The 72,089-nt window shown below is 35.8% G+C and overlaps 1 protein-coding gene across 1 annotated transcript; it reads left to right on the top strand.

Moving 5' to 3' along the window:
• The first annotated feature begins 18,744 nt into the window (after nucleotides 1-18,744).
• Nucleotides 18,745-66,100, top strand: LOC148942317 (mannose-P-dolichol utilization defect 1 protein). The gene is made up of 2 exons (XM_089102882.1): nucleotides 18,745-18,895; nucleotides 64,818-66,100. Exons 1-2 carry the CDS (start codon nucleotides 18,751-18,753, stop codon nucleotides 65,441-65,443), a joined length of 771 nt encoding a protein of 256 aa, XP_088959008.1. The 5' UTR covers nucleotides 18,745-18,750; the 3' UTR covers nucleotides 65,444-66,100.
• Nucleotides 66,101-72,089: the final 5,989 nt, after the last annotated feature.

Raw genomic sequence — 72,089 nt, 5'->3', positions numbered from 1 at the left:
TTTGTCTTTAATGGTTTGAATGTCTAAAGTGTCTGTCTTTCTCTGTTTTTGTGTCTGATTTTATTTGTTTGCATATCTGGATCGGTGTTTACAAGTCCAAGTATTTGTCTATGTTGGTTTGAATGTCTAAAGTGTCTTACGTGCGCGCACACACGGAAACATCAAAACCATGGGGTTCTCCGACATGCTGAATCTGAAAGTGTAATTTTCAAGGAGATTCTTTAACCTTTTAGAGTTAACTTACCCTTTTAGGGTCGACCCCTTAGGGTTCTCCGACATACTGAACCTGAAAGTGTGTTCTCCGAAATGCTGACTCTGAAAGTGTAATTTTCATGGAGATTATTTGACCTTTTGGGGTTAATTTACACTAGGTTACGTGCATTGGTTCATTTTTTTTTACTAAAACAAGTGACATCTATTTCAATTAATTCACGTTAGGTTCATTTAGGTTCACTTAGCGGGGTGCGCCACGCTAAGTGAACCTAAATGAACCTACAGTGAGTGCAGTTACTTATAAAAAGGGTGGTATTGTAGGTTGCTTGCAGGTGTCCGGATGAAGGAAAAATCAGTTTTGTTGCCATCTATACCTTAATTGAAATAGATGGTAGCACTTGCTTTAGTAAAAAAAAATGAACCAATGCACGTAACCTAGTGTAAATTAATCCCAAAAGGTCAAATAATCTCGATGAGAATTACACTTTCAGAGTCAGCATGTCGAAGAACACACTTTTAGGCTCGGTATAGCAGCGAACTCTAAAAGGTCAACCCTAAAAGGGTAAGTTAACTCTAAAAGGTTAAATAATGTCCTTGAAAATTACACTTTCAGATTTAGCATGTCGGAAAACTCCCTGCATTTGATGTTTCCGTGTGTGCGCGCACGTAAGACACTTTAGACATTCAAACCAACATAGACAAATACTTGGACTTGTAAACACCGATCCAGATATGCAAACAAATAAAATCAGACACACAAACAGAGAAAGACAGACACTATAGACATTCAAACCAACAAAGACAAATTCTTGGACTTGCAAACACCAACCCAGGTATGCAAACAAATAGATTCAGACATACAAACAGAGAAAGACCGGCACTTTAGACATTCAAATCAACAAAGATAAATTCTTGGATTTGCAAACACCAACCCAGACATGCAAACAAATAGAATCAGACACACAAACAGAGAAAGACAGACACTTTAGACATTCAAACTAACAAAGACTAATTCTTGAACTTGCAAACACCAACCCAGACATACAAACAAATAGAATCAGACACACAAACAGAGAAAGACAGACACTTTAGACATTCAAATCAACAACGACAAATACTTGGACTTGCAAAAACCAACCCAGACATGCAAACAAATAGAATCAGAGACACAAACAAAGAAAGACAGACACTTTAGACATTCAAACCAACAAAGACAAATACTTGGACTTGCAAACACCAACCCAGACATGCAAGCAAATAGAATCAGACACACCAACAGAGAAAGACAGACACTTTAGACATTCAAACCACCGAAGACAAATTCATGGACTTGCAAACACCAACCCAGACATGCAAAAAAGAAGAATCATAAAAACAAATAGAGAAAGAATGACACTATATTAATTCCATCCTCCAAAGAAACATAATTGTAGTTTCAAACAACAATCCAGATAATCAATCTAATATAATAAGACGCATAAATAGATAAACAAAGACACTTTAGACATTAAAACCAACAAAGACAAATTCATGGACTTGCAAACACCAACCCAGACATGCAAACAAAAAGAATCAGGTACACAAACAGAGAAAGACGGACACTTTAGACAATCAAAAAAACAAAGACAAATACTTGGACATGCAAACATCAACTCAGACATGCAAACAAATAGAATCAGACACCATGGGCACCCATATTGGGGGGGGGGGGCAGGGGGCAGGGGGGGGGGCTCTCGCCCTCCCTGGCTGAATGATGCTGCCTTATTTTTATATTTTTGTTCTGAGATTTCTATTATATAGCATTAAAAGTGCCAATTAGATGAGGTTTGGCCCCCCTGAAATTCAGCTTATGGGCGCCCATGTCAGACACACAAACAGAGAAAGACAGGCACTTTAGACATTCAAACCACCAAAGACTAATTCTTGGACTTGCAAACACCAACTCAGACATGCAAACAAATAGAATCAGACACACAAACAGATAAAGACAGACAGTTTAGATATTCAAACCAACATAGACAAATACTTGTACTTGCAATCACCAACCCAGACATACAAACAAATAGAATCAGACATGTAAACAGAGAAAGACTGACACTTCAGACATTCAAACCAACAATGACAAATTCTTGAACTTGCAAACATCAACTCAGACATGCAAACAAATAGAATCAGACACACAAACAGAGAAAGACAGACACTTTAGACATTCAAACCAACAAAGACGAATACTTGGACATACAAACACCAACACAGACATGTAAACAAATAGAATCAGCCACACCAGCAGAGAAAGACAGACACTTTCGACATTCAACCCAACAAAGACAAATTCTTGGACTTGGAAACACCGACCCAGATGTGCAAATAAACAGAATCAGACACACAAACAGAGAAAGACAGACACTTTAAACATTCAAACCAACAAACACAAATACTTGGACTTGCAAACACCAACCCAGACATGCAAACAAATAAAATCAGACATGTAAACAGAGAAAGACAGACACTTTAGACATTCAAACCAACAAAGACAAATTTTTGGACTTGCAAACACCAACCCAGACATGCAAAAAAATAGAATCAGACACACAAACAGAGAAAGATAGACACTTTAGACATTCTAACCAATAAAGACAAATACTTGGACTTGCAAACACCAACCCAGACATGCAAACAAATAGAATCAGACACATAAACAGAGAAAGACAGACACTTTAGACATATAAACCAACAAAGACAAATACTTGGACTTTCAAACACCAACCCAGACATGCAAACAAATAGAAACAGACACACAAACAGAGAAAGACAGACACTTTAGTCATTCAAACCAACAATGACAAATTCTTGGACTTGCAAACACCAACCCAGACACGCAAACAAATAGAATCAGACATACAAACAGAGAAAGACAGACAATTTAGACATTCAAACCAACAAAGACAAATACTTGGACTTGCAAACACCATCCCAGACATGCAAGCAAATAGAATCATACGCACAAACAGAGAAAGACAGACACTTTAGACATTGAAACCAACATAGACCAATACTTAGACTTGCAAACACCTACCCAGACATGCGAACAAACAGAATCAGACACACAAACAGAGAAAGACAGACACTTTAGACATTCAAACCAACAAAGACAAATTCTTGGACATGTAAACACCATCCCAGACATGTAAACAAATAGAATCAGACGCACAAACAGTGAAAGACAGACACTTTAGACATTCAAACCAACAAAGACACATTCTTAGACTTGCAAACACTAACCCAGACATGCAAACAAATAGAATCAGACACATAAACAGAGAAAGACATACACTTTAGACTTTCAAACCAACAAATTTTGCAAACACCAACCCAGACATGCAAACAAATAGAATCAGACATACAAACAGAGAAAGACAGACACTTTAGACATTCAAACCAACAAAGACAAATACTGGGACTTGCAAACACCAAACCAGACATGTAAACAAATAGAATCAGACACACAAACAGAAAAAGACAGACACTTTAGACATTCAAACCAACAAAGACACATTCTTAGACTTGCAAACACTAACCCAGACATGCAAACAAATAGAATCAAACACACAAACAGAGAAAGACAGAAACTTTAGACATTCAAACCAACAACGACAAATACTTGAACGTGCAAGCACCAACCCAGATATGAAAACAAATAGAATCAGACACACAAACAGAGAATGACAGACACTTTTGACAATCAAACCAACAATGACAAATAGCTGGACTTGCAAACACCTGACCAGACATGTAGAGAAATGGAATCAGACATGCAAACAGAGAAAGACAGACACTTTAGACATTCAAACCAACAAAGACAAATTCTTGGACTTGCAAACACCAACCCAGACATGCAAACAAATAGAATCAGACATAAAAATAGAGAAAGACAGACACTTTAGACATTCAAACCAATAAAGACAAAGTCTTGGACTTGCAAACATCAACCAAGACATACAAAGAAATAGATTCAGATATGTAAACAGAGAAAGACGGGTTGGTTTGTAGACATACAAACCAACAAAGGCAAACACTTGGACTTGCAAGCACCAACCCAAACATACAAACAAATTGATTCAAAAAAGTATTTAAAAAATGTGGGGATCCAATGGCCCTTTGGGGCCCTGGGGGGTCTTTGGGGGCTCGGGGGCCTTTAGGGGCCCGGGGGCCCTGTGGAGGCCCGAGGGCCCTTTGGGGGGATGGGGCCCTTTGGGGTTGGGGTGGGGGACCTCACAACACTGTTCAAATGGAACTTGTGTATTATAATGACCACAGAGTTTTACCCCAATTCAACTTTTAAATGTCTCAAACTGTTTCGCCCAAATCATCTTCTAAAACGTCTCAGGCGGTTTCGCCCAAATAATCCCCTAAAAGTAATTTCTGCGTGTTCCTTTTTCCCGCGTTAAATATATTCAATCTGTCTTCATCTCTAAGGTGTTCCTAGCTACACTATTATGGTTTCGATAGAATATCAATCTATCACTTTGACCTAAAGATCGGATAAGCCGTATTTAAAAATAGAATATTAATTTATCTCTGTCACTAAAGACCAAAGAAGCCATATTTAAAAATGGAATTTTTATTTCTTTAGAGTCCCGCATAATTCCTAGGAAACAAGTGATGTCATTTCTAATTCCGTTAGACTCGATCAATACATTCCCCACCGATTATGTAAATAAATTTCTCAGAAATCTACTTCCCCCTCGAGTCCATCAATACATCTCTTCCCGTCAATGCGCTAGTGCAAACTTCCCCCCGGAGTCATTACACCTAGAAACAACAAATTAATTGACCTTGAAAAGGGGGACATTGACCCCATTAGACTCGATCAATAATCCTTGAATAAATTATGTAGGCCCGGGAGATAGTATGGCTTCCCTACTTATATACCCCCAGAGTATAACTTGAAACGCCTGTCTCTGGGCCCTGGGGGGTTGTGTCAACCCCAGAATTTTAATACCTGTTGTTTAAATATTTTTAACAAAATGGTCAGCTGAAATTTTTATCGGATGGGTTTATCCATCAGATAAACCCGAAATGCGGAGGGCGGGAGGGGCTAGTTGCCCTCTGATCTTTTTTTACTCTGAGAAAATGAACTAGAAGTTTTAATTTCCATTCAAATGAGCCCTGTCTGAAATTTATACGAGCATCCCTTTCATAAGAACCATATACAGCCCCAGGACATAGCTTACAATACCTACCCCCCGGGCCCTTGGGGTTTGTGTCGACACCGGAGTGTTTGTTATCTGACCTTTGAACTATTGAAAAAAATGGCTATCTCAAAAGTTGTATCGGATGTGGTTGGGGAAAAAAGGGTATGGGGGGATAGTTGCCGTCGGATATCCTTTGACTCTTAAAAAGTGAGCTATAACTTTCAATTTCCAATCAAATGAGCCCTCTCTGAATTTTATACGAGTATCCCTTTCATAAGCACCATATACTCCCCCAGGACAACACTTACAACACCAACCCCCGGGCCCTGCGGGGTTGTGTTGATACCGGAGTTTTTGTTATCTAATTTTTGAACAATTTTCAAAAAACTGGCTATCTCAAAATTTGTAGCTGATGGGCTTGGGAAAAAAGGGTGTGGTGGGGAGGGGGGCTAGTTGCCTTTAAATCTCTTGACTCTTAAAATATGAACTAGAACTTTCAATTTCCAATCAAATGAACCCTCTATGAAGTTTATACGAGTATCCCTTTCATAAGAACCATACATGTCTTTAGGGCATAACTTAGATCGCCTTCCCCCGGGCCCTGGGATGGGTGTATTGACACCGGAGTTTTTTTATCCAACCTTTGAACTATTTTTAACAAAACGTCTATCTCAAAATTATCATCCGATGGGTTTGGAAAAAGAAGGCAAGGGGGGGGGGGCTAGTTGTACTCGGATCTCTTTTGACTATTAAAAAGTGAGCTCGAACTTTAAATTTCCAATCAAATGAGCCCTCTCTGAAGTTTATAACAGCATCTCTTTCATAAGAGCCATATTTGCCCCAAGGCATAACTTACAGCGCCTCCCCCTGGGACCTGGGGAGTTGTGTCGACAGCTGAGCTTTTGTTATCTGACTTTTGAACAATTTTTAACTTAATGGCTATCTCACACCTTTTATCGGATGCATCTGGGGGAAAAGGGGCTAGTTGACCTCCAATCTCTTCTGACTCTCAAAAACTGAACTAGACCTTTCAATATCCAATTAAATGAGCCCTCTCTGAAGTTTTTACGAGCATCCCTTCCATAAGAACCATATATTCCCCCAGGGCATAACGTATTACTCCTGCCCTCAGGGGCTGTGTCCGCCCCGGAGTTTTCGTTACAGGGTTTTTGAACTATTTCTTAAAAAATAGCTATCTCAAAGTTTTATCAAATGGCTTTGAGGGAAAAGGGCGTGGAGGGGGGGGGGGGCTATGTTCCCTTCCGTCTCTCTTGACTCTTAAAAAGTTAACAAGAACTTTCAATTTGCAATCAAATGAGCCCTCTCTGAAGTTTACACGAGCATCCCTTCTAGTCGAACCATATATGCCCCCAGGGCATAACTTACAATGACTGCTCCTGGGCCCTGGGGGGTTGTGTCAAAACCGGAGTTTTTGTTATATGATCTTTGAACTATTTTTAACAAAATAGCTATCTCAAAATTTTCATGGGATACATTTGGTAAAAAAAAAGTTTGTGTGTGGGGGGGGGGGTGGTTACCCTCCGATATCTTTTGACGCTTAAAGAGTGAACTAGAACTTTGAATTTCCAATCAAATCAATTGATTTCCAATCAATTTCCCTCTTTGAAGTTTATACGAGTATTCCTTCTATAAGAACCATAGATGCCCCAGGGTATAACTTATAACCCTTGCCCTGGAGACTGTGGGAGGAGTGTCCGGCTCAAAGATATAATTTCCAGAAATTTCAACTAGGGTGGAAAAAATGGCTAACTCAAAATTTTTATTGGATGTGTTTGGGGAAATAGTGGGCGTGGAAGGGGTGTTAGTTGCCTTCCAATCACTTTCGACTATTAAAAAGGGCACTATCCATTTAAATTTCTAATCGAATGAGCCCTTTTTCGAAGTTTCTATGACAACACTTTCTATAAGAACCTTATATTCCCCTAGGGCATAACTTACAGCACATGCCCTGAGGGCTCTGGGGGGGGATGTTTTCATCCTTAAAGTACAAATTTTCCGAATTTTCAACTAAGTTGAACAAACTGGCTATCTCAAAATTTTGACTGGATATGTTGTGGGAAAAGATGGGCGTCAGCGGGGGGGGGTTAGTTGCCCTCCAATCTCTTTCGACTTGTAAAAGGGCACTAGCCCTTTGAATTTCCAATCGAATGAGTCCTTTTTTAAGTTTCTACGACAAAACTTTCTACAAAAACCTTATTTGCCCCTAGGGTACAGCCAGCAACCCGTGCCCTGAGGGCTGTGGGGGAGTGGCCTCCTCAAAAACATATTTTCTTTCTGGAAATAAACTACGTAGAACAAAATGGCTATCTCAAAATTTTGATTGGATGTATTAGGGGAAATGGTGGGCGTGGAAGGGGTGTTAGTTGCCTTCCAGTCACTTTTGACCCTTAAAAAGGGCACTAGAACTCTCGATTTCCAATCGAATGAGCCCCCTTTGAAGCTTATACGACGACTCCTTCCATATGAAGTGCCTCTGGGAAAAAATAAATAAATAATAAAACGTTGGTGCCGTATGGCCTTTACTGGAGCCGTATATACCCCTGCAGCATAAGTTAAAGAATTTCCCCCGGGCTCTGGGGGGGGGGTATTTTGACCCCGAATTTTTTGATATCTGATCGTTAGACTACTTCAAACAACTTGTTATCTCAAAATTTTGATCAGATGCATTTAAAAAAAAAACAGTGTGTATGTGAGTGGGGGGGGGGGCCTCTGATACCTTTGGGCTCATAAAAAGGAAACAAGAAATTTCAATATCGTATCAAATGAGCCACTTCTGAAGTTTTTATACGAACTCTCCTTACATAAAAACCTTATGTTTCCCGGGACAAAACTTAAAACACTTGGTCCCGGGCTCTGGGGGTCAGTGCCAACCTCGAAATTTTCATTATTTGATGTTTGAACGTTTTTTAACAAAATGGCTATCTCAAAATATTTATTGGGTGGGTTTTGGGATATGAGGGCTTGGAGGGGGGGGTTAAATGCCCTTCGATCTATTTTGACTCTTTTTAAAGTGAACTAGAACTTTCAATTTTAAATCAAATAAGCCCTCTCTGAATTTTATACGAGCATTCCTTATAAAAAAAAACCATTTTAGAAGAACCTCCCGTTTGCGCTGCAAATGCAAGGATATTGGGGGGGGGGTCGGATTTAATACTGGGGGGTTTGTCATTTGAGTTCCCTCCACAGTTTATACGACCTGCTCTTCCTTTAAAACCTTATATGCCCCCGCAGCATAAGTTAAAGCCCCTCCCCCGGGTTCTGCTGGGAGGGGGTATGTTGACCCCGAAGTTTTTGTTATCTGATCGTTGAAATTTTTGAAACAAACTGACTATCTCAAAATTTTGATCGGATGCATTTGGAAAAAAAAAACAATTTGCGTGTGGGAGGGGGGGGGGAGATGCCCTCCGATCCCTTTTTGCTCCAAAAAGGAAATAAGAACTTTCGATATTCAATCGAATGACCCAGTTCTGAAGTTTATATGACCTCTCCTTACATAAAAACCTTATATATCCCGGGGCATAACTTAAAACACTTGGCCCCGGACTTTGGGGGTTTGTGCCAACCTCGAAGTTTTTATTATCTGATGTTTGAACTATTTTTAACAAAATGGTTATCTCAAATTTTTATTGGATGGGTTTTGGGAAATAAGGGCGTGGAGGGGGAGGGGCTCATTGCCCTTGGATCTCTTTTGACTCTATAAAAAAGTGAACTAGAACTTTCAATTTTAAATCAAATGAGCCCTCTCTGAAGTTTATAAGAGCATCCCTTCTAGAAGAACCATATATGCCCCCAGGGCATAACTTATAACGCCAGTTCCCGGGCCCTTGAGGGGTTGTGTCGACCCCGAAGTTTTAATATCTGATGTTTGAACTATTTTTAACAAAATGGTAACCTCAAAACTTTTATCGGATGGGGTTGGGGAAAAATAAGGCGTGGAGGTTGAGGGGCTAGTTGCCCTCCGATTTCTTTTGACTCTGAAAAAGTAAACTTGAACTTCCACTTTCCAAAAAAAGGAGCCCTCTCCTTTATACGTTTATACGAGCTTCCCTTCCATAAGAACCCTATATACTCCCAGGGCATAACTTACAACACCTGTCCCCGGGTCCTGGGGGGTTGTGTCGAGACGGAAATTTAGTTATCTGACCCTTGAACTTTTATTAACAAAAGGGCTATCTCAAAATTTTTACATGATGCATTTCGGGGGAGAAGGACGTGAGGGGGACTAGCTGCCCTCCAATCACTTTTGACTCTCGAAAAGTAAACTACAACTTTCAATTTACAATCAAATGAACCCTCTATGAAGTTTATACGAGCATCCCTTCCATAACAACCATATACCCCCCAGGGCATAACTTACACCACCTGTGCCCGGGCCCTGTGGGGCTGTGTCGACACCGGTGTTTTTTAATCTAAACTTTGAACTATTTTTAATAAAATATCTATCTCAAAATTTTTATCTGATGCATTTAGGGGGAAAACGGTGGGGAAGGCTAGCTCCCCTCCGATCATTTTTGACTTATAAGAATCGAACTAGAACTTTCAATTTTCAATCAAGTTAGCCCTCTTTGAAGTTTATACGAGCATCACTTCCATAAGAACCTTATATGCTCCCATGACATAACTTACAACGCCTGTCCCCGGGCCTGGAGGGGGGGTTGTGTCGACATCAGAGTTTTGTTATCTCACCTTTGAATTATTTTTAACAAAATAGCTATCTAAAAAATGTTTTCTGGTGCAATGGCTAACTCAAATTTTCTATCAAATATATTTAGGGAATAAGGGCTTGGGGGGCTAGTTACCCTCCGATCACCTTTGACTTTTAAAAAGGCCACTAGAACTATCGATTTTAAATCGAATGAGCCCCCTTTGAAGTTTATACGACGACCCCTTTTATATAGAGTGCCTCTGGAAAAAATAAAGTGTGGGGGAGGCTAGCTGCCCTCCGATCACTTTTTACTTTTAAAAAGTGAATTACAACTTTCAGTTTTCAATCAAATGAGCCCTCTATGAAGTTTATGAGCCCTCTCTTTCTATGAGGGGGAGGGGCTAGTTGCCCTCCGATCTCTTTTAACTCTGAAAAAGTGAACTAGAACTTTCACTTTCCAAACAAATGAGCCCTCTCCGAAGTTTATACGAGCGTCCCTTGTATAGGAACCATATATACCACAAGGGCATAATTTATAACGCCTGTCCCCGGTCCTTGGAGGGTTGTGTCGACACAGGAGATTTGTTATCTGACCCTTGAACTATTATTAACAAAATGGCTATCTCAAAATTTGTATCTGATGCATTTGGGGGAAAAGGACGTGAGGGGGATTACCTGCCCTCCGATCACTTTTTGCTTTTAAAAGGTGAATCACAACTTTCAATTTTCAGTCAAATGAGCCCTCTTTGAAGTTTATGGGCTCTCCCCCTCGGGGAGCGGCTAGCTGCCCTCCGGTCACTTTTGACTCTGAAAAAGTGAACTACAACTTTCAATTTGCAATCAAATGAGCCCTTTATGAAGTTTATACGAGCATCCCTTCCATAACAACCATATACCCCAGGGCATAACTTACAGCGCCTGCCCCCCGGACCCTGTGAGGTTGCATCGACACCGGTGTTTTTTAAACTGAACTTTTAACTATTTCTAACAAAATATCTATCTCGAAATTTTTATCGAATGCATTTGGGGTAAAGGGGTGGGGGAAGGCGGCTAGCTCCCCTCCGATCACTTTTTATTTATAAAAAGTGAACTAGAACTTTCAATTTCCAATCAAATAAGCCCTCTTTGAAGTTTATACGAGCATTCCTTCCATAAGAACCTTATATGCCCCCAGGGAATAAATTACAACGCCTGTCCCCGGGACCGGGGGGAGGGGTTGTGTCGACACCACAGTTTTGTTATCTGACCTTTAGACTATTTTTAACAAAATAGCTATCTCAGAAAAATTTTTCTGATGCAATGGCTAACTCAAATTTTCTATCAAATATATTTGGGGAAAAAGGGCTTGGGGGCTAGTTACCCTCCGATCACCTTTGACTTTTAAAAGGGCCACTAGAACTATCTATTTTAAATCGAATGAGCCCCCTTTGAAGTTAATACGACGACCCCTTTTATATAGAGTGCCTCTGGAAAAAATGAAGTGTGGGGGAGGCTAGCTGCCCTCCGATCACTTTTACTTTTAAAAAGTGAATTAAAAGTTTCAGTTTTCAATCAAATGAGCCCTCTATGAAGTTTATGAGCCCTCCCCTCTATGAGGAGGAGGGGCTAGTTGCCCTCCGATCTCTTTTGACTCTGAAAAAGTGAACTAGAACTTTCACTTTCCAAACAACTGAGCCCTCTCTGAAGTTTATACGAGCATCCCTTCTATAGGAACCATATATACCACAAGGGCATAATTTATAACGCCTGTCCCCGGTCCTTGGAGGGTTGTGTCGACACAGGAGATTTGTTATCTGACCCTTGAACTATTATTAACAAAATGGCTATCTCAAAATTTGTATCTGATGCATTTTGGGGGAAAAGGACGTGAGGGGATTAGCTGCCCTCCGATCACTTTTTGCTTTTAAAAGGTGAATCACAACTTTCAATTTTCAGTCAAATGAGCCCTCTTTGAAGTTTATGGGCTCTCCCCCTCGGGGAGCGGCTAGCTGCCCTCCGGTCACTTTTGACTCTGAAAAAGTGAACTACAACTTTCAATTTGCAATCAAATGAGCCCTTTATGAAGTTTATACGAGCATCCCTTCCATAACAACCATATACCCCAGGGCATAACTTACAGCGCCTGCCCCCCGGACCCTGTGAGGTTGCATCGACACCGGTGTTTTTTAAACTAAACTTTTAACCATTTCTAACAAAATATCTATCTCGAAATTTTTATCTGATGCATTTGGGGGGAAAAGGGTGGCGGGAGGAGACTAGCTCCCCTTCGATCACTTTTGATTTATAAAAAGTGAACTAGAACTTTCAATTTCCAATCAAATGAGCCCTCTTTGAAGTTTATACGAGCGTCCCTTCCATAAGAACCTTATATACCCCCAGGGAATAAATTACAACGCCTGTCCCCGGGACCGGGGGGAGGGGTTGTGTCGACATCACAGTTTTGTTATCTGACCTTTAAACTATTTTTAACAAAATGGCTATCTCAGAAAAATTTTTCTGATGCAATGGCTAACTCAAATTTTCTATCAAATATATTTGGGGAAAAAGGGCTTGGGGGCTAGTTACCCTCCGATCACCTTTGACTTTTAAAAGGGCCACTAGAACTATCTATTTTAAATCGAATGAGCCCCCTTTGAAGTTAATACGACGACCCCTTTTATATAGAGTGCCTCTGGAAAAAATGAAGTGTGGGGGAGGCTAGCTGCCCTCCGATCACTTTTACTTTTAAAAAGTGAATTAAAAGTTTCAGTTTTCAATCAAATGAGCCCTCTATGAAGTTTATGAGCCCTCCCCCTCTATGAGGAGGAGGGGCTAGTTGCCCTCCGATCTCTTTTGACTCTTAAAAAGTGAACTAGAACTTTCACTTTCCAAACAATCCCTCTCAGAAGCTTATACAAGCATCCCATCTATAAGAACCATATATGCCCCAAGGGCATAATCTACAACGCCTGTCCCCGGGCCCTGGAGGGTTGTGTCGACACAGGAAATTTTGCTATCTGACCCTTGAACTATTATTAACAAAATGGCTATCTCAAAATTTGTATCTGATGCATTTTGGGGTAAAAGGACGTGAGGGGATTAGCTGCCCTCCGATCACTTTTTACTTTTAAAAAGTGAATCACAACTTTTAATTTTCAATCAAATGAGCCCTCTACGAAGTTTATGGGCTCTCCCCCTCTATGAGGGGGAAAACCCTCATATCTATCTCGGAATTTTTATCTGATGCATTTGGGGGGAAAAGGGTGGCGGGAGGAGACTAGCTCCCCTTCGATCACTTTTGATTTATAAAAAGTGAACTAGAACTTTCAATTTCCAATCAAATGAGCCCTCTTTGAAGTTTATACGAGCGTCCCTTCCATAAGAACCTGATATACCCCCAGGGAATAAATTACAACGCCTGTCCCCGGGACCTGGGGGGGGGGGTTGTGTCGACACCACAGTTTTGTTATCTGACCTTTAGACTATTTTTAACAAAATAGCTATCTCAGAAATTTTTTTCTGATGCAATGGCTAGCTCTAATTTTCTATCAAATATATTTGTGGAAAAAGGGCTTTGGGGGCTAGTTGCCCTCCGATCACCCTTGACTCTTAAAAAGGGTACTAGAACTCTCGATTTCCAATCGAATGAGCCTTCTATGAAGTTTATACGAGCATCCTTTCCATAACAACCATATATGCCCCAGGGCATAACTTAGAACGCCTGCCCCCGGGTCCTAGGGGGTTGTGTCGACACCCTAGTTTTTGTTATCTGAATGTTTAACTATTTTTAACAAAATTTTTATCTCCAAAGTTTTTATCTGATGCATTTAGGGCGTGGAAGGGGGGAGGGGGCTAGTTGCCCTCCGACCTCTTTTGACTCTTAAAAAGTGAACGAGAACGTTCAATTTACATTCAAATTAACCCTCTCCAAACTTTATACGAAAATCCCTTCTATAAAAACCATATATGCTCCCAGAGCATTTCTTACAACGCCGGCCTCCGGGCCCGGGCGGGGGGGGGGGTTGCGTTGATACGGGAGTTTTTCTTATTTTACCTTTGAACTATTTTAAATGAAATGGGTATTTTAAAATTTTTATCGGATATGCTTGGGGGAAAAAGGGTGTTGGGGGGGGGGGGCTAGTTGCCCTAGGATATCTTTTGACTCTTAAAAGCTGAACAAGAATTTTCAATTTCCAATCAAATGAGCCCTCTCTGAAGTTTATAAGAGCATCTCTTTCATAACAACAATAGACACCCCCATGAAAACACTTACAACGCCTACCTCCGTGGCCCTGGGGGTTGTGTTGGCACCGGAGTTTTTGTTATCTAATATTTGAACAGTTTTTAAAAAAAATGGCTGTCTCAAAATTTATAACGGATGGGTTTGGGGAGTTAATGGCGTTGGGGGGGGGGGGGCTAGTTCTCCTTAAATCTCTTGACTGTTAAAAATTGAGCTAGAACTTTCAATTTCGAATCAAATGAGCCCTCTGTGAAGTTTATATGAGCATCCCTTTCATAAGAACCATACATGCCTTTAGGGAATAACTTAAAACGGCTTTCCCTGGTCCCTGGGGGGTTGTATTGACACCGGAGTTTTACTTATCCGACCTTTTAACTTTTTTTTAACAAAATTTACCATCTCAAAATTTTCATCAGATGGCTTTGGGGGGGGGGGGGCTAGTTGCCCTCGAGTTCACTTTTTCGGAACTCGGAAAAGTGAACTCGAACTTTCAATTTCCAATCAAATGAGCCCTCTCTCAAGCCTATACGAGTATCCCTATCATAAGAACCATATATGCTCCAGGGCATAACTTACAACACCTGTCCCTGGGCCCTGGGGGGTTGTGTCGACACCTCAGTTTTTGTTATCTGACTTTTGAACAATTTTAAAATTACTGGTTATCTCAAAATTTTATCCGATGAATTTGGGGAAAAGGGGGTGGGGGGAGGCTATTTGCCCTCCAATCTCTTTTGACGCTTAGAAAGTGAACTAGAACTTTCAGTTTCCAGTCAAATGAGCCCTCTCTGAAGTTTATACGAGCATTCCTTCCATAAGAACCATATATGCCTCCAGGGTATAACTTTTAACCCTTGCCCTGAAGACTGTGCGGGGGAGTATCCTGTTCAAAGATATAATTTCCAGAACTTTCAACTACGTTGAATAAAATGCCTATCTAAAAATGTTGATTGGATGTGTTTGGGGAAATGGTGGGCGTGGAAGGGGTGTTAGTTGCCTTCCAATCACTTTCGACTATTAAAAAGAGCACTAGCCATTTAAATTCTCAATCGAATGAGCCCTTTTTGAAGAAAAAAGGCACTAGCCCTTTGAATTTTGTAGGTCATAACTTACAACCCTTTCCCTGAGGGCTGTGGGGGAGTGTCCTCCTCAAAAAAATAATTTCTATCTCGAAATCAACTACGTTGAGCAAAGTGGCGATCTCAAAATTTTGATTGGGTGTGTTTGGGGAAAAGGTGGGCATGAGAGGGGGGTTAATTACCCTCCAATGACTTTCGACTATTCAAAAGGGCACTAGCCCTTTGAATTTCCAATCGAATGAGCCCTTTTTGAAGATTTTACAACTAAGCTTTCTGTAAAAAGCTTATATGCCCCCAGGGCATAACTTACAACACTTGCCCTGAGGGCTGTGGGAGGAGTACCCTCCTCAAAAACCTAATTTATATCTGGAAATCAACTACGTAGAATGGCTATCCCAAACTTTGATTGGATGTGTTTCGGGAAATGGTGGGCGTGGAATGGGTGTTAGTTGCCTTCCAATCATTTTTGACCCTTAAAAAGGGCACTAGAACTCTCGATTTCCAGTCGAATGAGCCTCCTTTAAAGTTTATACGACGACCCCTTCCATATGAAGTGCATCTGGGAAAAAAATAATAAGTAATAAATAAATAATAAAAATTGGAGCCCCATGGTCTTTACTATTAGCAACGCTATAGCGATGCTTCTGATGTAATGCCAGAGCCTGTTGAGCAATGTTGGTTGCTTTTATTCTAGTCAGACTAGCATGGCTCAGCAAATTCGGACATGGCATACGTTTTACGAACTTCAGCAAGTGTTCAGTGACCGAATAGGGTACATTATGTTCAACAAGAAATGAAACAAGCCTTGCTCCAATAGTGATCTCCTTTTCGTTTTTGGAAAAAGTGATGAACAAGTGGCAGAGTTTGAGAAGGCAGAGAAATCCATGTATATTCATTAACCCCTGACAATAAAGGTTACAGATGGGATGCCCAATGGAACCATGAAACAGCTTAGGCTACAAGAAGGAATAAGCGATTTATAAGCTGCTTCCTCTGAACAGCAACACTGCAACTTTGCATTTTCACATTTGATTTTAATGAATGATATGCAATAAGAAATCAGGTAAGAATTAAAAAATAGATAATTTTCTAAATTTTTGAATGTATGTTCTAGAGGAAATGATCATTAGCCTATATTTGAGTACAAAATTAAGTTCTAAATGAAATAGCATTTATATTTCTTAACCATTGTTCTGTATTCTGAATTTCACACATATTTACAAGAACTTCTTTTACTGTATACTGTTCAGTCTATTGGGCTGTACAAGTGGAAAGGTAATGCTCAGAAGAAGCAAGATAGGATAGCCCAGGACTGCTTATTTACTAAATTCTATTATAGTATTCGCTCTGCTTTGCAGTGTCTGTACACCTTTTCCATTTTAATGGTTGAAAATTACTTTCATTCAGGCACCCTACTGATATGTAAAATATTTGCTCTTGGAAGCAAGTTAATTACTAGTTTGAATTCTCGCAAATTCTGCATTAACTTATCCAGTCATATGCCATTAAAAGTAGAAAGCAAACATGTGTCCCTTTTCCCGTACGGTGATATTACATAGGATAAATTCATTGATAAAAGCTATTTTGCGGTATAAATACGCTGATCAAAGTCATTTCGTGGTATAATTGTGGTATGCGATATAATCATAGTGCGGCATTTCTCTCCAAATTGTGGTATTATACCGCAAAATGCGTTATAAGTGGCGACACAGAAATAGAGGGTCATAGGAATCAAATTCAGGATTGTTTGATTGCAGTATATACAAAACAATAGACCTCTCCATGAATTTTCAAATGATGCCACCCCCCTAAACTACAGTAGCCTAATTGAAAAATACAACGAACTGACATAATGAGCTACTATCCACTTGTTGTTTATTGGGCTTGAAATAGCCTCGAAAAAATGATTGTATTGCAATTTTAATTCATTTGCAAGCCTCAATGCAAGTCACAGCCCACGATCCAGCTGAGAACACGGCTTTCTTTTAATTCATAGACCATAGAACTATTTTCCTAGAGCAGCTCAATTTGACGTTTGGTCTGAGCTACCAAACAATGTTGGGTAAACTTTATTTAAAGGCCCTAAAAAGAGATCAAAGTAATTTATATGAGTAACTGGCTTGCTTGTACAACTATCGAAAGAAATATTTTCTAAATGTACTTGCTTTTGGATAAGAATCTTTACTTTATAGTTTTAGGTGTTGAATTTAAGCCCAATTTTGAATACCACATTATAGCAAGGCAAAGGTAGCACTAGCCCTTGGATAGTACGACTAAAATCCACAATGACATCAGCATAATAAATAAAAACACCTTTAATCATCAGGAATGAAGGAAATGGATCATTCCAGTGACTATTGACGAATCTCTCGTCAAAAAGTAAAAACGAGAACAAACTAAAAGCAAGTTTACAACTTAATTCCTAATTGGCATTACAGACCTTATAATAAACAATTTTTTTTTTTATCAAATATAATATTCTGTTCCGACCTCAAGAGGGCATAACTAGTATTTTACTGATTTATTAATTTACTCCACTCCTTCCAAAATACAACTAAAATTCATATTTACTGATTTATTAATTTACCCAGCTCTCTAAGAAACAACTAAAATTCATATATACGGAAATATATTTTTAATCAAACTTTCAAAATATGACCGATATTCTTAGAAATGTGATTGACGTGTTTACAACTCCTTATTTCCCTATGAGACAAAAAAAAATGTTAATTTGGCTGAAACAACCGGTTAAAGTCTTAACTTTTACAAAAGATCAAGTCTTATAATCATGGAGCAAGGATATCAAATTTGCTAAATTATCGACCATGGAAAATCTATATTATCACTTTCTTTTGAAAGTAATACCTCATATTATACAGTTAGTAAAGCATGTTTTTTATCTTGTATTATTTCTTCTTTTATCTAATTGCATGGTGATGGTCTTGTCGCTACAATCATAGCCAATAAACCTTTTGTTCTAAGGGAATTCTTTCGTATCAGCAAAAATGAGGCAGGGATAAACTGCTGAAAATTTAATTGTGCTCGTTCTCTTGATTTTGGATATGTAATCTTTGTTCATCAGCAAATGACGATTCAAAGAAGAAATTCCTAAGTATATATTAAGAAAAAATGTTTATGAATATAATGAAGTATTTTGCTTTAGTATTTTGCTTGTCAGATTTATTTTTTTAATCGTATTATTATTCCAGCATATCTTAATAGTTAAAAGATCTGTTGATATTAATTCTAACTGGAGAAGCACGAACATAATGCATAGCATCTGTATATTCTGGAGGCCAATGTTTGACGCCAACGAGAAGTTTTTAGATATTATTTGACACTTTTTCGGAAACAAACTGGCGTTACTTTCAAATTTTGAAAATGGAGAATCTTAAATCCATTCTGACCAAATCTGGCTTGGTTACAGAAGAATGTTTCGCGACATTATTCTATGATTATGACTTTCTAAATACATCATGTTTAAAAGGAATAATCAGCAAATTCCTTGGTTATGGCATTATTGCAGGTAAGTTCAATTCTTAGTTAAAGCATAGGCCTAGGCTAACAATTCACTGTGTTATCAAGCTACTTGAGGCTGACAATAGTGCATGCGTTCAACCGCCACTCCAATATATTCAAGTATTCACCATATACCCAATGGCTAGTAGACTAGGGTTGAAGTTTCTTATGCAGCAAAAATCAGCTAGGCTAGGCCAAGGAAAAATCAAAAGTAAATCTCAACCAGTAAAGTTCTACAAAATCATATTATTGAGTTAGGATTAAAGTGAATACACCATTCGATGCCTTTTTTATGCTGATTACAAATATAATAAGCATTTCTATCAGAAATGAATTTCAGCCCCCCCCCCCCTATACAGGTACCTAACCTAACCCTGAATTGGCATATATATGGGGGGGGGGGTGAAATTCATTTCTGATAGAAATGCTTATTATATTTGTAATCAGCATAAAATAACCATTAGATACCTCTCAACCATTAGATTCTAGCCTATGTTCAATTCTTCTCATGGTAAAATTCAACTTCAGCAACTTTTGGCTATCTTGAAATGGGGCTAGGTTAGAAAAATGAAACTTTCAGGGATACAGGCTAAAGTATGTCCTGGGAAAATAGGCTATTTTGAAGTACCTAACTCCACTCCTTCTCCCTCTAAAGGATCCTGAAATTTACCTACATAACAGATCTATACCCATTGAAATTTTAACAAAACAACATTTTAACCTTAATTTTCAGTTATCAGTTTCTTTTTCTCTTGCCTTAGCTCTGAAAATGCAATTTCAGCTATTGGAGCAGAATTTTGAGTCATATCAATGTTTTATTTCCAAAATTTAGGAAATGTATTGGCATATCTTTAAAACCTTATAAATCAGGATTGAGCAAAGTTATGAAGCTGAAAACAATTTTCTTGCACTTCATTTGAGCAAAAGATCTGTTGTGTAAAGTTTCACTTCTATAACTCACAGATTTTTAAAGGTAATCAAAGGTCAGGACCCTCTAGAGAGAGAAGGAGTAGAGGTAGGTACTTCTAAATACCTTCTCAGGACATACTTTAGCCTGTAGACCCATCCCTGAAAGTTTCATTTTCCTAACCTAACCCCTTTCCAAGATAGTCAAAAGCAGGTTAAGTAGAATTTTACCATTCTTATAAATATTGAAGTTAATGTTTAAATTATGTTTCAGCTCCTGTAACAGGATAGCTAGGATTGGCTGATTGTATACAGGCTACTAGCCTAGGCTTGTTAGGATTAACAACACATTTTTATATTTCTGTTGGAAATTAACTTTACCCCCAGAAAACCAGCCCCCTAATGTTCAAATTATTTGAAAAAAACTATGTTTTCTAAAGAGTTAAAGAGGCTGAGTCACAAGTTCAAACCTTAAAATGGACAGGGATTAGGAGGTACAGTTGGGAGCTGCCACCCTCCAAACCCCCTGCTTTTGCAGCCTTTAAATAAAAAAAAACAAGTTTTATAAACTGAAAGTAAGGAGTGACATTAAAACTTATAACAAACAGAAATTATTCTGTATATAAAAGGGGCTGTCCCCTCTTCAATGCCTTGCTCTTTACACTAAAGTTTTTTATTGTTTAACAAAAATAGAGTTGTGAGAAAGTCAAACTTTAGCATAAAGAGTGAGGTGTTGAGGAGGGGACAGCCCCTTTCATATATGGAATAATTCCTGTTTGTTTTAAGTTTTAATGTTTCTCCCTACTTTCAGTTTAAAAAACTTGTCTTTTTATTTAAAGGCTGCAAAAGCGGGGGGTTGGGGGGGGGGGGCAGCAGCCCCCAACTGTACCTCCTAATCCCTGTATGTTTTAAGGTTTGAACTTGTGGCTCACCCTCTTTAACTCATAGTTTTTTTCAAATAATTTCTGCATGTTTTTGTACAGTTTATTACTTATTATTGCTTGACTAACTGTTAGCTGATTGTGCCAGGAGTTAAAGTTGGGGGGCTACCTACTCCCAAACCCCCTGCTTTTGAAGATTCTTGTGTTAAGGCTTTTTAAGATTTTCATTTTTCAACAAAAAAAACTTCTGGGAAAGAGCTGGAATTTTTGGAAGCTTGCAGTCAGTCTTGTCAGCTAAGAGGACTATTTTAATCTAGTTTAATAATGAAATGCTATGCTTTTAGGAATTTCAAAAATTAACATGGGCTCTTATAGGAAAACAAGGTTTTCCATAAATGTAAATTTGGGGTTTTTTTTTTGGTCAGAAAATATCAAAAGGCCCTAACAGGTTGAATTCTGCCTTGAATGAGTCCTCATTCACCTGGATCTGTTGCCAACTGTGGAGTTTAGGCATGTCAGATAAAAAAAAAAATAACCTGATGAACATTAAGTGCCTATATTTGGTTTTTGGAAAACAGGGAAGGAGTGATCAGATTGAGCTGAAATTTTGAGGATAAGCTCCCAGGCCCTATGAAAGCTTATCCTCTAAATTTCACCCCGATCAGACAATGTTATAGGGGGGCTGTGGTGGGAGGGTTGAAACTTCCGGCCCACTTTCCCCCATGAAGATAAATTCGGAGGGGGGTAAAATTTTGCATGTTTCTTAGTTTGAGCTTAGGCCACAAAATGTGATCACTGTCGTCTCTCTGCAACCGCTAGGACCGGAAATTGCTTAACATTGTGTTGTGTTGCCTCTTTAAAGAGGCACAAGTGTGCCTCCTTGATATGCTGTGAAGTAATAATTTTTGTTTGTTTTAAGTTCCAACTTCATTCTTTACTTTCCCAAAAAAAAGTGTTTTTTATTTTCATCAGACGAGACAGCAGATTTTATCAACTTGCATTATTTAAATCTCTTGACATTCCTCAGTGAGTGATTTAGTTCTGAGACAAATGCTGATGCAAGCTTTTGGGGGCATGCCTAAATTAACATGAAAACTAGGTTTTTCGTAAATGTAAATTTGGGGATAATTTTTTTGGTCTGAAAATATCAAAAGGCCCTAACAGGTCAAATTCTGCTTCAAATGAGTCCTCATTCACCCAGATCTGTTGCCAACTGTGGCCTGTAGGCGTGTCAGATAAAAAAAAAATAACTTGATGAACATTAAGTGGCTGGATTGAGAAGGAGTGATTGGATTGAGCTGAAATTTTGAGGATAAGCTCCCAGGCCCTAGGAAAGCTTTTCCTCTAAATTCCAGCCCAATCGGACAACATTAAAGGGGGGGCTGTGGCGGGAGGGTTGAAACTTCCAGCCCACTCTCCCCCATGAAGATAAAGTTGGAGGGGGTGAAATTTTGCATGTTCCTTAGTTTGAGCTTAGGCTACAAAATGCAATCACTGCCGTCTCTCTGCAACTGCTAGGACCAGAAATCGCTTAACATTGTGGTGTGTTGCCTCTTTAAAGAGGCACAAGTGTGCCTCCTTGATAAAAGAGGCACAAGTGTGCCTCCTTGATATATACTTCAAGTTGTAAATTGATTGCATGTATACAACTCAGGGTATATATATATATATATATATATATATATATATATATATATATATATATATATATATATATATATATATATATATATATATGTATATTATATATATGTATATATATATATGTATATATATATATATATATATATATATGTATATATATATATGTATGCAAATTAGGGGATGTGGGTAGGTAACTTGCATTTCCAATGCAAATGAATGTTATATTTGGATTCATGAGCAAATTCTGTTTTAAAGGTATGTCTGTTTCTTAGCTATATTGTTAGTGAGTTAATTTTCATGAAGCAGAAGGATCACCAAAGAAGACTTGGACTCTAATAAATAAATGCCTGAATAGGCAAAAAACCGACACATTTCATGAGACCATGATAAATCTTGATGAAATACTTTCAACAACGCAATGAGAAGTAGCCAACATGCTCAACGACGTATTTGCAGGCACCAGAGAAGCAACCATAGAGAAAGCTTATGACCAGTCAACTATCTGCAGAGCATAATTATAAAAAATACCCACTTTTGTCATCTAGCTCCTCTATGTTTCTGTTACCTGTCACTGAAGTTGAGCTCCTAAAGATTGTGCAATTCATGAAAAACAGTCATTCCAAAGGTCCAGATGGGTTGTCAACTTACCTCATCAAGAAGACCATGAATTGTTATGGCAGTTTTATTACACTTGTCATCAATTCTTGCTTTAAGGACAGAATGTTTCCCTCTATTTTCAAGTTGGTAATGGTTATACCCTTCCACAAAGGTAGCACCCTTTGAACTACTGCCCTATCTCTATTCTCTCTGGTTTTTCAAAAATTATGGAGCGTTGCATCTAGAACACAGTGATGAATTATCTAATCATGTCTAAGTTCTTCACCATGCATCAGTTTGTATTCAGGCCTGGGCACTCTACCGGGCATGCTATACTGGTTTTACTATAATTTCTAAATGATGCAATGGACCGTGACCATATACCAGCTACAATATTTGTGGATTTGAAGAAAGCATTTGATACAATTTGTCTGGTTCTTCTGGGTAATATTGACAACTGCAGAATAAGAGGCAATGCTCTCTACTGATTCAGTCTTTACTTACTGGTAGGAATCACTTTGTGGATGGAGGTACAGTAAGATCGGTAAAAACCCAATCTTCTGGATAGATAGGAGTACCACAAGGTTCAATTCCTGGACCATTACTGTTTCTAATATACATCAATGACCTTATGGACGCAATCGCAGGTGATGGACTTGTTCTACTATTTTCAGATGACAATTCTGTCACAGGTACAGATGAATCATCAGTCAGAGAAAACATCTGTTGTAGTCTAATGAAGCTATTGAAGTGGTTTGCTGACAACTGCATTGTTTCAAATTCATCAAAGACCCATTTTATCATCTTTTCTCACCTTTCTCTTGCCCTGCTTTCACTTTCTGAAATATCTGTCCATTTTAATAGAGAAATAGTTATCATTTCTAGAAATGAATCTTGTAAGTACCTAGGTCTTATAGTTGATGAAAATTTATCTTGGAAGCTTCATCTTGATAGACTAAGGATTCAGCTAGGAAGGAATGTAGGGTTACTGCGGTATTTAAAATTTTACCTCCCCTTCCCTGCCCTTAAGTCAGTTTATTATTCTTTAATTCATTCTTATTTTTATTATTGTCCCATTGCTCATGTAAATACTTTTAAATATTGAATTGTGCCCCTTCAACATCTTCAAAATAATTCAGCTAAATTGCCTTGCTCCAAAATTCATACTGAACGATCCCGATTTTCTCCAAAAAATTCAATAATAAAGTTTTGGAATATTTATGAAAGTTATGTGGATCGACATTCTTCTATTTCACTTTCTAAAAATAATTTAAAACTATATCAAATAGATAATTAGTAATTATTATGAAGGCATGGTTGCCAGTGCCAGTATTTATTTATAAATGGTTGCCGGTGCTTGTGTTTAGTTATATGTTTTGTATTTGATTTCGAATGTGGACTGTGAGTTGAATGTGGTGTCTTATTTTCTTTTTTATGGTGTGTATTTTTATTGTTTATTACCTTAAATTGCATCTTCTAGTGACTAAGGTTGAAGAACCTGTAGATGTTGCCAGGTAAGGTTGACTTGATAATCTTCATGTCACAGTTGGATTATCACTATTTACATATATACAGGACAACAATTCATAACACAATTCATAACAATAGGACAATTTTCATATTTACAGAACCGTTTGGTTTTGTTGTTGGGTTCACTATATGTATTGGCGGCTGGGCATACTTGGGGATTAAAGGGGGTGGGTGGCATCTAATAGATCCTACTCTATGATGCTGGTTTGTCCCAATGTGTCTTCAGCCACTTGCCACTCCAATCACGGTCAACACCAACCTTGAAGCTATCAACTGATCTGGCCAACACAGTAGATTTGCTAAGTGATTTTCACAATGGAACAATGCAATTGGTGAAGAAGTTGAAATTTTTGTGCTTTCTGCTAAATGTTTGATGCAGTTTTATGGGATTTCCTCATGTTCTGGTATATTCATTGTGATCAAAAACGGGCTTGGTGGTGTCACTCGTCATCATCTTAAATGCAAGGATCTCTCTAAAGTACATTAGGGTAGGTAGGTCAAGCTTTTCTAGTTGTTGCTTGTAGGAGATTTGTTTTTTCGCAAAAGGGAGCTTGGTTGCTCTATTCTGGACCTTCTCAAGAATCTCCATGTCACACTTAAAGTGGGGGTTGGCAACCGACATACCAAACTCAAGATGGGGACAAACAAGGGCTGTAAAGGATCTTGATAAATCTTGGTTGGCAACTTGTTACTGAACACTTGATCAAACCAAGGACCTTTTTTGCCTTAGCTGCTTGGTTCTGACAGTCACTATGAAACTTAAGCTTATCTTCAATTAATGCCTTAAGATCATGCTCTTCCTTGGCATTCTGAATGGGCATCATTATCCACTGGGCAACATCATTATCTATCTGATTTACTGACAGCTTGATGATCAGGTAGCAGTGAGACAATTTATCAAAGGCCTTAGCTTGATCCAGTAGGAACACGTCGACTGGGAAACCCTGCTCCAGCAGATCAGTTACAGATCGATGAGCTAGTATAAGATTGGTTTTGATAGACATACCTTTCCTGAAGCCATGTGCCACCAAAAAGAAGGCCTTTCATTGTCATATGCGCTATGATTGCATCATTTACTTTCCCTACATTAAGTTTGACTACAACTGAGGTTAGGCTCATAGGTCGATATTTTTCAGACCGGGTTCAAGATCCTATTTCGAATGTTGGAGTAATTATGGCTGTCTGCACAAATCTGCAGGTAGGCTACTAGTCAGAAGAGACAGCTTGAATAGAGAACAGAGCAGCTCTGCTGCTATATCTGCAAGTTCTTAAAGGAGCCTGGGATGTATACCATCTGGACCTTTAGCGTTGTTGGGGTCTAGTTTACTCAGCCTTTTCTTAATCTCATCCATTGTGACATAATTTTTGGCATATGGTGCTTGACCATTCTGAGGCAGAGCAGTGGTTTGTCAGTGGGGTCTACTGAGAAATTGGATGCAAATGTATTGTTCAGCAAATTTGCAATGTCTTCCGGATCTTCCAGCTTTTTTTCCTTCAGGTTTGAACAGGAATGGCATAGTTCGTGTACTCTTATCTTTAGCAGATATGTATCTCCATAACCTTATGGGGTATCTTTGATGTTTCATGCCAAGTTTTCTTCATAGTCAGCTATGAAGTGTCTAGTCAGTTGCCTCAGTTTGCATTTCCTATATTTTGAAAAAGTCTTCTTCTTATGGTTCATAATCCTTTTAATAGGCTGGTTCAGGTGTGGCAGTGTTTTTGGTGCCTTCACAAATGAAAATGAAGTACATGTCCTCTCAGCTTGGAGCAGAGTATTCTTAATATTTTGCCAGGCTAGCTCAATGTCTCCCTTGACTATCACTAGGTCCTATTTTACTGTCCATATTATCTCCCTGATTTTGCTGTAGTTGGTGTATGTTTGTTTAGTGCAATTGTTTTTCCTTTGACTAAGCAGCAAGTCATGGCATATACAGACGTGGTTACTGGCACCAATAGGGGGGGGGGGGTGTAACTCAGTGTTCACTTACAATATTATTTATTTTTTATTACTTTTATAGTATTGTTTATTTTTTCTTTTAAGGGTTCACTGAACTCAGTGTTCACTAACAATATTATTTTTTTTCATTACTTTTATAGTATTATTTATTTTTTCTTCTAAGCGTGCTGGTTTTGGAGTATAACTCACTTTGTAGCCACCCTCTTTAAATATTTTTCTTTTCTGTTGTGGTAATGTGATTTTATTGTATTTAGGTGGATGTAGTGGTAGATGCCTTTTATTCTCCCTTTATAGGGGAGATAAACTATGGCCTTAAGGTAATTAAACTTTGGTAGCGTGCCTTAGGCTATGACTGAACTAATGAGGCTTACCAACTGGGTATGTTCGAGGGACTAAAGGTAGATTGTAGAGAGGTTGTCTATAATACAGTACTTTTATTCAATTAACATATAATAATACCAGATATATATTTTCTACTGGGACTGGCTGTCCCAAGTAGACCACAAGTCTCGGAAAACTACAATAATATATAATAGGATACTTAGACACTTACAGTGATCCGACAAAATTCCAAGGTATTTCTAAAACAACAGACCAGAGGTCAGTCCGGCATAAAGTTAGTATCCATCTGCCCCTTCCCATAAAATGTATCTTTTATACATTTTTGTCAACCACACTTTCCTTTACCCAACCGAAGCAATAGCTAGGAAGTGGTGATTTCTGAATTTCCCGTTAAGCAGAAACTTGGCAGGATATATTCCTTATCTTAATAAAGAGTGGTATTTCTAAACTTTGTATTTGCGTCTTATTATATTTCTACTAAATTCATAATTAACTAAATTAGAAAGCTTTACACCAAAATACTCCCCATTTAAAGAAGAATTGTCCAATTTCTCAATATTTTACTTTTAAAACAACTTAATTTTGTTTACAGCTATTATGCTGCCATCTTTGGGTCATTATGTGCATATATCCTCAATGAGTTTCCTTAGGGTCATGTTTCTGGTCCAATATAGGCCATGTTTTTTTTTGTCGAAGGATTTCGATTTGAAATTCATCCTTGTTTCTATTTTTCTCTGTATCTAGGACTGGATCATACTCTTCTTACTCTTTTTTTATGCATCTTCTGTTTTAGCTTGACCCTAAGCGGCTTAAGCATCATATTAGTGGTCCTGCTTAAATTATATTTAAAGTTATATTCAAAATTTTTATCAATTATTTGAGTATAAATATCTTTTCCATTAATAATTGAATTTGTCTGTGTGATGTGGTTGATATACCGTATATTTTTGGTTTTAGAAATGCCTTGGATAAATTACACACAACATTTTTGGTTTTTTAAATTTTCACATATTTTTTTGCAGCACAAAGCATTTTCACATATTTCAATAATATAAGCCATTTGTGCTATGTAGCGCATTCTCTAGGCCTAAATTAAGTTCTGATTTTATCTCACTTTCTGATGAACTTGTAGTAAAGTCTGCAATACTGCTATAGTTTCCAAAATATTAGTTGATCAGGTATGGTTTGGTTTCTGATGGTACGAGATGTTAGTATCAGGATACATTTGAAGTGGCTTCAAAATTTTTAATTTCCCAAAATGTGTAAAAAAAATAGATCATTGCTTGATTTTTTTCAAAAAGATTGAAAAAATGGATCCGAAAGGATGTTACAAAAAACGTGATTTCCAAAAAAAGCTAAGGCTGTATCTAAAATAAATATTCACATTAGAATACACATAAAGCATAATTTATTGGCTATATATATAGTAAAAAGAAACACTCAAAATTTGTATATTTCACTGCATTCTTTTTTTTAACGAAATTTAAATACTTTTAATTACTTTTTCCTCTTTTTTACTCTTAATTTAGAAGTATTAATTATCGAACAGATTCTTTCAAACTAAAAATATTTATGCTTTGACTCAAAGTCAACCCTGTACATATAACGTTAAATCACTAGTTAAAACTTAAAGTAAATAAAACATAGTATATATATATATATATATATATATATATATATATATATATATATATATATATATATATATAAAATGAAATACGGTGTAGACTAGCATTGGAATTAGTTCCAATTATTGTTTTGTTAATTGCTTATGAAGTATTAATGTAGACTTTTTGAATGATATAAAAATAAAAAACACAAATACTCAACATATTAATTCACTATATTTATATGGATAGTTTAGGTTATATATATATATATATATATATATATATATATATATATATATATATATATATATATATATATATATATATATATATAACCTAAACTATCCATATAAATATAGTGAAGTGGAGGTCATGGATAAAATTGCCGAGGATTTAGAAGATGCAGCTAGACGGCATAATAGTAAAATATTGTACTGGCACGTTAACAAATTGAGAGGTAGTAGTCAATCCGGACTTGTCCCAGTTAAAGATAGGAATGGGGTGGCAATTAGCGATAAGACAAAAGCTAAAGCGAGATGGGCCGAGCATTTTGAGAATTTGCTTAACCGAGATAGAGTTGCAGGAAAAAATATAGAGGAAAATGAAAAAGTTTGTGATACCTTGGATGTGAAGGAAGATTTGTTTTGTGAGGAGGAATTAGAAACAGTACTAAAAGGATTAAAGAATAATAAGGCTCCAGGTGCTGATAGGGTAGTAAATGAGTTTCTTAAATATGGTGGCTCTGAGGTTAGAAATAAGTTATTGGAGATTATGAATATGATTTTTGAAAAAGGGGAAGTACCTAATGATTTTAGGAAAACCTTAATTAAGCCACTTTATAAGAAAGGTGATAAAAGTGAGTGTGGTAATTATCGAGGCATTAGTCTGGTCTCTGTAGGTAGCAAATTGCTTAGTAATATGATACTTTTTAGACTGAGAGATGCCGTAGACAAAGTTTTAAGAGAAGAGCAGTGCGGTTTTAGAAAAGGTAGAGGATGTGTTGACCAAATTTTCACTCTTAGGTTAATAATTGAGAAGTGCCTAAGTTTTCAAACACCTTTGGTCCTTAGTTTTATAGATTATGAGCAAGCGTTCAATTCTGTTGATAGAAGAGCTTTAGTAAAGGTTTTTATCCTTGTATGGTATACCAGACAAATACATTAAAGTGATTAGTGCTATGTACGAGAATAACACTGCTGCGGTTAAGGTAGGAAATGAGGTTAGTAGCTGGTTTTGTATTAAATCAGGAGTTAAGCAGGATTGTGTTCTATCCCCCTTTATATGGATTATTTTGATGGACTTTGTTTTAAGGAGCACAGGAAAGGCAATGGGAGACCACGGAATCAAATGGGGAGGAAAAAGTCTCCTGGATTTGGATTATGCTGATGATTTAAGCATCCTAGATGAAAGTGTGAGCAAAATGAATGAAGTTTTAGAGGTTTTTTCACAGTTAAAAAAAGTCTGGAAGAATAGGAAGATAAGTCTGCAAACCAAGATTAGAATCTTAGAAGCTACAGTGATGACAGTGGTCAAATATGGCTCTGAAGCATGGACGCTCCGAAAAGCAGATGGAGATTTGCTAGATGTTTTCCAGAGAAATTGCTTAAGGATTGTTCTGGGTCCCTGTCTGACTGACCGTATTTTAAGCAATAGGCTATACGAAAAATGTGGTTCAATACCACTTTCTAGGTCTATAATGAAAGAAAGGTTGAGGTTGTTAGGGCATGTTGCTTGGATGAAGGATGACAGATTGCTGAAGATTATTCTTTTTGGCCAACCATCTAGGGCTAAACGGAAAGCAGGTTGTCCCCGTCTGGGTTGGGAGGAAGTCATAAAGAAAGATTTACAGGAAATGGGAACTTTGTGGGCGGGTGTAAAAAGGGAGGCTTTGAATAGAGTGGGGTGGAGGAGGAGCGTGCGTAGCTGTGTTGGCCTCAGGGGGCTTGGTGCTGCGATGAGTAGTTAGTAGTAGTAGTAGTAGATATATATATATATATATATATATATATATATATATATATATATATATATATATATATATATATATATATATATATATAACATTTATATATAGCATTAAATCACTAGTTAAAACTTAAAGAAAATAAAATATAGGCTATATATATATATATATATATATATATATATATATATATATATATATATATATATATATATATATATATATATATATATATATATATATATATATATATATATATATATATATATAAAATGAAACACGGTATAGACTAGCATTGGAATTAGTTCCAATTATTGTTTTGTTAATTGCTTATGGAGTATTAATGTAGAATACTTCTTGAATGATATAAAAATAAAAAACACAAATACTCAACATATTAATTCACTTAATTTATATGGATAGTTTAGGTTATATATATATATATATATATATATATATATATATATATATATATATATATATATATATATATATATATATATATATATATATATATATATATATATATATATATATATATATATATATATATATATATATATATATATATATATATATATACATATGTATATTAACAGAAATTATTTTGATACATAACCTAATTGTTAAAAACAAATAATGATTATGTTCCTGAATGATTTATTTAATCACTGCATAATTTGTTATTTTCACAACTTTTAAGTAAGGCTGTCAACACTTTTATCTGATAAGTCTTAACTGTAATTTAAAATATATAAAAAAAATCAACCCCAACTAATAGATTTATACACTATAATTGAGAACTGTGATTATCCTCTATATAAGGGCTTGGCAAAAGTTCATATAACATGATTTGCCATTAAAATTTACAATTTTTTCTTATATGATAACAATTCCATATTTATAAAGGGTTTTCAAAATATCTTTATAACTATATAAATTTTCTCAACAACATTTGTTACCACTATACAACTTTTCCATATACGACTATATAAATTTTCTTATCTTTGTTTTACCACTTTGGTTCTATTTCGAACCAATTTGTGTCATTAACTGTTTTTAGCTTACTATATGTCTGTTTGTTTATTCAAACTTTTGAGCTTTTTAGTTGCTTTCGAATTTTAGGTACATGAGACAGTTTTATAAAGTTTTTGCCTGTAATCTCTCTTTTTTCAGCTTTAATGTCCTTTTGGGATAAGGCTCCATTTACAGCTTAGATCTGATAAGTTAAAAAATTTTGCTGTTCACCTTATACCTGTTAGCCATTATCAATTGACTCGTGCCTGTACTCTGAAGGTTTGCCTACTAGGGCTGCCTTCTGGTTGCTCCTTATAACGTTCCCAGGTCCTCTTGTCATGGGCTACAGCTAAAAGGACTATTATGAACCCGCACACACAATATATAATTATTTATAGTATTGTCACACTTTTTGGTTTGTGGCCACAGTTTTCTCTTGGGCTATTCTGTTATCAAACAAAGTGGCCCTTCTGCAGAAAAATATACCTGCCTTCATGGCACACAGTAATTTATTTTTTTATATACAAGTGACAATGACTATTTTCACTTTAACGTCCCAACTTTTAGTGGTTTTGTCTTAGGTTTCAACTTCAACTTAGGTCCTTAAGACTTTTATGTGCATACTTTTAATTTTTCAACCCTTTTTGGTAATTTTTTTTAAAACGACTCCGATATAAAAGAGCAAACATTTTTTTTCCTGTCTACTTGGAGCATTTCTCCAATATTTCTATTAATCTCGGCCCGCGTCATCCACTGTAACGGTGGCTCCGTAGTATTAATGCTACTTATTTTGTACTCATTTAGTATAATTTTCATACTAGTTTCGTTCGGCAAGTTCAATAAGTGCGTATAACAGAGTTTAACTGATTACATTCAGTTTCTTTTCCTTTTGATTTTGTCTGGCTATATTTTCAACATGAACATTTCTCTTGTTTTTGATTATTTACTTCCATGTAAAAGTCAAAGGTTTTTTTCAAGTCTTTTCCCGCTTTTTCAGTAAAATAGGTCTTTTTTTAAGCCTATATTTATATGTTTCATTTTTTTTCAATAACCTTAACAAGTTTTTATGCTAATTGCACTTCTATAGTCAAATTCATTATCTCCTTATTTTTAAAAGGTGGGGGGTGGGGTTCTAATTTTTGCAACCTGTATTTCTTTGATATTAATTAAATTTTTCTGTCCAGAAGTGTTTGTCTTAGAAAAGTACTGTATTTTTTCAGCTGATTTTTAGAACATTTTTAATTAAGTTTGCCCTGCATTTGCTAGTTTTCATTTTTTCATAAAAATGCAATTTTTACGACATAGGCCTACTGGTTACAGATTTTATTTTAGTTTTAATTACGATCTTATTTTATTTGCCAAAGAGAGACAACAATTCTCTTTGTAAGGCTACATAGCTTTGAATGCGATTTCCACTATCTGTGTTTATTGATAAGCTTAAATCTGGGAACGTTGTATGAATGAATTTCTGTTCATTACTGCAAGTTTTTTTGTTGTGTAATGTTTTCTTCCATTTTCGAAGAAAATGCGGATAGGTTTAGCTTAAGTTAGGGTTCAACGAAATTATAATAGGATGTTTGGGTTGGCACAGGTGAAAGCCAATTGTTTAAATTAGAGATCTTCTATGCCAGTTCGTTTTCCCAGATCCAATACATCGCTAGAGTTAAAATTATTACCTTGAACTACTGTGGTTTGATTGTGACGATGAGGTTTATTTTTGGCTTTTTTTAAATGCATTTCGTCGTTGGCTTGTACCTCCTTGTAAGTTTTTAGGTTATAATTTATTTTTATATTGCTTTTCGTTTCTTTTACCTCGCACTTTTTTTTGCTTTCTAAGCTTATTCTAAGTTTCGCTTAAATCATTATAGCGCTTAATTATTGTCTTTAATTTATTTTTTCTTTTTACAAAAAATTATTATATTAGACTATAACTAATTATAATAAGATTACAGTTAGCTTGTACACGAACCGCGCACTTAATGTAAACTCTTGATGTTTTCCCCATTAGAATTATTTTAAAATTCAAAAACAATTTTTTTCAAATTCAATTGGAAGTGTCACCTCAGAGAGTCAAAGGTTAGTAGATGCTTCGCATTTACTTAACAACGAGAGACCAGCAGTGATTGAGGTCACTCCAAATTTTCTAGCTTCCAATGACCCTATTTCAGTAGACTACCCTCCTTCGTTTTTTTTTTAAATTATCCCCCAAAATATATTTTTTTCAATATACATATCAAAAGAATCCCCTATTAATGCTGATTCTAAATATGTATAATTCAATTAGTTTCACTACACCCATTTAAAAGTTACGTGGCCTTACTTAATTTCTTTTATGAAACGTAATTGTTTTTGACAAGCCTGTCAGTACACCATTCGCGAAGTCTTATTTCGTCCCGGAGACAAAATATTTGCAGGAAGCTATGATGTCACTTCAGATCGGAGCTTATTTCTTTTCTGGGAACTTACGAGTATTTAGGCTAAAAAAAAATTTTTGGAGTTTCTTTTCTACGTGACGGTAATAGTTTTTACTGACGATATATATTTGAAGGAAACTTTGACGTTATTTACATACCGATTAAAGGAAGGAAAATATGGATATTTCTTTAGAGGCTCTTTACTCGTTTTATTTTTATTTATTTTTTTTCTGTCATAATTATTTTATTCAAATATTAATCGGCTGGGGGCTACGCTTGTTCTGCCTTTCTCCGTTTCCTGGTCCGAATTTTGGACTCCAAATTTTTGATTCTCTTCTTTATAATATTTGGAAGTTTTTCCGTGGTCTCTATAGTGTGGTTTATAAGGCTCTGAATTCGAGCGTAGTTTTGTTGCCTCGTCAAATATCTTTAATCTTTGTTTCTCATGATGTTTGGCCTTTTCCATGAGTGACTTAGCTACTTGTGCTGCTGACGAAGGAACTTGTTGCTGTCCTTCTGGTTTCTTTACTTTTTTCCATAATTTCTCTCTTAAGGAGGGTTTTCTTAACGATGGCCCAGGTTTAGTGATATCGGTTTCTGTAGAAGAATTATCGGTGTCACATTCTGTTAGCTCGCGTCTGGTAGATGGCGTTTATTCCAAAAGCCATTTTTGTGTTAAGACTGTAGGTGAGTCTAATGTATGAAAATCAAATAATTCATTGGTTCTTCCCAATTTTTCTTCCTCTTTAAATTTCACCTTAGATTTATCACGTTTTAAACCATAAGGCTGGGTTTGAGGTTCTTAATTACTAGTATCTAATGAGCATCAAATATTTCCCATTTTCTCTTGTTTGTTGTGGAGTGTTTGTAGCCACTATTGGGCCAAATACTCCTTCCACTCTTCCCAAACATTGCGGTTATTAAAAAGATCATAAAATTCATATGGTCTTCTGATATATACTGGTGAAATTGTTTCCTCTTCTTCGTCTGAAGGAAAAGGCTCTGATTTCCATGGTTTTGAAAAATATCCCTTTTTCATTCTATTACAGTATACTACTTCTTCCTTTTCATTATACTGATGCTTTAGAACATATGTTGAGTTATTTGGTAGAATTTTTACGATCCTCTATTGCCCATCCCATTTCGGTTTTAACTTTTTTGTCCCTTCTAGGTTGGTTTTGTATACGTAAACCAAGTCTCCTAACTAGTAATCTGTCTTATTTTTGCTTGTTCGGTCATATTTTTGTTTTTGTTCTTTTTCGCATCTTCCAGATTGTCTTTAACTTGTTCCATAGCTGTTTTCATTCGTATCACCATTTCTTGCTTACATTGGTTTTGCTTATAATATAGTTATTATTTTGTATTTCATTCAAAGGTATTCTGGGATCTGTTAGATGTTGCAAAAAAAATGGTTTTTCCTTTAAGGAACCTGAAAAAGTCGCATTTACCGCAAAGACTATGAATGTCAAATGTTCATTCCAATTTTCATTTTCCTCTCTCGCATGTATTCCCAGCATATAAGCTAAATCACTATGTTTGCGTTCAACCTTTCTATTAGGGGCTGCCATATAAGACGATATAAACCATCGCTTCACATCAGTATATCCCGTAATATTGTCTATTAATTTGGGTCTAAAACAAGGTCCATTTTCGCTAAGTAAAACTCTAGGAAAAATTCCGTTTTCCAAAAATAGGCGATTGACCAACACTTTCGCAATGGTTTTTGTCTTTTCGTCTTTAATTGGAAAAGTGTATAAGTATTGAGTTAAAATGGTCAACTACGGTTAGTACACACCTGTTTCCTTTCCTGGAAACTGGTAAACTTCCTCCTGTTCCCCAAATGTCTATTGACATTAATTTTCCTACCCCTGAACGGGTGAGGTAGAGACCTAACTCGGCCCTAGGGGTCTTTGGTGGCGACTTCTGTTTGGCACACTCTTGGCAGCTTTGTATGAAAGCTTTTACTTTTGAGTACATTTTTGGAAAATAAAAATTTTCTTTTATCCTCCCCATAGTTTTCGTTTCTCCCATGTGACAGCCAATTGTTGTATGTGCCATCTGTAAAATTTCTCCTTCCAGTGTTTGGAATTACTGGAAAAATTTTTAAGTCATTTTTTCTATATTCTTGCGATGGTCTGTGATATCTTACCAAAAGATTTTTACTTTCATCAAGATCAAAATTATCCAAGTCCTTTAAAAATGTTTAAAGTGCTCTGGCAGCTCCGTTCCTTTTGATAAAAAGGATTTCATCGCTAAACAAAAATCATCTTTATCTTGATGTTTCGAAATATTTTCATTAGCTAGTATTTCTATCCCTTCCAGTTCGCTCTGGATGGTTGTAATCAAATTTCGTTCCGTATCTGGATTTCGTGATAAATAGCCTGGTAAAATGTTTGTACGGCTCTTTATATATATTAGGGTATATGAATATGCTTGCAGACGCAGTATCCACCGTGTCAGCCGGGCTGAAGTAGTTTGCATCGTATGTGGCCAAATTAATGATTTTTTGTCTACGCGTAAAATGAATTTTTTTCCAAGTCAAAATTGTCAAAAATATTCTGTAAAAACTACAACTGCTAAGCATTCCCTTTCAACTGTCGAATATTTTCTTTCTGCCTCCGTCAGTGACCTGCTGGCGTATTAGACTATTGATTCTACTCCTTCCGAGTTTATGTTTAATAATATAGCTCCAATACCGTACCCCGAAGTATCTGTTTGTAAACAGAAGTCTTGTGACAAATCCGGTAGTTTAAGTATTGGTGCCTGTAATAATTGCCTTTTTATTTCATCCAGCACTTGTTTTGTGTCCGCTGGAAATTCGAATTTACCTGATTTTTTCAAAAGGTTTGTCAAAGGTTGCGCTATTGTTGCATAATTTTTAATATATCGTCTGAAAGAGCTTAACAAACCACACACTGATCTGCAGCTTTATTGATCTTTAGGAGGCTGTAAATTTTCTATGACTAAATTTTTCTGGATTTGGTGAAATAGTATCGTAGAAAGGGGTAACTTTGGACGTTAGGGGTAACTTTGAACAAAATCAGTAACAAACATTAACCGCTCTCCATCGCACAACAGTGGAATTGCTCGTTCGAACTTATTACTAGATTATTGCTAGATGGCGTCTGAATCAGTTGGTAGTTCTTGAAATCAGCATCGAACAAAATTTTATCTTGTTAATTGGAAGAGAATTTGAGCTGTTCAAAATTGTGAAAAAGTGCTAAAAGTAAGTTACACTTTTTACTTAGATAAACTAAACTAGGACTTTCATTTTGACATTTTTCTATAGCTGAGGAGCCGAATGGTAAGGTTTTCTGGTGACATTTCTTCCTAATTCCATAGGTTCAATATGGCGGCAGTGTTAAATGTCTCCCGCAAATATTTTGTTTTTTCGGGGTAACTTTGAACATTCGTTCAAAGTTAGCCTTGTCTTTCTACAATATGGATTTCAATGTTCTCTGCTGGCCAATTGTTAAAATTTGCGTTGAAATGGTGTAATAATAATAATGTTTGTTTTTAACCCACTTTTAAGCAAAACAAGTGGAGTAAATTACAATAATAAGATTACACTAAAAGTATTTGCTCTGCTGTTCAGACATTTAGGAAACCATTGCGAATCTGTTGATCCCAGGAAAACGCAAATCAAGTTCAGCTGTTAAACTTGGTTTTAACTACTGATTACATTTTGGACCACTTCTTAATTCTTTCAGGTCTACTTTTAAAAAGGGAAAAATATTCAAAGGGAGCAATTCTTCTTTGATGGAAGTCTGTTAGCAATCAATGGGAGTGGAGGGGGAAATCTCATCTACCAAAACTGACTCTTCAGGATGTGCCTTTTCCGAATATTTACAATTATGATGAGACTAACTTAACCAACAACCCCTGGAAAAAGAAATGTATCGTGAAAAGAGGTGCCAAATACCCCTCCAGAATAATGAATGAAACAAAGGGAGCAATATCCCTAATGATATGTGGAAATGCAGAAGGCGAACTGCTTCCACCATTCGTGGGCTATAAAGTTAAAGGCATGTTTAGCTATTGACGTACAAGAAGCCCTAAGGAAGTTAGGCATGCTGTATCTAATTCCGGATGGTTTGAGAGTCAAAATTTTTGAAGAGTGGCTTATGTCACTGGCACTCCCCCACCTAAATAAAAGAGCAGGGGTGAAAGTTTTGTTGGGTGACAACCTGTCTTCCCACTTTTCTGCAAAGTGTTGAAAGTCTGTAGAAAAAACAACATTCGCTTTGTATGCCTCCCCCCAAACGCTACATATATACAGTCTTGATTCAGTCTCCCAAGTGAAAACATCTTTTTTGGATTTCTTGAACTTTAAAGCGTGCTCTCAACCAGTATTAATTCATTTGCTTTGAACTTGACCTAGTTTCTTGATGTTCATTAATTCACTGCTTGAACTTGAATTTAATTCAGTGACTTAGTTTGGAATAAATAACAGTCGACTTTTGGTGAATTGACCTGAACTTAACCTAGATTATTGATATTCATTAATTCACTGCTTGAGCTTGAATTTAATTCAGTGACTTAGTTTGGAATAAAGATTAAGTTTGAAATAAATTACAGTAAATTAAATTGCGCGAAGGAGGATGCTATGTGAAATGAAATGAATTTTGGCGCGATCCGCGGTGATAGATCGTGAGCGTTTATGAACTGTTATTTTTGGATTTAAGATCACCGAGGAGAACACCTTCCGTAAGCAGAGATTTTATCTGGTAATAGTTTTACTCAGGCGAAGGCAGGGTAGTGGTTTGGGGTAGCCCCCTTGCATTTCCTTAGCGCATAGTACCAAGTCAATATTTATATGTTATTATTATTAATTAATAAATTGCTGCCGTGACTTCTGAAAAGTTGTACAAGACAGGGTGCAAAGTTTGCAAAGAGAGCCTCAGCCTCGCAAACCAGAGGAACAGTTATTTGCAACACATCTGCCGGGGGTTGTGGTCGCCTCTGCCATAACCGCTGTGAAATTCTTCAGAGTATTGAGAAAGACAGTATTATAATATATCAGTGCTCTGACTGCTGCGAGAAATTTTCTGATAAACCTGCTTCTCCGCATATCCCGCCTCCTTCAGAGACTCTTTTTTATTCACCAGTTTTAAGTTTTTTCCAGTACTGTCTACAGTCAGGAATTTCGTCCGCCTCCTGTATATCTTCGTGTACAAACTTCTATTCTTATGATCATTTTGATCAAGCTAGAAGCCTCCTAACATCTCTAGTAAACCCCACGCATAAACTCCGTGCACGTCGCGGCCCCTCTGCTAAGCAAAGCCTGTCACAGGATATTTTAGACATCCTTATTTCTGAAGATGCAACCCCTCGCTTGCCAAATCTGAAATTCGTTATGACTGCAAGTACGCGATAGATACGGATCAAAATGCTCACTTTAGCCGTGCCATTCAAACCTGGGACTGGCATCTTTTTAGCATAATTGATAAACTTGATTACGTTACAAGTAAGGTAGCAGAGACTCCTGCTTTGGAGAAAGAGTGTTGTGACGCAGTACAGAGTGAGGTTTTGAGCTGTATAAATAAAGAAAAACTCAATGATAAATCCTGGCCTCCACTGAATAGCGAGTCAGAAACAGTGGGTCTTATAGTAGATTCTCCACCACAAGATTGTGATGATCCATTAAAGCGTGAAGCTTTTCTGAAATCGTTGGATGGTGCTGATGGTATAGTGCGGATTTCACTTTCTAAGGAATCAGGATCCCAGCAACAGAAGTGGGTTATTCATACGAAAAGACAAAACGCCGAAAACTTGAAAGCCTGTTTGAATGAAAAGGTCGGTAAAACTGAGGTTCGCAAATCGAGAATTGTCGGTTTATTATCACGAGTGGACTTCCCGATCAACCCAGAGAGTATGTGTGCTTCTAACCATGGTATCGAAGAGATACAGCGCATCGGTGTTTCGAAATCATATCGTGTATACTACCGTTCGGTGACGGCCAAGTCTCATTATTTGCGTCATGGGATTCACATTGGACACGAACATTTCCGGCTTGCTGATTATAAGTTTTTACCGCGAATGTGCTACAAATGCGGGTCGCTAGAGCATATATCGTCAGGCTGCTCTAGCGTGGAACGTTGTCTCAAGTGCCTTGGTAGTGGACACTCTCATTCCAGGAACAACCCTTGCCAGAATGAACCTTGTTGCTTCCATTGTGGTTCTCATGAGCATACTGGATTTAGCTTTCGCTGCAAACAGTTAACCGAAAAAGTTGCAAATAATAAAAAATTATTAGTTCAAAGATTATATCTCTGAATCTGAATGGTTTTGGTGATAAACGACATGTATTGTAGTCTATGCCACACAATCTCGATATTGTGTGTCTGCATGAACATCACTGTCATGACCGCCTTGCTAGTCTTCTTTCGAGTCTGTCGAACCAGTTTAAGTGTCTTATATCTCCAGCCGCGTCTACAGGTGGATGCCCATCATGAGCTATGTGCAGCTTTGTTCGAGAGAATTTTCCAGTTTCAGTGTTTGCCGTTAATCGTTATTTTGTTGCTGTTCGAATCCCAGGGATTATTGTTTTTTCGTGCTGTTTACCAACAAATTATCATACTATTGATTCGGATTTTGATTTCAATTTTGCATGTTTAGAATTATCACGATGTGTGGCGAAAGTTCCATCAGATTTCCAGTGGCTTAATTGCGGGGATTTTAACTGCAACATTGCTATCTCTGATGTCCGCTCTTTCGCTCTTTTATCTTTGTTTTCGGTTTTCACTATAGTTTCAAAAGATGCGGATTTTACGTATGTCCATAATTCTGGTTCTTGCTCTAATCTATACCATGTGCTGGTTTCAAATGCAGCGTTATTACCACAGCCTGTTCATGTTGGGTTGGATATGCCTATTAGTGACCATTTTTACCTGTCTTTTCATTAAAATATTCAAATTCCATCTTTTAAAATTATCCATCGTTCTAGTCAAATTGTAAATAAAATGATCTGGGATCGGGAAAAAATGTGCAAATATCATGAAGAATCAGATGCACTTTTAGCTAAAATAACTGTAATTATTCTAAGGATGTTGATCAAATGATCTATTTTACCTTGAAATTGTTCATAGTTTAAAATTCGGGGCTAATAAAGCATTTAGAACTGATTCTTTCCGTCGTGGATCTCGTGTTTTTGGTTGGAATCTTAACCCGATTTTAAAGCAAAGCCAAAAGAATGCATCTCAAGCTTGTTACCTTTGGAAGTGCGCGGGAAAACCGCGATCTGGACCATTTTATGATGGTATGAAATTAACTAAACGCGTTTTTCGGGCTGAGTTGCGTTTGCATAATGAAATTATAAAAGATGAAATTTGTTCAAGGATTACTAGTGATAAGAATGAGCTTTGGAGTTTGGTTAATTCTAGACGTCATAATAATAATTGTTCACCAGATTCTAATAGTTCTCTGAAACTAGATGATTGGATAACTCATTATAATCAAGTTTTTTCATCCGGTGATGCGGCAGTTGAATCACGGTTTGACTCTTTATTATCGGAAGAAATTTCAAAACCCCGCCCAAATAGTAAAATATCTGTTTCTGTTGATGATGTAACGGTAGCAATTAAAGCTCTAAAAAGTAAGCATTCTTTTGATCATGATGGTATACATTCAAACCATATAAAATGGGCATCCCCCAAAGCAATCCTTCTCCTCGCTACTCTTTTTACTACTATTCTTTCTTCTGGAGTTCTTCCAACTAGCTTTTCTCGTGCTACCACTTCACCCCTTTCAAAAATCTGCTTTGGGCATCCCCCAAAGTAATCCTTCTCCTCGCTACTCTTTTTACTACTATTCTTTCTTCTGGAGTTCTTCCAACTAGCTTTTCTCGTGCTACCACTTCACCCCTTTCAAAAAAAGGAGGGAATACGAATCGATGTTCTGATTACAGGCCGATTCCTGTTTCGTGCCAGATTAGCAAAGTTTTTGAGTTAGTTTTATTAAAGTATTTGGAGTCTTGTAACCAAGGCCTGAATCAAATTGGGTTCCGTAAGGGTCTAAGCATGGATGTTGCTCATACCCTCCTTTCAAGAATAATATCCTTTTGTAAGCAATGGGATAGAGTTTATACACTTGCGTTAGATTTTGCGGCGGCGTATGATTCAATTATCCATTTTTGGGCTATGACTGCGCTTCTGAAGAATAATATCCCACTACCAGTAGTTTTGGTTTTAAAAAAGTGGTATGGCTCCTCTCGCATTCGTATTAAGTGGAAGAATCAGTTTAGTGATTATAATGTTAAGTTATGTAGGGGGCTGAGACAAGGAAGCATTATTTCTCCTTTGATTTTCAATATTACTGTTTCGGGGCTCTTTGATCAAATTCAGTTGACTTTTATTTATGGTAAAGGTTATGTTCTGTTGTGGATTGCTTAGGCAGATGATTTACTCCTTTTGAGTCGATCACTTCAGTCACTTCAACAAAATGTAGATTTTTCAGCAAAGGTTTTTAGTGAGCATGGACTTCGTTTTCGCCCTGAAAAATATCAGTTTTTAATATTTGGTCCTAAGACTAATGATCTCGTTAATTCATAAATTTATGTTTTTATTTATGATAGTATTTTAAAACCTTTGGAATCTTTTTTATATCTTGGTGTACCTTATGGACCAACTTTAACTCTATGCCGTGCTTCTATTTCTATAGCAGTTAAAAGTAAAATAGCGTCTAGTTTCGGGGTAGTAATTTGTCTTCTCGATCTTCTTTCTTTGAAATCACTAGCTTAGGGATATAATACTGTCATTTCGCTTCAGATATTAGTTTTTCCTTCGCGTATCCAGTTTTTTAGAATTATTTATATTGCGCATGTAAAAAACCCAATTTTTAATTTTTTTAAGTTCCTTCTATGCGTTTATAAATATTAATAAAATACATTTTTAATGAATACATATAAAATAAAAAACCCTGTTGATTTTTTGGAGAAAAAGCAAAAGAATTTTTTATCCAAATTAAATGTTTTTTCTCATAATTTATATAGAGCTGCGCACGAAGCTTAATTTATTTTATTTTATTTAATTTTTGAATGAAGTGTTAATTTGTGAAGTGTTAATTTATTATCTATTGAATGAAGTGTTAATTTGTGTGGTAATTTTGATTGAAGGCCTTTGCGTATTTGTTGTTATATAGTTTAAAATAATTTTATGGCCTGTTGATTAGCGGTTATTTATTTCTTTTTTACTCTTCGTATTCGGAGGAAATAAAAAGTTTGAATTGAATTGAATTGAATACTGCAACCGCTGGACGTTGCTTTTTTCGCTCCAATGAAAAGGGCATGGAGTAAAATGCTTGATGATTACAAAATGGACAACCCAAACAAAACCGCGGTAAGAAAAGACATATTCCCCAGCTTTTAAAGCTACTCCTGTAAACTCTAGCCACAAATGGAAAAGCAAATCTTAAAAATGGCTTTGTCAAGTGCTTATCACGCTCCAGAGTCTTCCAGGACCACCCGCTTTCGGCCCAGCAAATTCCGCACGAGGTTGCGGACAACGTCAGCAAAGTTTTATTGGATGTCCTGTAAACCCGCAGATTTAAAAAATCTGTGAGAAACGTCACACACAAACGTCTTAGCGTCGCGTCAGGGAAAAGTATTGGAGACACAGAGGATTCAAGTCATTCAAGTTGCGAGTCCGACACGACTGACCTCCCAACAGGATTCGAGAGCGAGTCTGAAATGGAAGTTGATGAGTCGGCGCGCGCTGGGCTCTCTATGCTGTCGAGTGGGGCAGTAGCCGCAACGGGTTCAAATTACCCACCAACCTTCGTGGACGGACGTTGGTTCATCGCAAAGTTCTTCATGGGGCGTATTTACAAGTATTTTGCAGTTTTGGAGGTAGCTGCTCCTTCCTTTGACGGCTCGCTAAACGTGATCTGCCCGCAAAAAAAACAAGGATGGATCCTTCTATTTTCCCTGGGTGAAAGACTCAGCATCAATCCATCCTGACCAGGTACAGGGAGATCTTCCAGCCCCTCGACTCGCTCACGGCGCAAAATTTGTATTTTATCATGACTTTGGTCAGCTGATACTGCACTAATTTGACTCTCTTTTGCCTTTTTATTTTAGAAGTAATGCTTTTCTCTCAATAAACGAGTTTTTTTTAACTGGAAGTCTTACGCCAGAACTCATCGACTGTTCAGAGTTACCTGTTGAAGTTTTTGAGTGTTCAAAGTTAAACACCCCTAGAGGTAACTTTGAACACCATTTTTTGATAGGTGTAGCTCTAACAACATTAAGACTAGCAGTTTGGGACAGTTGCCATTCGATGCAGAATGACGTATTCCCCAATCGCCAAAAATAGTTTTGAGTAAATACTAGTTTAAAGAAAAATATCGCAAAAAAACCTCAATTTTTAATGGTTTTTAGTTCAAAGTTACCCCGTTCCACGGTACCTTGGTTTTTCAGGTGTCCAAGAAAAACTAGTTTTGGCACTACTATTTTTAAATTTTCTGGTTTTAATTTTAAGCCTGCTTTTTCTAACTTTTCCAGTGTTTTTCTAAGTCCCAAAAAGTATTCTTCTAGATTTTCATTCAACAAAATTACATCATCTAAATAAGCCAAGGTATCTTTTTTCTTTCTTGGTTCGTTATCTTTTAACACCAAATTCATAAGCCGACTAAAACAATTTGGACTAAATGATAAGCCAAAAGGCATACGTTCAAATGTGAACGTTTTTCCCTCGTCTAAGATTACTGTAGCTTTATGCTTTGTTTCTGCATCTAAAGCGATTTGCCAATATCCTGCTATTAAGTCAAAACTTGTGTAATATTTTGTACCTCCTAGCGAATCTAAAATCGTATCAATTCTTGGTAACTTTATCACGTCTTTTACCGTGACGGCATTTAGTGCTCTAAAATCTATACATAATCTCCAGGTGTTATCTTTTTTCCTGACTATTACTAGTGGAAAACACCAATCGCTAACACTTTCTTTAATTATTCCCTGATCTTCCATTTCCTTTATTTAGCTTTCTAGCCATGGTTTTAAATGATAAGGTGTTTTATACGGTAAATTTTTAATCGGAGGGCCCACTGTTGATAATTTGTGAGGGATTAAGTGAGTTAATCCGTAATCCGCTTTGTGTCTTGCAAAAGTCCATTTAAAATCCCAAAGAATGTTTTCCACCCGAGTTTTTACGTTTTCCAGTAAATATTTTCAATGAAATTGGTACAGAAATCTGTTTTTGACATTCCATACTTCTCTTGTGATTGCAGTTTAAATGAGGATAAATTTTCGATGCTAGTGGAGTTTATGCCTAATTCTGGACTGTTTAGATTTTATTTCTGAATTTGAAATCTTTTCTACCGATCCAAGTTCTACTTTGTTCAGTTTTACTTTATTATTACTTAGAATTGATAGTTTTAAGTATGTTATACCATTTTCAATTTTAATAACTTGATTTTTCACGAAAATCATGGGGTATTCTTTTATGGTGTATCCTCCTATCATGGCGTCCATTGTTTTAGCCTTTTTTTTGTATTTAATGTCTCTAGAACTTGAGCTGTTGTTTCCCCTTCTATTGTGATTTTTCAGCTTATTTTTAGGTTATAATTCGAATCGTCATTTTCTTTATCTGTTATTACGAAAATATGCCTATTAGTTTAATTTGCCTGGCTTATGGTTATTGTATCAGATATTGGCTTCAATACGATCCCATATTTCATGATGGCATCTACTCCTAGAATACAAGGAAATGGTAGCTGCTTGCATAATATCACTGTTACTGTTATTTCTTTATCCCCTCTGCTAAATTTTTATGGACATTCTCCCAAAATTGTCAGCCTGTGCCCTGTCACTGATGTCAGGGTATTCTGGCATCTGCTTGCGCGATTATTGACACTAGGAGGAAACCTCTTAGAAACTTCCTCTCGAATTAATGATTTAGATGCACCTGTACCTAGTAAACATGGTAAATTTTGAAACACTCAATTTTAAAACAACGCAAAATTGGTAGACTATTATTATTTGCATTTGTATCACAACATTCTAAACTATATAGGGGTCTTTGTAAGGAAACAGCTGTGTTGACCCTTACAGACTGGTTTCTCCGTTTAAATGCCCACTGTTTGGCCAAAAGTTTCTGGGATTATCCCAGTTTTCTTCAGCGTTGCTACTTTGACCTTGGGTATTGTTAACCGCTTGCCTCCTGGGCCTAAATTTAGGAATATTATTAGGTGTTTGCCAAAATTTCTGCCCCCTGCCTTCAAAATTTCTGTTCCCTGCCTTCCTAAATTTCTGCCCCCCCCCCCCCCCCACCCCCCTGCGTTCTGAACTGGTGTTTTGTCTTGTACGTCTGGCCTTCTTTGGGTATTCTATGCCAGCAATCTGCCACATAGTTATTTGGTTTTCCACAATAATGGCAATTGAATCTTTTCCTATATTGCTTGGTAATGTGCCCTTCCTCATGGGGTCTATACCTATTTCTATATATTCTCGACCTGTCACCAGATGCTCTATAATTTTCCTCGGGAGGAGGAGGTGGATGTCCATAATACTTGGTATTCCAAGTCATTAAGGATCTAATACCATGGGATTGGTCGTCAAATGGGGAGGGGTCAGTCCATTGTGGAAGAGTTTGGCCTTCCTCGTGCCTTTTTGGTTCACGATTTAGCTTCTCAAAGGTCACCCGCTTCTGTCCCCTCTCATATTATATACTTTCTTGGGCTCCTGTTTTATTTATTGACATCTGATCAAACTTTTTCATTGCCTTGTCAATTTTTACCTCTGTTTCTACTAGGATTATGGCTTGCTCTAAATTTTCAGGTTTCCGTGATAATATTAGTCTTAATAGTTTTTTAGTAAACAGTGCGTAAAAGTATGTATTTGTACTTTCTGTGCTGTCTCGTTATTTCCGCCTTTCTCTAATTGTAAGCTCACAGATCGAAAAATTTTGTCTGCATATTCCCTGATACTAGTTGAGGTATTGAATGTCACTACCTCTGTTCTTAGCCTCTCGGAGATGCTTTTCTCTATGAACCTTGCTTTTAAAAGATTCAATTAGAGTACTAATGTCCTTGGGCTCTTTTTCCTTAATTGCCTCAAAATGTTTAAGGGCTATTCCCTTTAATCTGGCTGCAACGCATTGCTCTTTGATCTTATCGTCAAACGATTCAGTTAGTTCGTCAAAAATTTTTAATTTTTTGAGAACTCATCTACATCTGAAATTCCCGCGTATTCGGGTATAATTTTTGCAATTTAAAGTATCTTTGATAGGGAAATATTTTTTTCCTCTGGTCAAGTCATTTTATTTTAGTAAACTATTTTTTATCTAGCCCTATCAACCCAGTTTTTCCTGCTGCCAGCAGTTGTGGTAAGATGGTTTTAGGTATTTGGGTGATTTTCAGGTAGATGCCTTTATTCTCCCTTTATAGGGGAGACAAACTATGGCCTTAAGGTAATTAAACTTTGGTAGCGTGCCTTAGGCTATGACCGAACTAATGAGGCTTACCAGCTGGGTATGTTCGAGGGACTAAAGGTAGATTGTAGAGAGGTTGGCTATAACACAATACTTTTATTCGATTAACATATAATAATACCAGATATATAATTTCTACTGGGACTGGCTGTCCCTAGTAGACCATAAGTCTCAGAAAACTACAATAACATATAATAGGATACTTAGACACTTACAATGATCCGACAAAATTCCAAGGTATTTCTAAAACAACGGACCAGAGGTCAGTCCGGCATAAAGTTAGTATCCGTCCGCCTCTTCCCATAAAATGTATCGTTTATACATTTTTATCAACCACACTTTCCTTTACCCAACCGACGCAATAGCTAGGAAGTGGTGATTTCTCAATTTCCCGTTAAGCAGAAACTTGGCAGGATATATTCCTTATCTTAATAGTGGTATTTCTAAACTTTGCATTTGCGTCCTAATATATTTTTACTAAATTCATAATTAACTAAATTAGAAAGCTTTACCACACTGTTGTATAATTTATTATAGTGCTATTGTGAGGGAAATTAGTTTGAAAATTCAAAGAACTTGAATTACACATATGCAATGAATTTTCCATTATTTTGAATTTCTATTTCTTAGCTATCACATTTGTGAGTTAATTAGAAAATGTACCAGATTAACAGATCACAATCTTAGAAAAATTTGTTTTTGAGCATTCAAGTTTAGGGAAAATCAGAAATATACATAAGATTCCATAAGTGACATAGAGACAAGGAGAATATATTCTTTGATTCCTTTTTGTATGCTCTTCCAAATATACTGATCAACTCACTCAAAGATAGACACCCTCCTCCTCCTAATGCAGCTGCGGATCTAGAACAAAATCTTGGGGGAGGCCCAATGTAAAAAGGGTGCCAAAGAGCAGAATCATGGGGGGAGGCAAAGTGTCAAAGGTGCCAATAATTGACCATATTGACAAATTTATTCTAAAGAAAAAGAGTAAAAAAAAAAAGAAGAAAAATAAGAGGGTGCCAGAAAAAAAATTGGGGAGGGGGCCTTGGGTCCCCCCTAGCCCCCTGGATCCGCCACTCTCCTAATGGTCCTGTGTATAGCCCTAATGATTTATTTTTTCATTACATTGATATGGTCATGCATAATAGGCTAGCTTTCATATTAATACAGTTATTTTCCCAGTCTGCAATTTATCTCCATGTGTGATTGTGCAGTTAATTTACCAAAATCTTATTTGAAATGATTCTAAAATGCATATATTAATGGAAGGAAAAACAATATTAGGATGAATAAAACATCCTTGATACTTGTATTATTAATTAGTAGTTTTATTATCTTAGTGCTTTCTTGTTGTTTTTATATATTGCTTGGGGGTGTTTATAAAACTAATGGGGAGGTTGGGTGCATTTGCAAGTGCATTGGTGAATTGATCATTGTATTTGTAAAGAGCATACAAAGGAATTCAATAGTGTGTTCAAATTGTCTTCATTTCAGCTATAGGATTGTACATGAATTGACCCACAAATTATGCCTATACCATACCCCAGCCTATTGTATTGTAAATTATGCCTATACCCCAGCCTATTGATGGAAAATTATTCTGCTCACAAAACTGGTCGTGGATCAAATCTGCCCAAGATTGACTCTCTCTTTGATTTAGATATTTTGTTTTAACTTTAAGATCCCGTGTTTTGTTTTTAAAGATTAGCCTCAACCTTTAAATGTATGTCCAAGATTGGACTCCACTGTTGACTATCAGCATATTTAAAATATTTAGCATTGATTATGGTGAAAATATTTAAGCTGATTGCATTCTCATTTAGACAAATTTGAAAAGTTCAATGTTGAAATAATTTTATTTCTAGGCTGTAACATAGAAACAAGAAGGACAATAAAAATTTTTTTCATAAGACAGTGAAGATAATTTGAGTGAATATTTTGGCCCTATGTTCATGGGCTGTCCTCAACAAAACAAAAATATATAAAAGAAGAAAGACTCGCAACAACCTTTGACCAATAAAACTAAAGTGCAATTTTTTTTAACACAGTGTAATTTTTTTTATGTAAAAAAAATACATAAGCAAGGCATCCCCTTAAGGCCCATTGTAGCTTGTACAAAATCCCCGCCTCCAATATTGGAAAATGGTTATGTACAGCCTTCAAACCTTTGCTTTATTCTCAAAAATCACATATATGTAATTCAGTTGATTTAGTCAGAAAACTCAAAAACGTAAATATGTCAGAAAATACAATTATAAGTAGTTTTGACATTGTCTGCATGCATACAAATATTGATGTAGCAGTATATGAGGAATTATTAGAAAGTAAAATAAACAAAAATTGCCATTTAATAGAAGCTTCAGCAACAGGAATGGATTGCAAGGTCTTAATGACCTTGGTTAAACTCTGTAACAAGTATGGTACTCAATGTATTTCCAATTCTGTAGTTCTTTTTACCTTCAAATTAATGGTCAACTGATGGGTACACCTTTCTCCAGGCTACTGGCGAATATTTTGGAACATATTGAAAATTGGCATTGGATTTGTACTTCTTGAAACACATCTTTTGGGGACGTTACATGGATGACGTAATTTCACTTTCAAATTTGGGGAAAATTCACTTAGGGGTTTTTTAGATCACTCTAATACATATGATAGAAATTTATAGTTTACCTTAGAAATTGAAAGGGAAAATAAAGTCTCATTCTTCTATATGTTAATTATTCATGGCTTAGATAAACTCAATTTTACTATTTACTGAAAAACCAACAAAAAACAATAGATATTTACATTTTAAATTAAACCAACCCCCACAAGCTAAAAGAGCTGTTGTAATCTCTCTTGTTGATTGTGCCCTAAACATTTGTTCTGATTCCCATGTCACAGCAGAACTATCAGGGACATACTTTTTGGAGATGGGTATCCTATTTTATTTATTAATAATATAATCAACCATAGGCTGAAAAGAGATTCCCATAAAATCAATGGTAGCTTACCATTTGAGAATCCCGAAAAGCCCTCAAACATAATCTATTTACCTCCTTTTCATCCCAAAAATCACTAAAAATCTTAAAAAAGTTTACACACAAAATAATCTGTATGTATTATTTACCAATAATTTCAAAATAGTAAATGTCCTAAATTCTGGTAAAGATTAAACCCCAGTTACTCGCCAAAGAGTGGTCTATCAAATACCATGCGATTGTGGCAATACTATGTAGGTAGAACTCACCAGAATTTAGAGAAACGCCTACAAAAGCATAAAGATGATATTACCAAAGCTCTAAATTCTAACATTGCTACTGTTTCTTATGATTCTGCCTTAGGCAGTCATGTTTTCGAAAATCCTAGCCAAAAAATACTTTTTGAAGAATCTGCCCTTATTAGCAATGACCTAGGCATAAAAATGATAGTTCGAGAAGCAATTGAAATCAGCCTTAATATTAATAATAATGTTTCCTTAAATAGGGACTTGGGGGAATATTCACTAATCGTTCTATACACAAATTTAATTAAAAATCAACTTACAAAATATTCTAAAAAGCAGTAGACATTAATACAGAACTGACCACAAAAAGACCTTTGAGATTAGCTGCCAAAAAGGCAGGATTAGCAGTAAGGAAGTGTTTTCAATCATTTTTTTTTTTTTCATTTCAATGAATCGCCTTGTTTTACCTCATTTTATTTATCAGTCCTGGTTGAACTGGTTGAACTGGAGTAAGGATGCCAGGACTGTTTTGAAAAAATTTTGCATTTTAGTTTTATTGGTTGCATGTTGGTGTTATTTTTTCTTCTTTTATATATTTTTGTTTTGCTGAGAACAGCCCTTGGACATAGGGCCGAAATATTCATTCAAATTATCTTCACTGTCTAATGAAAATAATTCCCTATTGTTCTTCTTGTTTTTGATGTTTGTGATGGAAAGGCAGTGTGGTCTTTGTTGTTATTTTCTAGGCAGTGTAGTAAAGATTTAACATTGGTTTAACTGTTGAAGTGATAATTGGCTGTCTGACTCCTGGGTACCTTACCTTTAAGAACAATTACCATATTTACCAACATTTTCACAATAAGAGGGAACTAAATTATTAAGAAATTTATATGTGAAAATACTAACTTGATAATCTCTAGTTTTTGAAATATCAAGAAGTTGATTCTTAGTCTAACATTCATTAATATTTTGAGTAATGAATATTTTAAGTGACAAAAGTTTAACAGCTTTATTTTGAATTTTTCAGATTTTTTTTTGTAACGTGACGCAAAATTACTTGCGCATATAGATGAAACATTGGAAATACATATACAGGGGTGCTATTTTTTATATACAGGTAAAAAATAGCAAAATAAAGTAATCTAAGAATTTTCTTGGAAACTAAGCTTTTAACTTGGCAAACCACACCCAGAGATCTTGACAATTTTGAAGCTATAACATCAGAGTGTGTTTTCCATGATAGATTTTCATTAACCATAAAACCCAAATACTACGTAACCTTTACTCTTTTTATTTGATTACCATTTACTATTAATTCTGAGTTAACTTCAATACTAGATGTCCAAGAAAATAAAATCACACCCAGAGATCTTGACAATTTTGAAGCTATAACATCAAAGTGTGTTTTCCATGATAGATTTTCATCAACCATAAAACCCAAATACTTCGTAACCTTCACTCTTTTTATTTGATTACCATTTACTATTAGTTCTGAGTTAATTTCAATACTAGATGTCCAAGAAAATAAAATATAATTAGTTTTGGTAGAATTTAATGTCAAAAGATTAAAATCAGCGCACTCAATAAACTTGGCCAATGCCTTTCTCCTTTTACTAAACAGTAGAATGCCTGATGGGGCAGCAACAAGTAAAAGAGTATCATATGCAAAAAAGGATTATACCAGCCTCTGACAAATAATACTTAATTCAATCAATAAAAATAAAAAAGGACCTAGTATAGATCCTTGGGGTACTTCGCATATTATCCCATTAGCCACAGAAGTTGAACAACCATTCACCACAATTTGCTTCCAGCCACTCAAGCAAGATTTAAACTATAAGAAACTATTTTCAGTGACACTGATTTTATCCAGCTCAAGTAATAATTTTTGTATTCAAATTTGTCAAAAAAATTCTTTAAATCTAGGACTAAAGCTACTGGAATCACACAAGATTTTGAATGCCGTATTTACCCAATTAACAAGTTGGATTATAGCCATTTTAGTTGATTATTTACAAATAACAGTTTAAGCAGGGATAAATTATTTTATTAGACAGTGAAAAACAATGGCAAAAAATTCTGAATAATCCTGGACATTTTTTTTCACTGTCTTCAAAAATACCTGGGTTGATAACTTTTCCCTGAAGCTAAAGAAGTATTTTTCTATGTAATAATTTAGCATAGATCTGCTTACCTTTTCATATATTTTAGAAAGAAAAGGGGAAATAGAAATGGGTGGTATTTTGCTTGAAGGGTCATCTCTCTTACATTCTCTCTTGCAATCATAAATGGGTATTTATGTAATGCTGTAATATCAGTGACCTTCAAAGCTTCTGAGAAAATCTCTTTTGATCTTGATATTAATCAAATGACATAGAATTGAAGCTATAACTAACTGAACCAATTTGACAACCTTTGGGGCAATTGCATTTATACCATTTGAATTTGAATGAACTCCATTCAAAATTTCTCCCACTGCCTTTACATGACAAAGATTAAAAACCAATTGACTATTTACTAGAACTTTAGACTGAACTATTTTGGGAGTTTTTTTTCTTCACATAGTTTTGCACCCTCACTAGAAAAATATTAATGCAAATAATTTGCAATATCATTTGGGGTGGTCAAATTTTCCCTTTCAGTTTGTAGTTTATTGATAACCTCAATTTTACCCTTTCGACTCAGGAGCAAATATATGATTTTATAGGGTTTTTTCATGTCACATTTCTGTTTCATAAATTCATGTGGCAAATACAATTTTTCTACTTTTTGTTTAAAACAAAAAAAATAGTAAAAAAAGAGAAAAACGAGGATTATACAAGCAAGTGAAAAATATGGACTAAAATGCAAATATTTCGGTCAAGACCTCCGCTTGACCGTCCTCAGTGCAAGATAATAACATAAAAATTACTTATAAAAATCCAAGGATTCTATAAAAAAAAATTTTAAACCTTAAAACAATGCACGACTAAAATTTGAAGACCCTCTCCATGTAACGGTGAAAGGGTAACTGAATTAAAAAATACAGTACTGAATGGGAATTCAATTTTTAATTTATACATAGCATTTTTAAAAGCAATAACCTCCATTATTGCCCCTGTTAAAGGTCTCATCCAAGTTTTTAGGGAGGCAGTTGAGATAAAAAAAAGTACATTCACCGAAAGGTTGCTCTCAATAGAGACACAGGAGAAGCCTATTTAAGCTTCATTTATAATGAACTAATTGATTCTGATCGTTTTTACTTAAATATTAAAAAAAAAATCATATTTTGCAACCTAACCTAAACTGTGATGATCATCTTTGATGATGTTTTACCTTGAAAGCGTTTAGCTTTTACAAATGCTCTGTATAAATTAAAAAATTGAATTCCCATTCAGTACTCTATTTTTTCATTCAGTTACCCTTTCACCGTTACATGGAGAGGGTCTTCAAATTTTAGTTGTGCATTGTTTTAAGGTTTGAACATTCTTTTATAGTATCCTTGGATTTTTATTAGTAATTTTAATGTTATTATCTTGCACTGCAGATGGTTAAGTAGATGTCTTGACTAAAATATTAGCATTTTTGTCCATATTTTCTCACTGGCTTGTATAATCCTCGTTTTTCTCCTTTTTACTATTTTTTCATTTTATCATGATTAGCCAGTGTGGTCTCAGAAATTATTTACTTTTTGTTTTAATCCGTTAAAGGTATTCCTATAAGTTTTAAATTGCTGAAAATTAATAATAGATGGTTCAGCTAAATATGCTTTATAAAGTTCATTTTTCTGGTTTATAGAATTTAGAATAGCTTGAATAATCTATGATTTTCTAGCGAATTTTGTCCTAGCCCCTTTTAAGTCTTCGAAGAGGACACCTCTTTTTTAATATCTTTGTAAGTGTTTAAAAAAAAATATCATGTGCAACTGCTGGGTTATCTTCTTCAAATACTGGAGAAAAATTTATGTCACCTATTTCTATCTCATTTTTTTTTTAAATTGTCTTCTCTTAAATCATGGGAGAATTTTTATATAAGTGGCTATTCTTATTTATCATTCCACAGGAATTCTTTAATTTACTCATGTGAAAAAAAAAATGGTATGATCTATTCGTAATTAAAACATCAGCAAACAAATATTCAAGTAGGTTTACATCCACACATATATTATCAATTAGCATTGCAGACCTCCCAGTAACTCATGTGGAAATAGTCGTAAGTGGATAAACAAAAGAAGAAATCATTAAATTGAGAAAATCTTGACAACTTGAACTGTTAAGGAGGACAATATTGAAATCTTCCATTAGCACTTTCTATTTAGGTTCACTACTTGAATTTTCCATGAAAGTCTTTATCTCCACAATAAATATATCCTCATTATATGATAATGTGTTATATACTACAACTGTATTTTTATCACAATTACCATTAATGTCAATAAAAAGAGCCTGTAGTCTTCCCTTAAGCCACAGCAAGAGATCCCCCCTCACCCAATATGAAACTCCTTCTTTTAACAACAATGCCAATTGTTCTTGCTCCATAGCCTGCTATTGTTTTCTTTTACTAGCATATCCTGGAAATTGGAAATCCCAAATTCAATAATTATAGTCCTAAGGCCCTGACAATTCAAAAAAACAAAAAACAATACAAGGTATAACTGACCATATCTCCAGCAACTGTTTATTCACACATTACTTACTTTCATAGCTTGTGTATTATTTCCTTCACTTAAATTATCATTAGTATTAGAGGTAAATAATAAATGGTTAACAGACAGCCTACTACTCTCTATAGGCTATCTGACTGTCTGTTGGTCATACTATCCATGATAAAAGATTAAGCCACAACAAATCAATAAGAAAATTTTGGAAATAAGATGAGGAAACAAAAACAAAGAATTCCAAATAGCAAAAAAACTAATATTGGTTCAACATATCACAACAATGGATTATTGATCACTGATTAGGTCATTAAGGGACCTGGTTTTCAAGATGGCTGAACTATTTTCGGGTTTAGCTAATATGTGACTGCAATGAGTAGGCTATACACATTCCTAACAATATATTTATCACATGCCACATTTAACAGTTGTTTACACTTTAATGCTAAGTCTCAGATATAAATACTTTTGATTGGGCCAGATTCTTCTTATTTGCAAACACGCACTTGGCACAATCAGAGGAAAGACAAGTGAAAAGTATGGTGAGAGAAAATTATCCACTAAAGCTTCTCGAGATAGTAAGCACTCAGTTGACTTAATATCAGTAGCATACATACTGACCCTCAACTTAGTACCAAATAGCCATAAAACATTATTAGTTGGTGTTTCTCCACCTGTCTGAGACAGGTCATGGATTACATTCAACCTTCTTTCCTGTTCTAGATCATCATTGTGGTATTCTAGCATCTCTATACGGTTTTATAGCAAAGTAATTTGAGTATGAAACCCCTAAAGCATGTTTTCAATGCTAGCAAACATGGAACTGTAGTCCAGATTGATCGTGTCATAGATTTCAGTGACTATAGTGTTAATTACGTGTTCATTGATCATATGTTTGCCCCCTGATAATTTCTCAGTCACCTGCTTGTGAATATCCTGACAATTATTTTCTTTCATTTTGGCAATTTCATCGTGTGCGTTAACAATGGTAGACAAGAGTGAAAAGACACTAGTTACCGAAGCAGTTCCCATTATTTCTTTATATATGGTCAGAAATGTGGCCAGTTCAGTGAATGCACCTTGCACAACTGTTTTTTTTCTTTGAAGCATTGGCAAAACTTTCTGCTAAAGGCAAAATGAATCCCACACTCAGTGGTGCTTTTTCATGTGATCTGTTGCAAAATGCTTGATAAGATTTGTCCTTCTTTCTTCTTGAAATGCCAAGCCTTCTGGAGTCCAAAGGTCGTCTTTTGGTTTCACGACGATTTTCCTAATCTATTCTCAGATATTACTTTCTTGCAGAAAGTTGAATATTCTTTTATACAGCTGTCTCTCATTATTGGTGGGTTGGCTTGAGAGCAGCAACACGCTGATGTCACGCTGGAGGTTTTCCTCACTGAAGATTCTCCTAATATCGATTACGTCTCCTAATATTCTCCTAATATTGATTCTCCTAATATTCCCCTAATATCGAAGACTCTCCTAATATCGATGCTGGATGCATCGACATTGAAAAATTTGGTGGTTCAGGGATTCTTGAATAGAGTTGCACAGTATGCAGCATCGATTGGCTCGTTTATGCAACGCTGGTAATGTTATTAATCATTTCACAATTTACAATGTTTAATGTCTTCACAAAAAAACAATAAAATAATGAAACAAGTTTTGTGAAGGACAAATGCATACGACCTTGTGTAGATGAATGTCCTAGCAGTAATTGATGAAAAAATGGGGATAAAAAAAAGGCAGAGCTGAATACAGCCAATGAAAAATTTAGCGTATATCCAAGGGAATATTTCCAAAAAGTAGCATATAACTGTTATGTTAACCAGTCAAAGAATGAATTGAGACTGAACTTTTAGCAGTGTTTTCTTTATTTATTTTTTTTATGTGGCGTAAGGCTATACCTGAAACAAATAGGGTGATTAAGTGTTTTACATGCTCAGAATAGCAAATATTATATTTGAAGAGAACATCTTCAAATATGTTCTAAATTTATATTTGTTCTAAATATGTTCTAAATTTATAAATTTAATTTAAATTTATATTAAATACATCATAATATTATATTTGAAGAGAACATCTTCAAATATGTTCTAAATTTATATTTGTTCTAAATATGTTCTAAATTTATAAATTTAATTTAAATTTATATTAAATACATCATAATATTATATTTGAAGAGAACATCTTCAAATATGTTCTAAATTTATATTGTTCTAAATATGTTCTAAATTTATAAATTTAAATTTATATTAAATACATCATAATATTATATTTGAAGAGAACATCTTCAAATATGTTCTAAATTTATATTTGTTCTAAATATGTTCTAAATTTATAAATTTAATTTAAATTTATATTAAATACATCATAATATTATATTTGAAGAGAACATCTTCAAATATGTTCTAAATTTATATTTGTTCTAAATATGTTCTAAATTTATAAATTTAATTTAAATTTATATTAAATACATCATAATATTATATTTGAAGAGAACATCTTCAAATATGTTCTAAATTTATATTTGTTCTAAATATGTTCTAAATTTATTAATTTAATTTAAATTTATATTAAATACATCATAATATTATATTTGAAGAGAACATCTTCAAATATGTTCTAAATTTATATTTGTTTTAAATATGTTCTAAATTTATAAATTTAATTTAAATTTATATTAAATACATCATAATATTACATTTGAAGAGCCCTAACATTGGTACCGAGCAGAAAAGGTAATGACAAAGATTCAAATCAGTAAAAGTATCTGTACAGTTTTCACTCTGAACCTATTATTAGGACCTGGGCACAGTTGTGATGGCAGCAAGTATTGTGGTAATATGTGACTGTGTCCAACATATGGCAATATAATAATTATGATATATGACAATATCATGTCTGCCCGCTTCTAATAAAAACAACTTAACTGTCAAAATTCCTGCTTTATAATATGCATATAATTTATAATCAGCAGATTTTCTTGCTTGCTTCCTCTTTAATTCAGGTTCTGTCTTCTGTGTTTTTTCTACTTTCAGCATATTGTTTTCATTTGTTATTTTTGTGCATGGAATTTATTTGAAATATTTGCAACAAAAATACCATTTACATCTATCTGGCTTGTCCCAAGCACCTTGTTACTGCAGCAAGGGTTTTAGATCTGTATGAAAAAAAAAAATCAAATTTGGGTACTTACGTGTCATAGCGACCATGCTTTGTTCTTGACTTTGTTCTCCTTACTTACAGTTCCTTACCACGAAATGTTTGACCAGTTTTCTGTGTCCACTCGGAGATAATCAACTTAGCCTGAGTGAGATAAACTGCTATGCAGGTATATTTTAATTAAATATTTAATATATAGAGGTGGTTAAATTATGTTAGGTTTTTAATATAATGTGTTCTGAGCAGCCTACTTTCGATAATTCTCTGTTGTATTTTCCATAATTTTGTTACTAAAATATTATATTTTTTTCATATTTTTGTATATTTCATTAAGATTAACCTAACTTTACTTCTTTGTTTTTGTTGCTATAACACATTATTTGACAAAAACTACGTTTTCTAAAGAGTTAAAGAGGCTGAGTTACAAGGTCGAACCTTAAAACGTACAGGGATTAGGAGGCACAGTTGGGGGCTACCGCCCCCAAACCCCCGCTTTCGCAGCCTTTAAAAAAAAAGTTTTTTAAACTGAAAGTAAGGAGCGACATTAAATCTTAAAACGAGCAGAAATTATTCCGTATATGAAAGAGGCTGTGCCCTCCTCAACGCCTCGCTCTTTACGCTAAAGTTTTTATTGTTTAAAAAAAAGAGTTGTGAGAAAGTCCAACTTTAGCGTAAAGAGCGAGGCGTTGAGGAGGGCACAGCCCCTTTCATATACGGAATAATTTGTGTTCGTTTTAAGATTTAATGTCGCTCCTTACTTTCAGTTTAAAAAACTTTTTTTATTTAAAGGCTGCAAAAGTGGGGGGTTTGGGGGCGGCAGCCCCCAACTGTGCCTCCTAATCCCTGTACGTTTTAAGGTTCGACCTTGTAACTCAGCCTCTTTAACTCTTTAGAAAACGTAGTTTTTTTCAAATAATTTCTGCACGTTTTTGTACAGTTTATTACTTATTATTGCTTGACTGACTCTTAGCTGATTTGACAGCTTACGGGCTTGCGGGCTCTTATAGGAAAACGATAAGAGCCCGCTTATAGTGGGCTCTTATAGGAAAACGAGGTTTTTCGTAAATGCAAATTCGGGGGATAATTTTTTCGGTCTGAAAATATCAAAAGGCCCTAAGAGGTCGAATTATGCTTCAAATGAGTCCTCATTCACCCAGATCAGTTGTCAACTGTGACCTGTAGGCGTGGCTAAGAAGAAAAAAAAATTTGAACTTTAAGTGGCTATATTTGGTTTTTGGAAAACAGGGAAGAAGTGATCGGATTGAGCTGAAATTTCGAGGATAAGCTCCCGGGTCCTAGCAAAGCTTAACCTCAAAATTTCAACCCAACCGGACAACGTTGAAGGGGGGCGGTGGTCGGAGGGTCGAAGCTTCCGGCCCACTTTTACCCATGAAGATACAGTCGGAGGAGGATGAAATTTTGCACGTTTCTTAGTTTGAGCTTGTCTACAAAATGCGATTTCCGTTGTCTCTCTGCGACCGCTAGGACCGGAAATCGCTTAACATTGTGGTGGGTCGCCTCTTTATAGAGGCACAAGTGTGCCTCCTTGATAAGGACTAGTCATTGTTTCACAAAAGAGATTTAAGGAGTGTGTTTTTTTATCTTTTTTTTCATTAAGATTGGCAGTATAAACACCATCGTCTTAAAAAAAATAAAATTATGTTTTTAAATTCAACATTTAATTTTTAAAAAAATGATTTTTCATAAAAAAGTTTATTTATCCCCCCCTCCATTCAGTGATGTTTATAGAGCTTAACTGAATGCATAAGGGAAGAATTGTTTCGAAGCTTACCTTTTGCAATAGTGCTTAATTACATCAAGTTTCTCTACTAATTATGGACAATTTTAGTAATTATGTTTTAGGTTAGTATTTTTAGCTCCAAGAAAAGTATTGTATTTTTGTCTGTGATTTTCCTATTTTTTTGGGGGGGGGGGGTTCAAGCTTGATGGATCTTTCAGTACCCGAAGGTGCTGACAGATATTATGTCTCTTCATTCCTGGTGGGTTTTTGTCTTTTATGAAATACTAAGTGTGCCTGGGGATTGATCCACCTCCCTAGCTCTGCCACTAGGTGTGGCTGCTGCTTTGTGCAGGCATGAACATATGGATATGAATCTCGACAATCCACTTACTCTTCAAGCCTGCTAGTGTGTTATTCAAGTCTTTTGCCTTTTTCCACATCTGTGACTCGTAAATTTGCCACTTCTTTAAACGTGTTCTAACCGGGATTGTAGCCTGTATAGACCATATGAAAATACATTCATGGGAAAGAAAACTCCCTGATGCCCAACATTGCAAAAATAGACATTAAACCGGGAAAAAATCAACTGATATGGAATTTTTGAAGACTTTTCCAAAGTCTTCCCCCCCTCATGATGTAAATATGGCTGCAGCCATGTATTTAGCTGCAGCCATGCTTACAGAATATATTTAATTTTCCATCATATTTTTGTGAGGAGCTATTTAGCCAAGATTAAATGAGCTATTTAGCCAAGATTAAAGGAGCTATTTAGCCAAGATTAAAGGAGCTATTTAGCCAAGATTAAAGGAGCTATTTTCGAGCAAAAATTTACAGACAAATAAATAAACACACAATTATTGTTAATTTAATAAGATTAGATTAAACTATATTGTAAAGGGTAAAAATTTCATTTAAATGATCTTTACGTTTTTTTCATGGTGTTATGAATGATCACTGACTTTGGTCAGAATTATTCATATATTTATAAATGGTTCCCGCTATCTTCGAACGCATTTCTTTATATATATTCTGTTTTTCCTTTTATGGTCAAAATGGCTACCTCAAATTTTTTATGAGACATTATGTTTTGCCGCGTTCGACCCCATGGATAAAATGTGCCATGGAAGGGAGTCTAGTTGCCCTCTTGCTCTTATGGGCAACAGAACTATTGGTGTAACTCTTGGTAGAAAGGGGTAGTTTCTTCTTTACCCCCTTATTTGAATCCCCTCCCCCCTAAATAAGAAAAAGAGTATTTGAATGAATAAAAAGAGTTTTCCAGCACTCAAATCAGTCATAAAAACATTTATAAAATCAGTAACACAATTTATTTCATATTTTTAAAGATTGTTAACTCCTTATTATATGAAAGAATTCCTGTTCTTATCCAGAAACTTTTTCTAGCTATAAAATCAAACCGTGGAATTACCTCTCCAAGTCATAAAAGAATTAAATTAAAAATTCCCCTTTATAATGCACAGATTCTTATATAAGACGTCAATATTTGGTTTAGAAATACAAACATTAGAAGTGTTTATGATTGGTGTCTAATAGGACAGTCTAGAAATCCAAAATCAAAACATATCAAATGTATATTTCAAAACGCCCTAACTCTGAGACTTGGTATTGAATCTTACTGAAATCAGGGTCATGCAAGGATTTTCCATCTGGATGACTGGAGAGCGAGCCCGTAGTTAGATTCTGAAGTCCAAATTTCCCGTAACAACTTGTTCAGACCGAATTAAGTTTTTAGCTTAGTTTGGTCTACCAAAATGTTTGGTTCTGAGTATTATTATGCTCAATATATTGAATCCGATATACCAACATTTGTGGTGTTTCTAAAATAATATTTTGCACTGTTTTATCATATTTACTTCTGGGTTAAATGCAACCCTGGAATCATATGACAGAAAGATTGAATATAACTGCTATTTCTGTTCTAAGTAGGCTTTTGTCTGCAAATACTATCTCTTCGTATGTGTCAGATTTATCCTAGAGATGGGGTTAAACACTGTTCCTTTTTCTAATTTCAGAAAACTGTCTTAAAGCATGGCTCTTTGGAGAGTTGAACATAGCACAACTCACCAAATTATACTTGAGATGTAACAGTGGTGCTGTGATCTGACCGTAAATTTGTTTTTGTACATAGGCTTAAGTATGACTATTCTGTGACACACCATCCCAGCCATTGCCATCGCCAGCAGAAATGTACATTATAAATTGCTGTCGGAACTGCATATTTTCCGACATCTCAACCTGCAAAATGGCCAAGGTGCACTCTGCCAAAAAGCTGATCAGCTTTGTTTTTTGTTTCGTTTTTTTTAAGTGGAAGCTTCTACCTCATAGGCGTGTCAATTGTGGGCTTTTCTAGGATTTTTGCCCCTTAGTGAATTTTTAAAGTACTTTTTGGTATTTCCATTGTCAATGCCTCTGTTTTGGTATTGTAATCGGAAAAATCAGCAAAACCAAAAAATTACATCCCCTAGATTTTGGAAAATACATCCCCCTCCCTCACATTTCCTTGTATAGATGCCCCTTCTAACTCAGTATTAGAAAAATCGGATTTGTTTAAGAAAACCTCAAAAAAAACTAACTGCTTATTTATTCAAAAAAATAATAAATAGGTGAATTGAAACATATTTCCCTTATCAAACTCGATCCATCTAATCGAAGAAACTAAAAGTAGGCTTTGCATTGTCTAGAAGCTTTTTAACCCTAAGCAGCACACACACACACACACAATTTACTATCAGAAAGATGCATTAAAATTACCTTCTAAAAATTAAAATGATAGAAGAAAGAAATTGTTAAGGCCCAAAAAGTACAGAAAGAAAAAAATTACCCTCTAAAAATTAAAATGATAGAAGAAAGACATTGTTAAGGTCCAAAAAGCGCAGAAAAACAATTGCTCTCTAAAAATTAAATGATAGAAGAAAGAAATTGTTAAGGCCCAAAAAGTACAGAAAGAAAAAATGACCCTCTAAAAATTAAAATGATAGAAGAAAGACATTCTTAAGGCCCACAAAGTACAGAAAGAAAAAATTACCCTCTAAAAATGAAAATGATAGAAGAAAGACATTTTTAAAGCCCGAAAGGTTCAGAAAGAATAAATTACCCTCTAAAAACTAAAATGATAGAAGAAAGACATTTTTAAGGCTCAAAAAGTATAGAAAGAAAAAGATTACTTTCTAAAAATTAAAATGATATAAGAAAGACATTTTTAAGGGCCAAAAGTACAAAAAAAAATACCCTCTAAAAATTAAAGTGATTGAAGAAAGACATTGTTAAGGCCCAATAAGCACAGAAGGAAAAAAATACCCTATAAAAATTAAAATGCTAGAAGTGACATTTTTAAGGCCCAAAGAGTACAGAAAAAAACTACACTCTAAAAATGAAAATGATAGAAGAAAGACATTGTTAAGGCCCAAAAAGTACAGAAAGAAAAAAATTACCCTCTAAAAACTAAAATGATAGAAGAAAGACATTTTTAAGGCTCAAAAAGTATAGAAAGAAAAATATTACTTTCTAAAAATTAAAATAATATAAGAAAGACATTTTTAAGGGCCAAAAAGTACAAAAAAAATACCCTCTAAAAATTAAAGTGATTGAAGAAAGACATTGTTAAGGCCCAATAAGCACAGAAGGAAAAAAATACCCTATAAAAATTAAAATGCTAGAAGTGACATTTTTAAGGCCCAAAGAGTACAGAAAAAAACTACACTCTAAAAATGAAAATGATAGAAGAAAGACATTGTTAAAGCCCAAAAAGTACAGAAAGAAAAACATTATGAAGCTTTGCTTTAGTTTTTTTTTTTTTTTAGTTAGACAATCCTACAGATGTAGTTAAGAACTTCTGGCCTTCATCCCGGCACATAAGCGGGATTTTCGTGGGGGGGGGGGGGTAAAAAATCCATAGTATGAAGTAAAAATGTCCGAAACTTTGTGAATTTAGGATTGGAGGGAGGATGGGATGAGGTCCCCTTTTTCTTTTCCTCTCTACTGTGACCTGCTTCAGATTCCTCTTAGATAAGAATCAAGTCTGTTCAGTAGGGAAGCCAAGTAGCCATGAACCGCATACAGTTAAGACATGCACCCGTTTGATGTGGTATGATTTCGCTTTTCGGCACTGCAAAGTAGATTTTGGCAACGCTTAATACCTAAAAACAGCATGCAGATAAGACATCCATCATTTAATTTTAGAAATGTGCATTAATATGACCCTGTAAAACTTAAAATGATAAAAGAAATACATTTTTGAGGCCTGAAAACCATATGAACAAAACTCGCATTATTTTTGTTTGTTTAAGAAAGAAGGACGTCAAAACACTGGGCCCGATCCTCTTCAGTTCCATCTTAGGAAAGAGAAAATTTATTGGGTATGAAAGCTTAAGTCTTCAACTGCACACAGTTGAAGGAAATGCACCTCTTTATTGAAGGAAATGCACCTCTGTATATAAGTTGAAGGGAATGCACCTCAGTATGTGATTTCCCTGTTTGATATTACTGAGCACGTTTTGCTTGGAACTTACTGCTATGTAAAGAAGAATCACAACTGAATTCATGAACTATGGGGTAAATATATGCCATTGTAGAACACGTTATACAAATTTCGTAATCCTGGGCTCGGATCGAAAACCCCCTCCCCTTACTTGTCTGTATAGCAGAAATTTTAAACAAGGCCTAAAGCTTGAATATTCCAAATATTTAGAATTTCGGATATAATCTAATAGAAAAAAAGGTTTTTCCTTTAGGGTGCGGTGCAGTGGGTGGTTGTATCTCCTTTACTCTATTGAGGTTACACCTGTGACTATCTGCTTACAACCACACCCCCCTTCCACGTAGGAGTAGATTAGCAGCTGAAATCGAAGTTCCTAATGTGATACATTTTTTTCAGGATCACTTATGGTGAAATTGCCCCAGATTATCAAAATCAGTGGTAACAAAAGTGGAAAAGGAATCAATATGCTGTCCATATGCTTAGAAATTTTTTGCATTACTGCAACAATGGCATATTCATTCCGTAATGAGTTTCCCTTCAGTGCTTGGGGGGAAAGTCTTTTCCTTGGACTTCAGACTGCAATTGTTGCTGCATTAGTTATTTTTTATGGTGAAGGGCCCAGTAGTCCTAACAAAGGAAATGGATACTCTGCAATAGGTTTTTTGGCTGTTTATGCTCTATTTCTAGCAATTCTACTTGGCCCCCTTGCCCCATTAGAAGCCCTGTGGGCAATGCAAGCTGCCAATGTTGCGTTGATCCTATTAGCTAAGAGCATACAGGCAAAATCAAATTTCCAGGCCAAAAGTACTGGGCAATTATCTGCTATTACTATTTTTATGTTGTTTTTTGGTGCAATAGCTCGTGTTTTTACATCAATCCAAGAGACTGGTGACTTGACTACAGTTGCTGTTTACATAACATCTGTTATAGCTAATGGTGTTATAGCGTTTCAAATGCTGCTTTATTGGAATGCTGATTCTAAGGATGCCAAAAAAAAGAGAAAGACAAAAAAACTGGCATAAAAGCAAATATATTTGCATAAAGCAAAAAATTTAAGCCTGGTACCGTACTTCATACATTTTTTGCCGTTCTTACAAAACCTGTTAGCTAACAATTTTGAGAAGAAATGTGTTTCCGCGTGCCAATGAAAGCGGAATATTCAAGACTAATAATGCCGCGAATCAGGATGACTAGTATCTACACTTCAAACTTATATTAAAAAAAAAAAAAACTTTTTTGCACGCTGACCAATGGTATGCCGGGCGCAGGTATCGATATCCTGATTTTCTCCCTTCGGCTGGCAGTGCAATGAGGGGTTGGGGGGGGGGGGGGGGTAAATCACCTGATGCTGGATTCGGCTACGCTAAAAATGCTCACAGGGAATTGACTGCTTATGTTTCTTACAATTATTAAATTCTTGTTTTTTGGTTCCATAAAATTTTCTTCATAGTTAGGGTAGCCTAGTAGGCTATGCTGAAATTTTTCTTCAGAGCTTGTTTTTTTTCGTGTATTTTTAAAATGTGTTCAGGATTGTTTAGCTAAAAATATGTTCTCAAGAGCGGATAAAAAATTGTTAGTAAAAACTGAACTGCTTTAAAAAGTGTTATTCGTGGTATTAGACTTTTTGTGATTGTATTTTTTCCTTTTTGTTGAATAAATGGAATTTTGGGATTTAATAATATTTTAGTAACACAAATTATTTTTTAGGATCACACTGGATCAGAGACGTGCGAAGGAGGTAAGGCTTGTCGACCGGGCTCCAACCCAAAATTCCGTATTATGTTAAATTTCTGAACAACTTTAACTCATATTATAAAGTAACTTTTACCCCCCCCCCCCCCCAGACATAAAAAATCTATGTTCGTGCCAGCACTAAGGGTTTTGGAAATTTAAGTTGAAATTTTTAGGTTGCTTGTACTACCGACGGGTCGACACCAATATTGCATGGTTCCGATGCTCATTTCAGTCCTAATTCATGATGCTGGTACCGATTCTGCTTCCGATCTTGACAAATTTAAATATATTATTTTCAAACGGTTCATGGTAATGAACAGTTTGTGGCGACTCGGCCCAACAGTAACCGAAGCTTTAAAAAACAGAATATTGATAACAAAACGTACATCAAAAGAACTGTTTTTTATGCTGATTCCAAATATATAAGACTCATTAAGTTTGATGATACCCATCAAAAGCTACGTGCCTGAGAAAACTTGCCTATTTTTAGAAAAGAAGTAACACCTTCAAAAAGTCAAGAGATTTTATTGAAAATCACACCGTCGGATTTAGTATATCAGAGAGACTTACTGTAGAGGTTTCAAGCTCCCATCTACTAAATTTTAATTTTTTTTTTTTTTTTTTTTTTTTTTTTTTTTTTTTTTTTTAGCCAGAAAAAAGATAATATTTGCGTGTTCATTTGTTTGTTTTTTTCAGGCATGATTGTATCTAACCAATGGTCCTAAAAGATCAGAAGAGGGCTCATCTAAACAGAAATTAAAAGTTTTTAGTGCCCTTTTTAAGTGACCAAAAAGATTGGAAGACAAATAGCTCCCCTTCGACGCCTCTTTTTTCCCAAAAGACATCCGATCAAAATGTTGAGTCAGTTATTTGATTCTGAATAGTAAAAGGTCCAATAATTATACATTTGGGGATGACGTGAACTCCCCCATTGTCTCTGGGGATAGGGCTGGAAGCCACACAATTTACATACTCCAAATATTATACTCCAAATTTATTTTACTTGAAGAAACATGAATTCAACACGGTGGAAGTTTTGTGGACAGAGACCTGCAAAATAATTTATTTCGGTGAGAATGTAACATTTTGAATGGTTAGGATACGTTCGATGCCGATGAAGGATGACAGATTGCGAAAGATTGTCCTCTTTGGCCAACCATCTAGGGCCAAATAAAAACTAGGTTGTACCCGATTGGAATGGGAGGAGGTTGTAAGGAAGAACTTGGTCGAAAATGGGAACTTCTTGTAAGGGTGTAAAGAGGGAGGCTTTGGATGAATTGAGATGGGGGAAGAGCGTTCGTAGCTGTTTTGGCCTCAGGCGGTTTGGTGCTGCAGTGAGTTGTTAGTAGTAGTACATGTCGGATGGTGCCGCATTTGATAGTTGTTGAAGAATATTTGAATGATATGATGGTTCTCGTCTAGAATCCGGTAAGTGCGCGATGAAAGACCGCATCGAAATATCGAAGCTGCTGTTGATAAACAGGTTTTTGAGGTGTTGCTCACTCCGTGACAAAGATTTAATCCTTAGTTTTTTGTGGTTTTGGGGGACTAAAAGGTAGCTAGGTTAGGTTAGATTACGTATTTAATATATGCTATGCTTTACCAAACCCCCACCCCCTAATGTGCAAATATATAACCCAAATTTGTTTCTAAACTATAATATTTTCATCCCATTTTGTTTAATTTCATTAGCATTAACGGAACATAAATTATCGTGCACTTACCGGATTCTAGACAAGTACCGATATGATTAGTATAAAAGATAACGGGATAAATTATGAGATTGGGGAAGGTTAAGGGCCTGGAGGTTTGGGCAGTGTGGACTTATCTACATTGAGGATCAAGGCACAGATTAGTTTAGTCACGGTGAAACAGAAAGTTTACTTGTGGGAAATGTTGTAACTCAAAAACTTATGTTGTTTTTCTGGCTCACAAAAAAACTAGTCACGTTTTAAAACGTGTGTCGTCTGTCCCTCCAGTTGCCGCGTTTCCTTATCAGTCGCTAAGCACCAGTTAGGCCTATACTAGTTTTGAAAATGTGGGGTTATTTTTCTGTCCGGAAATAGAAAAATCTTTATATTGATTGACTTAAACACATCACAAAAATAAAGCAATGGAATTGAAAACACTTTACTGTGGAAATATAAGACGATTGTTCCTATTTTTTTATTTGGTTTTGTCATTACAAGCTATTATCTTTTCCTTATCAGACTATGTAGCGTTTATTCATGAAATTGATTAATTTTGTAAATAAAAAATAAATAAAAATTTTACAGGAAAAACACATCTCTGAGTTTATTTCTACAGCAGCAACCATATTTTTTTTTATTTTGTTTGTGTTTGTTCATGTTTTTTTATTGTTGCAGATGTGTTAAAATATTGTTTTGAAATTGGTCAAATTGGCTTGCAAAAATATTTACTTATTAAATTTAGCAGTACTAATATTAAGGAAATCTAAACACATATGATAGTTCACTGGCTAGAATTATTTTGTTTCCTTGGGTGGAAATCCTTATTTCCTAGAAAATTCCGTTGAGCAAATCCATAGTTAAGAGTTGAATAAGTGCTTTGATGCTAAAATCGAGAACAAATCTTAAACTGGAAGGCATCGTACAGACCGATTACTTACAAGAGGAGACCCCCCCCCCCGCACTGAGTAATTCAAGAACAGCCTTATAGAATACTGCATCTCTGTTTGGAATGGTCTCCTGGGGAAATTTGTCCCTGAAACTCATTAGTTGATTCGTTTAAAAGGAAACTCGACAGGAGAAAACCTTGGTAAATAAATCACTCCAAAACCTATGTTTTTAGCAACCTGGTACCGTGAATTTTGTCACAAAAAATGTGAAAAAAAAATAATAACGATGTTAATGAAACGTTTAATACAAATGTAGATATTTAGTCAAATATAAATAGAAGGAATATGAAATAAAAAAAAACGTGAGATCGAAAATGCAAGCACTTTGGAAGAAAAAAAAATATAATAGGAGTTTCAAACGAACTGTAAGTAAGGAGCGATTCGATTCAATAGTAGCCAAAACCCTGAAATATGTAATTTTGACATCATTAGCTATGCCCAAAGAATTGGCTTATTATGTTGATTCCAAATATATAAGATTAATTAAGTTTAGTGTTATCCATCAAAAGCTACGAGCCTGAGAAAATCTGCCTGATTTTCGATACATGGAGAAACACCTCTCAAAAGTTAAGGAATCTTAACAACAGTCACGCTATTAGATTCAACGTATCAGATAACTTTAGAGGTTTCATGCTCCCATCGGCAAAAATGTGGAATTCTTATTGCCTGCAAGAAGAAAGATTCTTCTTTTCCATGGGTGATCGAAAGATTTTTTTTCCATGGGTGATCGTATCGAACCAATAGTTCGAGAATATCGGAAGCGAGTCATTCGAACGAAAATTAAAAGGTCTAGTGCCCTTTTAACTGACCAAAAAGATTGTAGGAAAACTAGCACCCTTACCACGTCCCCCTTTTCCCCAAATTCATTTGATCAAAATTTTGAAATAACCATTTTATTCAACATAATTGAAAAGTCCAGCAACTATACCTTTGGGTATAATATAACCCCCAAAGCCCCTGAGGAAAGGTCTATTAGTAATGAAATTTACCCGTTGATTACGCATAGAAGGAAACATACAGAAGTTTTTCAGGGAGAGTGAAAATTTTCCAGGAGGGAATTTTCTGTTTAGAGTGAATTTTTTTTGTGGGGGGGGGGGAGAAATCTCTAGGGAAACTTTGTTTCACATTGGAATTTACCAGAATTCCTGTACGAAATTCTTTATTTCTCTTGCTTTCTCTTTACTGAATCAATTTTACATGTGGAGGTATTAAGGGGAATATTCCGGGGGAACTTTTCACTGGGTTGGAATTGCCGAGGAGGATTTTTTTATAGGGAGGATTTTCCATGGGAGGGAAATTCTCTAGGGGGTGTTTTCCACAGGAAATTTTACGCGGGTGGGAGGAGGGGATATCTGGCATGAATTGAAAAACAAATATCAAAAATTAAATCCTTTTCAAACGAGGGTGGGCTAAGAAAAAATTTTCAGCCGGAATCGTCTGCAAAAACTTTCCAGAGGAAATATAAGCGAGAATGGAATTATTTGAGAGAAATTTTCTCGTGGCGGGGAGTATTTTATTGGGTAAGAAATCCGCGGAGGAAGGTATTTTTATTGGAGGGGGAGCCGGATTACCCAGCACTATTAAAAAATGATCAGAAATTATATGAAAAAAACGAGTTTTTTTAACTTAAAGTAAGAAGCAACATCAAAATTTAAAACAGAGATTATTAGGTATATGAAGGGGTTGCCCCCTCCTTAATACCTCGCTCTTTGTGCTAAGGCTGAAGTTCGACATTTTGTTCAATTCTTTAAGAATGACTCCTGAAGCACAACACTTAAAAAAAGCCTTTAAGTACTTAAAAAAAGGTTGACGAGTTAGGTACTGAGGAGGGACCCCCCTACATATACTTAATAATTTCTGTTTGTTTTAAGTTCTGATAATGCTCCTTACTTTCGCTTGAAAAATTTTTTTATATATATATTTAATCATAGGCAGGGCACTAGCGCTGAATTATTTAAGAGCGATATGGGCGTATATCGCCCATATCGCTATATATAGGGCACTAGCCATATATAATGTATAGGGCACTAGCCCTATATATTATTATAGGTATATAATGTATTATTTTAATAATGCATCGTTTTTTGTTTCTTTTGTTATCTATTCTTTTTTTTTTGTTTTAGACCAGGGTACTTAGTACAGAAGGGGTTGTTGTAGAAGCTTCAAAAAGAGCTCATTTGATTGGAAATTGAAAGGGCTAGTGTCCTTTTAATAGTCGAGGGTGATTGGAGGGGGCAAACAGCCCCCTCCCCCACGCCCATCATTTCCCCTAACACATCCAATTAAAATTTGGCGATGACCATTTTGTTCAGCGTAGTTGAAAGATCTGGAAATTAAGTCTTAAAGGATGTCAACCCCCCTCCCCCTCCCCACAACCCCCAGGGCAAGGGTTGTAAGTTAACCCCTGGGTGCATATGTGGTTTTTATTGAAATGGTGGTCGTGTAAACTTCGGAGGAGACTCATCTAATTGATAATCGGAAGTTAGAGTGCTCATTTTTAAAGGTAAAAGTGATTGGAGGGCAGCTACCTCCCCCCCCCCCCCCGATGTCTTTTTTTCCGAAATGCATGTGATAGAAATTTTGAGATGACCACTGTGTTCAGCGCAGTTGAAAGACCTAGTAATTATGTATTCGAAGATTACAACCCCCCCCCCCCCACACACACAGTCCTCAGGGCAAGGGTTTTAAATTCTGCCCCTTGGATATATAAGGGCTTTTTTATGGAAAGGATAGTCGTATGAGCTTTGGAGGGGCTCATTGGATTGGAAGTCAGAAGTTCTAGTGCCCTTTATATCAGTCGAAAGTTATTGGAGAGCAACCAGTCCCCTCCCCACGCCCATCATTTTCTCAAATACTTCCCATCAAAGTTTTGAGATATGTAGCAATTTTTTTCATCGCAGTTGAAAGGTCCAGTAATTATGTCTGAAGATCACCCCCCACCCCAGATCTCAGGGATAGCCATTTTGTTAAGTATATTTGAAAGGTCCCGTAATTTTGTCTTTGGGGATGATAGCCCCCCCCAGGATCTTTAGGGCTAGCGCTATGAGCTATACTATTTGCCCATTTTTAACATTAAGGTTTTTTTCTGGATTGGGTGGTCATATAGACTTCGGAGAAGGCTCTTTCAATGTAAAATCGGAAGTTCTCGCTCTTTTTTAAAAGTCTTGTGTGATCAGATGGCAACTATCCCTCCATGTCCTTTATTCCGAAATGCTTCCGACCAAAATTTTAAGATAACCATATATGAGTATAAAATTCAGATGCGGCTTATTCAATTGGAAACCAGAAGTCCTAGT

Source organism: Artemia sp. Qi Xiang Cuo, chromosome 17, assembly GCF_049724085.1.
Source record: "Artemia sp. Qi Xiang Cuo chromosome 17, ASM4972408v1, whole genome shotgun sequence".
In the NCBI taxonomy this organism is placed as follows: domain Eukaryota; kingdom Metazoa; phylum Arthropoda; class Branchiopoda; order Anostraca; family Artemiidae; genus Artemia; species Artemia sp. Qi Xiang Cuo.
This window is presented reverse-complemented; position numbering and strand designations above follow the sequence as displayed.

Bases quoted from the DNA above. Each gene is read 5' to 3' on its own strand.
- LOC148942317 (XM_089102882.1), top strand. From the start codon at position 18,751: ATGGAGAATCTTAAATCCATTCTGACCAAATCTGGCTTGGTTACAGAA. The intron at 18,896-64,817 runs GTAAGTTCAATT...CATTTTTTTCAG, and splicing joins TGGTTATGGCATTATTGCAG to GATCACTTATGGTGAAATTG.